The 70,895-nt window shown below is 42.8% G+C and overlaps 2 protein-coding genes across 3 annotated transcripts; both read left to right on the top strand.

Annotated features, from left to right (window-relative positions):
• The first annotated feature begins 12,539 nt into the window (after positions 1 to 12,539).
• On the top strand, positions 12,540 to 26,266 carry gabra4 (gamma-aminobutyric acid type A receptor subunit alpha4). Its single transcript, XM_056439966.1, has 9 exons — positions 12,540 to 12,631; positions 12,826 to 12,944; positions 14,261 to 14,328; positions 14,482 to 14,702; positions 15,225 to 15,307; positions 19,095 to 19,238; positions 19,326 to 19,478; positions 21,981 to 22,237; positions 25,730 to 26,266. Exons 1-9 carry the CDS (start codon positions 12,540 to 12,542, stop codon positions 26,264 to 26,266), a joined length of 1,674 nt encoding a protein of 557 aa, XP_056295941.1.
• Positions 26,267 to 41,410: 15,144 nt separating this feature from the next.
• LOC130209916 (gamma-aminobutyric acid receptor subunit alpha-2) lies at positions 41,411 to 70,317 on the top strand. 2 transcript variants are annotated; one of them, XM_056439838.1, is made up of 11 exons: positions 41,411 to 41,520; positions 41,717 to 41,804; positions 42,270 to 42,375; positions 45,467 to 45,582; positions 54,392 to 54,459; positions 56,498 to 56,718; positions 56,854 to 56,936; positions 57,846 to 57,989; positions 66,752 to 66,904; positions 68,002 to 68,204; positions 68,821 to 70,317. In XM_056439838.1, exons 3-11 carry the CDS (start codon positions 42,305 to 42,307, stop codon positions 69,127 to 69,129), a joined length of 1,368 nt encoding a protein of 455 aa, XP_056295813.1. In that variant the 5' UTR covers positions 41,411 to 41,520; positions 41,717 to 41,804; positions 42,270 to 42,304; the 3' UTR covers positions 69,130 to 70,317. The 2 variants fall into 2 exon arrangements, with proteins under 2 accessions (XP_056295813.1, XP_056295811.1); XM_056439836.1 differs by having other exon boundaries at positions 41,606 to 41,804.
• Positions 70,318 to 70,895: the final 578 nt, after the last annotated feature.

The raw sequence follows: 70,895 nt of genomic DNA, 5'->3' as shown, positions 1-70,895 counted from the left end.
TTGGCTTTTACACTACTGTTTAAGGGGTCCACATTTCATCTGGTGAAGGTTCATTTTGAAGCCATTGTAACTTGGATATATCGACGGAGTCTCCGGGCAGTTTGGGAAATAGTCAGGAAATGTAATACATTTTTTAGCGTCCATATTTTTCTCTGACTGCTATAGCATTTAATCTGCATGTCTCCGACAAAAAAAAAGGATTCTATTTGACTTTCCACTGGCATCACTTTAGTCCTGAAAATGAAACCAGACAATTTGTTTCTTTGCACACAAAACCAATAGATGGCATTTTGTGACTATTTCACAAACTGATCTTTAGCTCAGTGGGGTAAGAGGGCCGTCCTGCAACCGCAGGGTTGTGGGTTCGATCCCCGCTCTCCCCATTAGTTGCAAGTCGAAGTGTCCTTGAGCAAGGCACTGAACCCCCAGTTGCTTCCCGGGCGCATCACTGCAGCCCACTGCTCCTTAATAACTAAGGATGGGTTAAATGCAGAGAACTAATTTCCCCTTGGGGATAAATAAAAGTGTATATTCTATTCTAAAGATTGGGGGAGTCGCCCTGCCTTCATACCAGGCGGCTACAGCACTGGCTGCTCGCGGTCTACAAATATACACTACTGTTCAAAAGTTTGGGGTCACTTAGAAATTTCTTTATTTTTCAAAGAAAAGCACTGTTTTTTCAATAAAGATAACATTAATCAAAAATACACACTATACATTGTTAATGTGGTAAATGACTATTCTAGGTGAAAACGTCTGGTTTCTAATGAAATATCTCCATAGGTGTATAGAGGCCCATTTCCATCAACTATCACTCCAGTGTTCTAATGGTACATTGTGTTTGCTAATCGCCTTAGAAGACTAATATCTGATTAGAAAACCCTTGTGCAATTATGTTAGCACAGCTGAAAACAGTTATGCTGGTGATATAAGCTATACAACTGGCCTTCCTTTGAGCTTAAAGTTTGAAGAACAAAATTAATACTTCAAATATTAATCATTATTTCTAACCTTGTCAATGTCTTGACTATATTTTCTATTCAATTTTCAATTCATTTGATAAATAAAAGTGAGTTTTCATGGAAGACACGAAATTGTCTGGATGACCCCAAACTTTTGAACGGTAGTATATATACACATAAAATTGAATTGAATTGAAGAATGTATCTCTTTCATATTTATGCTTCTCATATGGAGACTTTCTGAGGGACGCAAATAATAAAAGGTTTCATTCTATAAACCACAAACGGAGGGACAATACGCAGCAGAATTTTTAGCAACTTGGTTTATTACAAATGTGTCATGTAATTTTGTTTTCTTTTTGTTTTAATTTGGAACATGGGAAGGCAGCAGAAACATGAGGGAGAGGCTCTTCATAAATCTGTTGCCTGTAGGAACAGATTTTACATGATGATGATGATGATGATGTTGAATCATATCGACTTCCGTCACATATGTTTTGTTCATGACAATAACAATGCAAAGCTGTTCTCCCCTTAATGAGGAAAACCACAGAAAACAGGTGGCAGCGTAAAGTTGAAACTTGCCCATTGGAGGAAGGTTGCTGGATAACATAATATAATATGCTACGGCTGTTAAAATGCCTGCAGGGCGCTGCAACAATCTGCTTTGTGGTGTATTCTTTTTAATAAAGTGTGTCTCATTTAAGGTATATACTTGTGTATACACCGAGATTTCACGATATGTTTGGTCATGGACATTTGGTTTAAAGTTCTGGAAAAGTCCTGGAAATCCATCGGAGTCAACATGTGTATAAACCCTGTGCAAGGACGGTGTTTCCTGTAGTCGGTGTGCTTTTGATGACACAGTTGCCATATAGTGACATACCTGGTCCGCCCTTGAGTTTATGTGTGTGTGTGTGTTCTCTGTGAGGGAAACCAAGGTTATCCGATGTCACCCTGTTCTTCGTTGTTTTGGTCACGGCTCAGGAAAGTGTTGTGACTCCATCTGCTGCTGCCGGTGGGGGGGCCGGGCTGCTGTGGAGACAACTGAGACCATGTTCCCAACATGTCTTCCACCAGGAAACGCTGCGAGCCTCGTCCACAGGACGGGATTCGTTCATTTAAAAAAGAAACAATACGGTATTTCAGTTTATATATAAAATACAGGAGAATAGAAGAGTTTTTTTCCTCCTCACATCGTTTCTTCACCTTTTATAATTTTGCTGTAAAACCTTGATGCAGGGACTGTGTCCAACGCAGTAATTTTTTTTCACGAAAACATCATTCATATGCAGATATGTACAGAAACACAAACACATTTGCACTTGCGCTCACTCACACAGCATCCGCTGCAGGGAAAACCTTCTCCCACCGACATGTACGCCTCCTCATGCGTCTCCCACTGGCCACGTCCCCTACGTTCAAAATCATCACCAGAAACAATCTATAAATGTGTGAATGCCTCATTTACGCCTGTGTTTAAAAAAGAAAAAGAAATGAGAAGCCCAATGGAACATTTAAAGGTACAGTGAAAGCTTAACACAGGCAGAATATCTTATGCATCCATGTATGTGTCTATATAAGGAACTATAGGGCTCTCAGAATATCAGATTCCATCAATTATCGTGGACAAAACAATTCAGGATAACAGCATTATTTGCCGTGTATATATATATATATCTATATATATATCTATATCTATATATATAGATATAGATATATATATATATATTTCGATATATATATAGATAAATATATATATCTATATATATATATATCTCTCTCTCTCTATATATATAGAGATATATATATTGGGAAAGAAAATAAGAAGAATGCTATCTGTAAAATACATCCTCTGTGCTGTGTGTTTTGTCTAATTTTTTAATAAATTACACCCAGAATAGGGGGTGGAGTCAGTGTATAACCATAACTGTGTAAATATTAGAGCTGCTATTATCGGATAACGTGGTATAAATATCAAAATTTCTTTAATGTTATGGAAATTGTAAATACTGGTATATTGCGAAAACCCCAAAATGACTCGTGGTGCAACGGATCATCACAGATTGGATCCACAAAAATGATGAAAGGGAGCAAATATAACTTTTAAAGATCCCGATCATGTTATTTACTAATGACTCATCCTTGATGATCAATATTGGCAGATAAAGATCCCCTTTTTGGTTTTCTTTGGTTATAGAAGCTGGCAAACAAGACGGAACCATCAAAAACTCTTAATTGTTATCCGTATTTGTTTTGCTCCATAAAAACACACTATTCAAATGATAAGGAGAACAATTCAATATTGTCATAAGTAGCTTTATTGATGTATTATAAGAGTGTAAACAGGTCATAATTTATATTTAATATCGATTTATGACGCACCAATTATGTGGATGGGATATGTGAGATTACTCTTTTTTGCATTGGCATTCAGTACAGAAACACATTCTCACATAAACATAAAGGAGGATTGCATGAGTTTTACTCTAGATGAAGAAAAAAAATGGCACAATTCCTCCCCCCAAACCAAACAATCCTCTCAAATTAGGGCATTACATTACATTACATCACATGTCATTTAGCAAACACTTTTATCCAAAGCGACTTACAATAAGTGCATCAACCTTGAGTACAAACTAAGAACAACAAGAATACAGAAAGTAACATTTCCTCAACATAGTCGAACTACAAAAGTACCATAATAAGAGCTATTTAAGTGCCACTGAAGTGCAAATCTGTGTTTTAATCCAGAAGGGCAGTGCCTAAACTTGGAATCCGGGAAGTCAGACAAAACAGGGTTGTGGGAAATGAACGTGAACGAGTGTCTGCATCTCATTAAAGACACTTCGTTCCAGTCCCACTTTTCATGCTGTCGGTCTGAGGCGTTCAATGCCCTTCAAAACAAAGATGGAGTACGAGTGACAGGATTGCCTCAGAAAGAGGGAAATGTGTCATTTGTACATTCTAGGGCACTCAAGTGTTGTCAAGTACTTCCATGTGATGGGTGTGCAGGCTGAGAGGCCTTCAGGGCACTGCGGAGCATAAATGACTCCCAATCAGATTCACAAGGGGATAATGGTTCAGGCTGATGTTTCCTTTGGAGAGAACGACTTCATCGGCCACGATAGTGGGCAGTAATAGCGTTGAAGGAAAGAGTACTGAATAAGATTTCAGATATTAAGCCACTTTTTTTCTGAAACGCTTCTCTGAAAATGTCATCTTCTGAGAGGACCGTAAAATCCCAAAACCTTTGGCCATTGGAAAGCCGTCAGACTGCAGGAACAGCAGCTTCAGAGGACATTCGTCAATTACACTGTGGTTAGAGCCTCTCCTAGAGAAGCATCTACCCACTGTTTATACAAAGTCCTACGAAAGGGGAGGAACTGGTTAACAGCAATGTGGGCTGTGAGCTGTTAACTAGAACCCCTGGAGGAAAGGATGTATTTCAATATGCTTTTCTCTGAACACGGATGAGTGGAATTTGATATTATATTTATAGACTTGTATGTCAGTGAAGGTGTTTTTTTATATCTGCAGTTTTTAACGATGGGGGCAGATTCTCCTTTTGGCTCGAACCTCTACTGGGAGGTTAGAGGTCATTACAACATATCTGTCTTTCAGATGAAGGACATTTTTCCTGCTCATGTTCTCCTCCGAACGTATTAAAGCAAGCTGGGTTCTCCAACTGCTGAGCGAGCCATGGAAGTGCAGCCTCTGTGGACACATGTACCCCCTGGTGAGCTAAAGCTGAACATAAAGCAAATGGATTATCTAGCAATTTGAAGATTTGGTTTTATTTTCCCGTGCTTCTCGAAAGGCAAAACATATTATTAAAAAGCAATACAAACACAGAGACACAAACAAACTACAAAGAGAAGGAAGACAAACACAGAGACACACAACATTTACAAAGAGAAGCATAACAGCTACAAAGAGACACACAACAACCACAACAAGAGGTTTCACAACTTTAAAGTGTGTGTCTCCAGCTCCTCGGTGCCCGAGGGCCCATCGTCTCATCCACCCGTGTGAATATGCAACAAATTGCAGAAAATTAAAAACCATGCCTCAGGAGGAAGGCCCTCCTTTATTTGTATATATAATAGATAGATATGTACTTTATTAATCCCCAAGGGGAAATTTGTCGTAACAGTAGCAGCACCAATAAACTAAACACACAAGAATAAAAAATAAAATATAAAAAACAGGGATGAAAGATAAATGTATACAAGAAGTATACAAAGTAAAATATAAAATAAAATATATATGTATCGATACAACATATATGCATACACAATACACAATACAATACTAATGACAAATTAAATTAAATATAAAAATATTAAATATAGACAGTGTGCAAAATGCAAAGTGTGTGTATGTGTGTAGTGTAAATGAAAATGAAGTGTGTGTGTATGTGTGTTGTGTAAGTAAATGAAATGTGTGAAGTGAAGATCAACATAGTGTGGATATGAAGTTATTATTGCAGTTATTGCACGATGATCTGGCAAGAGGTGATCTGTTATAGAGCCTCATAGCCGTCGGCAGGAATGTTCTCCTGTATCTGTCCTTGTGGCAGCGGAGCGTGAGGAGACGTCTGGAGAAAGTCCTCCTCTGTCCCTGTAGGAGGTGGTGGAGAGGGTGGTCCGGGTTGTCCAATATGGACACAAGTTTCTTCAACGTCCTCCTCTCCACCACCTGTTCCAGGTGCTCCAGCTGGCAGCCGATGATGGAGCCAGCCTTCCTAACCAGTTTGTTGAGACGGCTGGTGTCACCGGCTCCGATGCTGCTCCCCCAGCAGACAATGGCAAAGTGCAGCACACTGGCCACAACCGACTGGTAGAATAACTCCAGTATCTCGCTGCACACGTTGAAGGATCGAAGCTTTCTCAGGAAAAAGAGTCGACTCATCCCCTTCTTGTACACAGCGTTGATGTTGGCCTTCCAGTTCAGTCGGCTGTCGATGGAGACGCCCAGGTACTTGTACTCCTCCACCATGTCCACGTCCACTCCCAGGACACTCAGAGGTGGAGGAGCTGTCGCCTTCCTCCTGAAGTCCACCACCATCTCTCTGGTCTTGGCCACGTTCAGCCGCAGGTGGTTCTCATCGGCCCACTTTACAAAGTCACTCACCACTGCCCTGTACTCCTCCTCCCGTCCATCCCTAATACACCCGACCACTGCAGAGTCATCAGAGTACTTCTGCAGATGGCATGACTCCGTGTTGTACTGGAAGTCACTGGTGTACAGGGTGAAGAGGAAGAGAGACAGAACAGTTCCTGTGGGGCTCAACATCACTGACCACCGTTCCAGCACACACGGCCCATTCTGACAAACTGTGGTCTGCCTGTGAGGTAGTCAGTGATCCAGGAGATGGTGGACGCGTCCACACCGACCACCGCAGCTTCTCACTCAGCAGCAGTGGCTGGATGGTGTTAAATGCACTGGAGAAGTCAAAGAAAGTGACTCTCACAGAGACACCGGTTCCATCCAGGTGCGACTGAGCTCGTTGCAGCAGGTAGATGATGGCGTCGTCCACTCCCACATGAGGCTGGTAAGCAAATTGCAGAGGGTCCAGCGACGATTTCACCTGCGGCCGGAGGTGGGCCAAGACCAGCCTCTCCAGCACCTTCATCACATGGGAGGTGAGGGCGACCGGTCGGTAGTCATTGAGGCCAGATGGTGTTGACTGCTTTGGGACCGGGACCAGGCACGACGTCTTCCACAGCACCGGGACCTCCCCCAGCCTCAGGCTGAGGTTGAAGAGGCGCTGCAGGACACCAGACAGCTGGGTGGCGCAGGTCTTTAGGACCCTGGGGCTGACGCCATCAGGACCTTCCGCCCTGCGCTGGTGTAGTTTCTCCAGCTGTCTTCTCACCTGGTCAGTCGTCACAGAGAGAGGGGGGAGGGTGGAGGAGCCCATTGATGTTGAGGGCTCGGTGAATGTGCAGCTCAACAGGGGGGACAGAGGGGGAGGTGTTTGGGAGGTGTGATGTGTGGAGGAGACAGGAGAGGGCTGTGAACTAAACCTGTTGAAGAAACAGTTCAGCTCGTTGGCCCTCTCCAGGGAGCCCCCTGGCTGTCTCCCTCCCACCTTGAAGCCAGTTATCTGCTTCATCCCAGACCACACCTCCCTTGAGTTGTTCAGCTGGAGTTTGGCCTCCAGCTTCCTCCTGTAGGAGTCCTTGCCCTCCCTGAGCTTCACCTTCAGGTTGCGCTGGACTCTCCTCAGCTCCTCCCTGTCCCCAGACCTGAAAGCAGCTTTCTTCATGTTAAGAAGCGCCTTCAGGTCCCTGGTGATCCAGGGCTTGTTGTTGGGGAAGCAGCGCACAGTCCGTGATGGGATGGCGGTGTGTTCACAGAACTTGATGTATTCCGTGATGCAGTCGGTCATCCTGTTGATGTCCTCCCCATGCGGTCCACTCCACACAGCACATCCCAGTCCGTCGACTCGAAGCAGTCCTGTAGAGCGTCGTTCGCCTCCAGAGACCACCTCCTCACAGTCCTGGTGGTCACAGCCTCTTCACCAGAGGAACATACCTGGGTGTCAGCCGGACCAGGTCATGATCGGACCTGCCGAGGGGAGGAAGGGCAGTGGCACTGTATGCATCCTTTGTATTAGCATACAGCAAGTCCAGAGTTTTATTGTTCCTTGTTGGGCAGTCTATATATTGATGGAAGGTTGGCAGAGCTTTGTCCAATGTGGTGTGGTTAAAGTCACCAGTGATAGCCATGAAAGCTCCAGGCTGTTGGTTCAGCAGTGCAGACACAGTGGAGTGGATGGTGTCCACTGCTTCCTCAGCGTCAGCTGATGGCGGCACGTAAACGACAACCACAATGGCGGACGTGAACTCCCTCGGTAGATAATAAGGGCGCATCCCCACGGCCAGCAGTTCAATGTTTGGGCTAATATATACATATATATATATGTGCCGCTACATGAAGAGTCGAATGCATCGGCAGCTCTCCTCCCAGACGTGGCTTGTGACTTAATCAATCTCACAGGCTTTTAAAAAGGGCAATTCGTTAATGTAGGTATTTGGTCGTGAACATACTTATTGGACACATTTAAATTATGACCCGATGACCAGTCAGGGCTTCACCAAAGTGATCACAACGTGTGCTCGAAGGAGCTTGTAGTGTGCCCCACTGGGTCAAAGATGTCATGTGTTTCCTGACACTTGAAAAACATGTAAATGTAATCTCAGAGTGTCCTCCCAAACCTTTAGAAAAGTATAGAGACCTTTTCTAGACTTCTACGACTCCTTATAAGGACCTCTCGACAAAGACTACAGTGGATCCGCTCCATAGCAACAGTGCATCGATTAATGCAATTATTTGACTGTGTCTACATCTCCGTCCCCTGAATGTACACTACCGTTCAAAAGTTTGGGGTCACTTAGAAATGTCTATATTTTTCAAAGAAAAGCACTGTTTTTTCAATGAAGATAACATTAATCATAAATACACACTATACATTGTTAATGTGGTAAATGACTATTCTAGGTGGAAGTGTCTGGTTTCTAATGAAATATCTCCAGAGGTGTATAGAGGCCCTTTCCATCAACTATCACTCCAGTGTTCTAATGGTACATTGTGTTTGCTAATCGCCTTAGAAGACTAATATCTGATTAGAAAACCCTTGTGCAATTATGTTAGCACAGCTGAAAACAGTTATGCTGGTGATATAAGCTATACAACTGGCCTTCCTTTGAGCTTGAAGTTTGAAGAACAAAATTAATACTTCAAATATTAATCATTATTTCTAACCTTGTCAATGTCTTGACTATATTTTCTATTCAATTTTCAATTCATTTGATAAATAAAAGTGAGTTTTCATGGAAGACACGAAATTGTCTGGATGACCCCAAACTTTTGAACGGTAGTGTACCTGAATGCAACCCCACATTTGTCGGTTGGGTGGGTAGGGTAGGGTCGGGAATGAGATTTTAAATTTAAATCTCTAATTGCCCTCAGACAATCCCTGGTGGGATAAAAACTGTGAAAATCAATAAAAAAAATATTTGTTTTAAATAAGAAAAGACCAGTCCATTATTCTGCACCCCGATGTGATCGCCCATTCAAAGCATTGAGGAGGAGGATTGATGGGTAAGTGGTTTATTTCTGCCTCAGAGAGACACATTGACTCCATCAGACTGAATGTCACTGTGAATCACTGTCAGATAGAAGTTTGAGCGAAGCTGAAACACATGTGAAAGAAGTGACTTACAGCTGAAGGAGATGTGTGGCATAAGCTCTGCTCCCTGGTGTCTCATTTAGACTGCGTGCCTCTCCCTCTGCATTTGTTTGCTGTTGAAGATGTCACGTCGGGCTGGTTTCTTTGGGGGGCTGGTGGTGTGATTTCCCCAGCAGCTTGACTCGTGGTTCTGACTCATTAGCTTCCTGCACTGCCAGAATGAGCCTCATCAATCGTAACCCCCCGAGCGCAAAAAGAGCTGCTCTCTCCCTACCTGGCCATCACGGCTCTCTTTCCCCAGCAACGAGAAAAGAGCGGCGTGGCTCGATGCCGGGGGACAAACAACACCGACGATTTTTTTGTATAAACCCTGTCAAAAGAGAGAGTATTTTCACAGTGACGCACTCAATTATTGCTAGTCAGGCTATATCAGACAGGAGAACCAATTTTGGTATCTCGTGTAGGCACATGTTGCATTCACAGTGTGGGTTGCAGCTGTGAGGTTTCACAAGGATCCATCCCACGAGGAGAGATGCAGTGACCTGCTCATCAGCCGCCGGAGGCTTTTATTGGGATACTGAACGAGCAGGAAGTGAGAAAGACCTGCTGAGAAACACCATCGACTTTAAAGTTCCCCTCGGCTCTGGTTTTGTTTTCACGGGCCATAACTTTATATTTTGGTTTACTGTCGACCCTCTTAACATCTTGTTTATATAATTTAATGAACCAGATATTCATATTTGCCCACGCAATCCACGTGATAACTCAATACACTAAATACAGAGCGTTAGCACTTAGCACTTACACTACCGTTCAAAAGTTCGGGGTCACTTAGAAATGTCTTTATTTTTCAAAGAAAAGCACTGTTTTTTCAATAAAGATAACATTAATCAGAAATACCCTCTATACATTGTTAATGTGGTAAATGACTATTCTAGGTGGAAACGTCTGGTTTCTAATGAAATATCTCCATAGGTGTATAGAGGCCCATTTCCATCAACTATCACTCCAGTGTTCTAATGGTACATTGTGTTTGCTAATCGCCTTAGAAGACTAATATCTGATGAGAAAACCCTTGCAATTATGTTAGCACAGCTGAAAACAGTTATGCTGGTGATATAAGCAATACAACTGGCCTTCCTTTGAGCTTGAAGTTTGAAGAACAAAATTAATACTTCAAATATTAATCATTATTTCTAACCTTGTCAATGTCTTGACTATATTTTCTATTCAATTTTCAATTCATTTGATAAATAAAAGTGAGTTTTCATGGAAGACACGAAATTGTCTGGATGACCCCAAACTTTTGAACGGTAGTGTATGCATCTGCAATGTGTATCGCTGTGTAGACGCCACGCAGTAAAGACAGCAGTCTTCAGCTGTAGGTGAGTGTGTGTGTGTGTGAGTGTGAGTGCGTATGTGTGTGTGTGTGTGTGAGTCTGAGTGCGTATATGTGTGTGTGTGTGTGTAGGCTGTCATCAGGCCCCGAGTAGATCCTCCAGGAGGTCATGGCCCTCAACCCTTCACAACACGAGCAGCAGCCATCACAGAGCTGTGCCTCACCGCGTCTACCTTGCTCCTTCACACACACACAGGCTCCTACGCTCACACTGATGAAGAACTGGGTTATCATAGAAGGTATTTCTACTGAGGGGCAGATAGCGCACAAAGCAGAAGAGCCTGTCTCAAGACGCACACAACCAAACAGAATGTAGATGAGAAATCTTTAGTGCTCCACATGTGACTCGCGGCCCACTAATCCGTCACATACTGCAGTTCACAGGACGGACTGACAGGGAAAGGTCAGCGTGGCATAATAAGGCCGACTTGTGACTCTTTTCTCACTCTACTGACATTTCGGGGCATTTGACTTCTGTTGAATATTCAAATACTTTCACAACCTATATTTTGTACAGTTTGCCGCAAAGTGCTCTCATTAAAAATAAGCTTATTGTAATCAAATGTCTGACGAAGAATAAACAGGATTCACTGTGAGGAAAGCCTGCCCCCACAAAGAGCACGTTACTCATCACCCACAGAGCCGCCCTGGTGTCTTGTGGGAGGACCGCGGTGGGCGGCTGTGCAGGAGCTGCGTTATAAGATACACTGCATGACTTCAGCCCCGCATGTAAACGCATCAGCATAATGCTTCCTCGCCCTCCCTTTTGCACTAAGTGGCTTCTGTTTTAGCCCAGTCTCTCTCTCTCTCTGTGTGTGTGTGTGTGTGTGTGTGTGTGCGTTTATACTGTATGCACTTCAAAACTAATCAGGAAAGCCAGTGTGGTGGAACCCAGACATCTTGTTTATCCTGTGAGATCTACCCGCACTTCACCTTCAGAGCCACACGCGCACACACACACACACACGCACACACCCGCACACACACACACACACACACACACACACACACACACACACACACACACACACACAGTGAAGGTCTTGTGCTTGTCTCAGGTGCAGAGAAATCTGTGAAGCAGCATGTGGCTTGTCCCAGTTCCTCTACAGTACCTGTGTGATTTTGTGCGTCTGTGCGTGTGTGTGTGTGTGTGTGTGTAATTGCGTATTGCGACAAGACTGACCCATTTGAATTATAATACAGGCGCTCACCAATGCATTGCTGAAACTAGTTCAGCTTGGTGGCAATCTAGGCTGCCAATAGCGTCGTCAAAAAGCAGCGGCTTGGTGCTGGGGGGTCAAAGGTCATCTGGGAAAACCAGTAATCAAATAGAAGTTGAATGAACAAAAAAAAAGGTTGTTTTATGTGTGCGTGGGGGTGGGGGGTAATGATGTTGGGAAACACCTAAGATGCTCAGGTCGAGGAGATGAACGGGCCAGTCTGCCTCCTTCGTTTCCCAGTTTTGACAGAAAAGGGGGCGGGGCGTGAGGGGTGCGCGCGGGGGGGGGGGGGGGGTCCTGCGGTCACAGCTGTGACTTTGTTGAAGTCATTTTCAAAGCAGTGCACGTCTCCACTGTGTCCTGACCAAAGAGCATGATATAGTGTGAGAGGGAGAAGGAGAGAGCAAACAGAGGCAGAGAGTGAGGGAGCGAGGGAGGAAGCGAACAAGAGAGTGAAGGAGACAAGGAGACAGAGAGAGGCATTTGATTGGTTCTTTCTCTGGACGCCAGCGACAGCAGCAGCAGCAGCAGCAGCAGCTCGGATCCGAGACGAGAGGTGACCGCGGCTGAGGGTTGGAGGTGTTTGTGTGTGCGCGCGTGTGTGCGCGTGCGTGCGAGTGCGTGCGGCTGCGTGTTCCCGTCTGGAGAGACCGCATGCAGGAGCGGCACAGAGGCTCCGCGCGCGCCGCTCTGCCCTCCCCGGGACACACAGGGGCGCCGGGTGACATGTGAACAGGCTTGAAGCATGGCATGCGAACATGGTTTCTGCCCAGAAGAAGAAGGAGCCGGCCACAGCGATGTGGCCCGCGTGGATCCGGACCCTCCTCTACTTTTTCTGTTTGGCCACTTGGTGAGTCCCCAAAGTGTCCGCCGCTGTCCGCGGTGCTGAAACCAGAGCTTTCTCCTCCTCCTGCGATTCTTTTTTTTACCGCACTGAAGTTATGGTACTCTAATTCTTTTTTTTTTTCTTCTTCTTCTTCTTCTTCTTCTTCTTCTTCTTCTTCTTCTTCTTCTTCTTCTTCTTCTTCTTCTTCTTCTTTCCAGTGTGAAGAAAATCTCTGGACAGACAAAAAAGGATGAAAGGATCTATCCGGAGAATTTTACTCGCATTCTGGACCGACTTCTGGACGGCTACGACAACAGGCTGCGACCGGGATTCGGGGGTACGTAGTCCACTATGGGAGCTATATTTAATATGAAAACTATACCAATACATCATAGGACATCTTCCAAATAAAAGGCAGCCAACTTTAATATTGTATTTAACTATTTTGTGCAATATAGTATTGTGTTATAAGTGCAAGAAAGGTAAATTAAGAACCAAATATACCCTAAAGACTGGTTAAGTGATTATGTGTCACATCTGAAATGCTCCTAATAAAAAGAGAATGAGTACATTTATTATTTTTATTTGACTTTTTCTTTTTAAGGCTAAAAGATGTGCCATGAAGTGCATTAAGGTCACGACAAAAGCACCAAATACATCCTTTAAGTCCATGTGATTTGTACAGCCTTAAAGGGACAGTTCACTCCAAAGTCAACAATACACATTTAAATCAGTCTAGATTGTTTTGGCGTGAGTTGTGAGTAATGGGACACCATTGTCACATGGCTTGTGCTCAAAGAAGGAAAAAAAAGTACATTTTAAAAAAAAGAACTCAACAGCAGTGTGTGTGTGTCAATTCAGGAATCAGGACCCGGTTACTGGAGTTAATCCAGACCTTATTGTGAGCTGTTCACGGAGCAAGGGAACTTACATCCAAAGACAAGAGGAACAGTGTGTATCTTTGATTTTGGTGGTAAACTGTCCCTTTAAATCAGAAAAACTGCATCAAATGCCCGAAAAACACACACACACACACACAAAAACATAGGAAGAACCACGTGAGGAGAACTGTATTTTCATTATAGAACATGTCACATCACACGCGATGGTTCAGACTTGATCCTGTAAGCCTGGTCGTTTTGCCGTCAGAAGAGGGCATGTAAGCTCGCACGTGTAAGCGAATGTGGTTACATAACCAGCCTGTGTGTGTGTGTGTGTGTGTGTGTGTGTGTGTGTGTGTGTTCAAGGACAAACGTTTAATGCATGGAAGTTCAATTGCTAAAAGTACGGATCTGTTTTTCTCCCCCTACATCGTGTCTCATGTTAAGAGCGTCTTTCTAACATAGATACGCGTCTGCATGCGCTGCAGCTGCACTTACAGTCAACAGTCTGCCTGCACATTGATTCACTGGGAGGAACAAAAAATAAAATAAATCAAACAGGATTATGCTTTTTACCCCCCACCTCCCTCCCTCCCTCCCTCCCCCACTCCCGTTATCCAAAGGCATCCAGCCCTGGATAAGCTATCGCATGTCTCCTGGGTTTTGATGGGCCTATAATGTGAACAGTGGTCAAGACTGGAGGCCGGACGGTGACACCACAGAAGGGTTTCAAACTTAACGGTGCACTTTATCTGTTGCGTCGGCTCCACAGAATCCGTGACGGAGGTCAAGACGGACATTTATGTGACCAGTTTCGGGCCCGTCTCGGATGTTGAAATGGTACGTGTAACTCTCTCGTTGTGCTAAGTTCACTCGACGTTCCAAATACGGCCGTCACAGAAGAGCCCGCCGGACTCTGTTCAGATAATCTCGATGTGATGTCCTTCAAGCCCCCGTGACCTCCGGCGTTCGCCTTGCGTTCCGTCCACACAGGAGTACACGATGGACGTGTTCTTTCGGCAGACGTGGGTGGACCGGAGGCTGATGTACGAGGGGTCCATCGAGATCCTGCGGCTGAACAACCTGATGGTGACCAAAGTGTGGACGCCGGACACCTTCTTCAGGAACGGCAAGAAGTCCGTGGCTCACAACATGACGGCCCCCAACAGGCTCTTCCGCATCATGAAGAACGGCACCATCCTGTACACCATGAGGTACTGTCGGGCGCGCCATCGTCACGCGGAGCCGGAACTTGAAGCCCGAACGTCCTTAAACGGGTTTATTCGAAACACGCGCCTCTATTTCGTCCCACTTTAACGTGTGTGTCGGTGAAACGGGCTCCTCGCATCATTCGGTTTCTATATTCTTCGGCTGCTTGCGGCGATGAAGAGAAAATAAAAGGCAGACTTTGTTTGATTTAAAGCAACTGAGCAGATTTGCCGTGAAGTCGAAACCCACTGGCTCACGATGTGTAAACAGAGCCGTGTGCAGGCAGAGCAGAGGCTGCCACACTTTAAAAACATCTTCAATTCAATACAACACGTCATGTAACCGCTCCTAGTGAGGAGGTTTCGATGTGTTAACCCTCCGGCACAGCACTGATGGGTATTTATGTCACAAGAACCACCCGCACGGCTCTGCAGCCCATCGCTGCCATTCCTCTACTAACGTTTAATATGTGTGTGTGTGTGTGTGTGTGATCCTTTATTGTGCAACTCTTCTCTGGACTGCAACAGGTTGACCATCAGAGCCCAGTGTCCCATGAAGCTTGTGAACTTCCCCATGGATGGACATGCGTGCCCCCTCAAATTTGGAAGCTGTAAGTCCTGTGTGTGTGTGTGTGTGTGTGTGTGTGTACTACTGCAGGGCCTCTGAAAAAGGTCTGAAAGCGTACAATATCGCCGCTGCTCGACCTCTGACCTCTCTCCAGATTCAAATACACGCAGCATTCGTGCATGTTTTTTCATTCTCATATTACGTAACATTTCACAGGGAGCGTTTCAGGGTTAAGTGTCTTGCTCAAGGACACATCGACTAGGGCGAGGAATGAACCGCCCATCCCCCGATTGAAAGACTGACCCACAGTCGCCCCTTATTTGGGAGAGACATCCTCTAAGAATCCTGAATGCCGCTCAGCGCTTTGTGTCTGATTCCGTAAACAAATAAACCCCCGTCCCTGAGGAGCCTCCACGCTGCATTCTGCGAGCCCCCCGGTGTCGTTTCACAGGAGAGGAGACCCACCGGATCGCTCGGCACCACTAAACAGGAGGCGTCGCGGTTGGCGAGCCGCATACACACAGCAGGTGGTTTCTGCATGTTTTGCCCTCGCGGGCTGTTCATCCGTCGAAGTGAGAATGGAGCGACTCCAGGGAAAAGGGCGAGAGGACCCAAAAGAAACGAGTGACGAGATTATCAGAGCAATAGTTTGAGTTGTTCGCAGGAGGCCCTCATGTCTGTGTCGTGAATGTGAAGCTTAGCTGTGCATACAGGCTGGAATACATCGGCCTTCAAGCACCTCTAGAACACACCAATTAACATCTGAGATCAACATTTGAACTGCATCAGAATCAGAATCAGAAACATGCATTTGCTACGAGTGTTAGACACGTGAAGAATTTGACTTGGCACACAAACAAAACAACAACAAGCAAAAACATATAACATATAAGATCAAATAAGTCAAATAAAGTTGTTCATGAGGGTCAGGGGGGGCAGGGCTCTGTTTATGAGGGTCAGGGGGGCTCTGTTCATGAGGGTCAGGGGGCTCTGTTCATGAGGGTATGGGGGGCGGGGCTCTGTTCATGAGGGTCAGGGGGGGGCGGGGCTCTGTCCATGAGGGTCGGGGCTCTGTCCATGAGGGTCAGGGGGGAGCGGGGCTCTGTTCATGAGGGTCAGGGGGGGCAGGGCTCTGTTCATGAGGGTCAGGGGGGAACCAGGCTCTGTTCATGAGGGTCAGTGGGGGAACCAGGCTCTGTTCATAAGGGTCAGTGGGGGACCCGGGCTCTGTGACACGTGACAAATTGGCATCTTTCCGTGAAAATGAAGAACGTACTTTCAACCTTGAAAACATCCAATTAATGCTTTTTTTAAATATAGAAAACGAGATACCTCACGTATTCAGATAAAGTCATTCACTACTTCAAGCTAAAGGACAAAATACGATCGTCATGTTTTCGACCACCTGACTCCGCCTCCGTGGGGAGAAGACGCTGAGCACTCAACGCGCGCTCATACTAATGCTGAACGTCTCATTGTTTACTGGGAACAATGGAGGCCTGGCTCAGCAGCGGTGTGTATCGTGATTCTAACAGCGGGTCAGCAGAAAAAGACTTATCTGAAATAAAAGGAGTTTTCTCGGCTCCGTCTTATCGGAGATGAGCGGCGATATGAAGATTACATCCGCGGGAGAAAAGGAAACGGAAAAGACAACGAGTCCGCTTTCACACGCACAATTACCCAGAGTGGTGACATTGCAGAGGACAAATTCACATTTCTCAGTTATTGTCATCTCCCCCTCCTCCTCCTCCTCCTCCTCCCCCTCCTCCTCCTCCTCCTCTCACCATCCGGCTCTGCTGCTGTTAGCCTGCAGTCAGGAGGAAGGGACCAAGGATCTGATAAGGCCTGAAGCGAAGGAAAGGTCAGAATCCTTTCCTCTGCCTCAGGACAGCGCAGACCTATGCAGCTACTTTACATAGCTGAAGTGTGTGTTTGTGTGTGTTTGTGTGTTAGTGTGTGTGTGAGCTCATTTTCCCTCCGTCTGCCCGGCCTTCATCCTTCCTCCGTCACTTTCTCTCACTCTCTCTCCCCGTCTCTTTTTTTTCTTCTTCTTCTGTTTCTCCATCTGGACTTGGCGTGGCGTTCCCCTCCATGACACACCGGAGTCATTTCTTTTCGGCGGGGAGCGGCGGGCAAAAGACCGGCCGAGCCGGTCGGGATACAAACCGCGAGACACTGAAAAAATACAAATAAAAACTGTTTCGGATTTTATAAAAATGTCCTGATGTCAGACGCGGTGGAGCGTCAATCTGTCGGCGTGGCGCGTGAGCGAGAGAATAAATGGCAGATGGGACCTCCGCAAACTTTGACTCTGACCACATTGCACTATTTCGGTGGCGTGAAGGGTCCTTTAAGAGTCTTTCAGCTGCTTGTTTTGATTTTATAGCTTTACTTGTGTCGATTCACTCCCACGGCTCTCATCAACCTTCATTACTCCAGCAGCAGCAAGCAGCTCTTGAAGAAGCTCTTTCACCAAGGAGACCGCTGTGCGGGTCGCGCAGGGTTTTAAAACGTATATTAATACGTCGCGTCACTTCCGTACTTTAGCTACGCCACCTCCATAATCGTTTAAACTCAAACCGCGATCTTTTCCCGAATTATGTTAGCAATTTTGTGTTTGTGTTTCACGAACTTTTCTCAGAAACCTGAACAACTCCATTTGTTGCCCAAACCGAACCAACTTGTTTCCTGTGAAGAAGGAAGTTTATTCAGAAAACAGCGTATGCGTGGAACAGGTGGAAATTGACACGTGTTGCTGGCTTAGTAGGAAAATGAGGAGTAACTTTTTTGCAAGATATCATTGCATGAAGATACGTTGCATAAGTTAGAATAGAATATACACTTTTGACCCGAACCCTAACGCTCCCCTGTCCGCTGATGCATTCCCCATTACAACAACGTTGAAATAATATCCACGTAATAGCGTCTCCATGTTACACCCAAGGAATCCACTGATACATACTTCAAAAATTTACCTTTACGGTATTAATAAAGCTAAAGTGGGGTCAGGCGTGTATAGCCAGTGTTATTCCTTTATATTCACATATCATTCTCGGGTAAATGCCCAAAGTCCATGTGCCGGTCTCAGCTCACAGCCAATCAGCTAGCTGGGGGGAGCTCGTGGAGCGGAGCGGGAATAGACAAGGAAAAAGAAACGCGTTCAAGTCGCTTCACGAGTGTACATCCGGGCTGCGTCTCTCATGAGCGCAGGTTGTGAATGACTTCACGGCCAGTCAGGAGACAGATGGGAGGGAGGAGAGGAGGTGATCCATGAAATCATCAAAGATGTGGGGGGGAGGTCAAGAAGTCCTTCAAATGTATCTTTATTTACAATACAGGTATACATATATATATATATGTATACCTGTATTGTCAATATATACATATCTATACATATATTTATGTATATATATACATACAAATATATATAAATATATATATATATACATCTATATATGTATATATTTACATATATATACATACAAATATATATAAATCTATATATATCTATATATGTATATATTTACATATATATATATGTATGTATATATACATATATATATATACCTGTATTGTCAATATATACATATCTATACATATATTTATGTATATACATACAAATATATATAAATATATATATATAAATATATATATATATATGTATATATACATATAAATATCCATATATATATGAATATATATACATACAAATATATATATATATATAAATATACACTTATAGCTATGTAAAATGAGATCTGTTTTTACCACTGCCCTGTTCACAGCGACTCACATTGTGATCGGGGGGGCGCTCTGCTGTTTGCCTACAGATGCTTATCCAAAAACAGAGATCATCTACACGTGGACCAAAGGGCCTCAGCATTCCGTGGTGGTCCCTCCCGAGTCCTCCAGTCTCGTTCAGTACGATCTCATCGGACAGACGGTCTCCAGCGAAACCATTAAATCCATCACAGGTAAGACGTGCTCCTCCTCCTGCCATCTCGACTCGTCGAGTGGCTTTCTCTCTTCTTCAAACTGATTCCCTCCTGTTGCTCCTCCAGGTGAATACGTGGTGATGACGGTCTACTTTCACCTGAAACGTAAAATGGGCTACTTCATGATCCAGACGTACATCCCCTGCATCATGACAGTCATCCTCTCCCAAGTGTCCTTCTGGATAAATAAAGAATCGGTCCCGGCGCGCACAGTCTTCGGTACGTAGACCTCACACACCTCCCTCATCCCTCATCCCTCATCCCTCATCCCTCATGCCTCATGCCTCATGCCTCATCCCTCATGCCTCATCCCTCATCCCTCATCCCTCATGCCTCATCCCTCATCCCTCATCCCTCATGCCTCATCCCTCATGCCTCATCCCTCATGCCTCATCCCTCATCCCTCATGCCTCATCCCTCATCCCTCATCCCTCATGCCTCATCCCTCATGCCTCATCCCTCATCCCTCATGCCTCATCCCTCATCCCTCATGCCTCGTCCCTCATCCCTCATAGCCCCTCGGCTCGCTGTTGGCTTCTTACTTGACGCATGTGTGTCTCTCCAGGTGATTATTATATTAAGATAATGTTGTTTTTAATTTTGATTAAGATTGCCTAATGCAATGCTAATTCTCTGCTATTGGTTTTAACACTGGTTTAAACATCTGACAGCAGGAGGAAGACAACATTTTGATGAAATGCAGGTTTACATGAACAGGTTTTGGCTCTCATAAAGTGAACAATGTCATATTTATACCCCTCTAAATGCGTTTCAATGGTGCCCTGTGAGAGCCTTTATTAATCAATTTTGTGTACAGATTTTAAATTTAACATAAAGAAAACCCAATCAAGAGCTATTCAACCATTCAAAACAAGCCATGTGCTACTTATATGAGGTTTATATTTATAGTGTTAAGGCCGCATGAAAAATTAAAATTACCAATTATATTTACCACAAGGTTTCGTTTTGCTTGTTTTTTATTTCTGCACAAAAATAATAAGTATATAATAATAGAAAGTTAATTGAAGAGTGATATAAAATGTAATTAGCTCCGAACAGCCAGTTACATTTTAATCATATGTGTAATAATCAGAAAATGTAATTCTATAGTTTGCTCATGTTTCATGATTACATAACTAAACATATATATATGATGTATTATAATATTATAAATGTATCCCCTTTTGTCACGTTTCAAGTTATAATATTATTATACTTTTCAATAACTCGAAAACATTGCAGAAGTCAAAAGATTGATCTTTTTCTAAAATTTACAACATGTTTTTATCAAACTAATTATTGTGCTTCGATCCATATTTGTTGTTCTAAAACTTATGAACCCGGTGCTCCAGCAGCATTCTGACAGCACCATCAATTACATTTATAAAAATACAACAACATCACAGCATATTTTCATTTTTCTAGGCGTCATACAACATAATGTATAGGACTGACGGTAATTTGAAATCCTCAACAGAAGCTTTTTAAAATATATAATATAAGTTAAATATGACAAGAGTGGATGAGGATGAAAGGGCGTTTCTCAAAGTTGTGTTGTTGTTGAATGAATTAGGTTTTAATATGAGATGCTTTCATCATTTGTGCTCTGAGGCACGTATAAATATGTTTGCAGAATAATAAAAAATTCAGGTAAGACATGAGAAATTAAGTTATAAATTGGCATGTTCCCCCATCTCACCCCCTGCATTGTTATTGCGTAACTTCATAACCAGGGTTTCCTGTTTGCAACATACAACATAATAATGAACTTAACATTTCTGCTCAGTACTATTGTTACAGTTAAAATGAGTCCAACCGACACATTGCTGAAGAAAAGTGTCATTTGATCTATCCATTCAACACTCAGTTTTTGGCCTGTGACCCAGTTGCGATTGGGTCACGTTGGGCCACTTGCATTCTGGGAAAGGGTCCAAATCGGGAACTATAGTTATTTTCGAGGACTTAGATTCTCATCTCTCCTTGTTTAAACTACAACTGAGATTTGGCATCTGTTTCACTATTTTCAGAGGAAGCTAAAGTACAAAAATATCCGCAGCCAGAGGGTAAAATCCTGTGAAAATACACCAAATACAAAACAGTTGGTGAGATTCCACGAGATTCCACATTTGTAGAGTAGGAGATGTACTGTGAAGCTCTTGGTGGTGTGATATCTTTTGACACACATCAAACTTGTAGTTTCATTATTTGGAGGCGGAGCTTACAGGCTGAAATAAAACCCATTAAGTTAAACGTATACAGTCATATCTACTTTTTTTTACGGTCCTTATATGTTCGTGCTGCGTCTACAACTGCTCCCTATATTTCCCAAAAGCACATGCAGGTGTAAATATTGTGTTTCTCCCACATCAGACAGCCACATATATTTGGTTCATTATCCCCCGCATTCGGTTAATGAAATGTGCTGATGGAGAGCAACATAATGCACATGGGTTATTAAGCACTGCACAAATGATCTTTATCACCATTTATTTGGCAATTGCATGAAGGAACTCTCCTGCAGGGGGTTTCATTCTCATTTACAATGTGATGGTGTTTCACGCAATGCATGCTGGGAAAAAAGCGGGGCCAAAATGAGTTTCATAGATATTTCGTCTTAATCCTAAATTATAATATCATAATATTTTGACTTGCAGCACAGATCGTGTGTCCACTATCACTCATATGTTTGGCGTTCCCTGTTTTTTCCGATTCCCATCGAAGGCATCACCACGGTCCTCACCATGACGACGCTCAGCATCAGCGCCCGCCACTCCCTTCCCAAGGTCTCCTACGCCACCGCCATGGACTGGTTCATCGCCGTCTGCTTCGCCTTCGTCTTCTCCGCCCTCATCGAGTTCGCCGCCGTGAACTACTTCACCAACGCGCAGATGGAGCGCGCCAAGAAGAAGCCGGCCAAGTGTCCCCCGGTGCCCCAAACCACGCCCGTCAAGGTCAAGGACACGGGGGAAGCGCTGCAGGTGATTTTCTTTTTTTCTCCCCGCTTCCCGCAAAGTGGCCCTTGGCGAACGGGCTGATTACACTTAACGTGGAGTAGCACTTACACAGCGTGGCCCATATTATGTGCTTACTGTATCTGGCCCTCAGCCGAGACTTTTGAGCGGCCAGGCGTGGGCCGGCCTGCTGGAGGACCTTCAGCTCTGCTCGTGCTCAGAGAGGATTTGAGCTCCAGGGGTAACCGGAGAAATCTGATCCCAGGATGTGAGTTTAGTATCTGATCATGTTTAGCACCACGCTAGACCTAATACATCGGCGGTGACACACAAAACCACTATTTAGTGGTCACTCCCTATTCTTTTTCCGCTTTTCTTTGACTTTTGATGATGTGGTGAATTACATAAACATTACCCCAGGGCTGCCAGTGCTCCTGGAAATTGTCAAAATGTGAATTCTATCGACCTGATCACACACACACGATGCTGTGGCCACAGAAACAACACGCTGGGGAAACGTGGTCATTGAGGTGGACAGTGCAATGGCACTCTTAAAGGGACAGTACGGGTGTTTTTGAAGAAGGGTTGTGTGAGGTACTTATCCATTGTCAGATTATACAGTAGACAGGAGGACCAGCGTGGGAGCAACGCCATGTACTTTGAACATTTTCTTTACCTTGCTGTTATCTCCTGTGTGTTGGGATTACTGCTTTTGTCAAAAGTGTCCGGTGGCTTTGAAGAGAACATATGATAACAGCTTCTGTTCCCCAACGAGTACGATGGAAAAGGTCATGTGGTGAATATATTCAAAATATAACGTACACTTAAACGGATATTGTGGGTTTTCTTTTAGGTGGGGGCCCCAAAAAAAAAGTATATGTGGACTAATTTAGCTTTTATACAGCCTTAAATTCAGCAGATGTTTATTTGACTCTCATTTAACCCTCCTGTTTCCTTCACATTTACTAACATATTTTACCCTCGGGGTCAATTTGACCCCAGCAATTAAAACCTCCAGAAAATTATTAGAATTAATATTGTTTCCCAAGTTTAAGTGTCAGGTACTTTATGTTTGTTTGTTGACTACCTAAATAGCCCTTTAAATATATAAAAAAGTTGATATTTCTTATATGTTTGACACAGTGAAAAACAGCCTGGGGTCAAATTGACCCCAAAGAACACCGAAATTAAACATTGAATGGGGTCAAATTGACCCTAAAGGTAACAGGAGGGTTAAAGCTGAAAAAATTTGAAAGTGAAAGAAAAAAAAACGGGATCTGAAGCAGCTTCGCAGCGCAGATCTTCACGGCAGTACGAAGCTGTTTCTCAATGACGGTGTTTGCTTTGAAACGCTCCTTTTGCTATGATCTCCCGTTTCTGCACCACTAGCTGAGTCAAATCACATCGACACCTTGGCAGCTGACATACGGACTGGATCGGAATTCATGAATATGCCGCGGCGCTATTTCAGAGCTCCCAGTCAGATATGACGAAGGTGTTACGAATCGCTGTTCGAATAATGTATATTTAGGGTGCTGCGCCAACAGTGTGTTGACACGTGGGAATAGAAGACTTCATGTTCTTCCCAAAAGAGAGAGCTTTGTGTACGTAGGCCTTCTGTTAACCCGCCACCGGAGCTGACGTAACCCAGCAATGCATATGTCGGTTTTACACTCACTTCTCTAAGTTGAACCCTCCAGTTCCAATCCCAGTGTGGCGTAATCACGCCTGAACGCATTATGGTGACAACATCACTTCGGTGGATTAGTAGGTTGCCACGGCAACGCTGCCTGGGTACATCTGTATTTAGGTTTCAGGAAAAAAAAGGCTACGGGGGAAAGAATTAATACTCTTTTCCTCGAGAGCTAACCAAAGGGCTTGGCGATAAGGCCCTGGATTGACGGTTGCAGGCCCTAAGCCCTTGACCTCCACCCTGATATAATGGCAAACACACACACACACACACACACACACACACGCACACACACACAGGATACACAATTACACTCTTTCACTTTCAAAGGTTAGGATGGGGGGGTTGGATAATTCCTGCAAAGGCGTCAGAACCAGCATCACACTCTCCCTGGTTGAAAACATGAACTCTCAAAGGATAATCTCCTTTGAGGCTGTACGGCATTACCGCCCCGATGAAGTGCTATACCTACTTTCTGTCTTAAGCTTGTATGAAATGAGTGAAAGCCTTGGTAAGTGACATCTGCGTATCGTCCGCTTCCAGATGACGTCCATCTGGGTCAGGGGGGCCGTGAACAGATCAATAGGATGAGGTCTTTCAGAGATGGCAACTTGACAGCAAAACGCCTTAAAACCTGCGGCAGACAGGAGGAATGTGATTATTCACACAATTAATCTTCAAACAATTTTCTCTCAACTGGTTCTCCACGGTTCAAGAAAACAACAGACCAGAAAATTTCATTTGAAATGCATACCAGTGTCACTTAGTAAAAAGCAATATGTATCAGTTTGTTAAAAATGTTGGTCGGATATTTTATTATCTATGATTTTTACCTGAATAGGATATAAAAGCTTCTGAAACAACCTTCAGACTCTAAAGTGGCACTTAAATGCTTCACTTAAGTATATATATATCTGTCTATATATCTATCTATATATCTATCTATATATCTATATAGATATATAGATATATAGGTCAGACTATAGATCAATACTGTCCGACCAATACTGGGAGACTGTAATGATACTAACATTGATATTTGACTTTTTGAAATGCTGATAACTTTTTCTTGACCGAATCAATTTGACACATACACCAATTCATGATGATAATTGTTGCTTTCCTGAAGGTTTCTTCCCTTTTTTCCCCCGTGAAAGGTTGTTTGGGAGTTTTTCCTGATCTGATGTGAGGTTTTGGAATGGGACGTCTAAATGTACAAATTGTAAAGCCCTCCGAGACAAATTTCTAATTTGTGAAAATGGGCTATACAAATAAACTGAATTGAATTGAATTGAATAATTTTATCTTATTAACCCTTGTGTTGCCTTAGGGTCATTTTGACCCGATTCAATGTTTCACCCTCCTGTTACCTTTATATTTACTAACATATTTTACCCTTTGGGTTCAATTTGACGCCAGCAATTAAAACCTCCAGAAAATTATTAGAATTAATATTGTTTTCCAAGTTTAAGTGTGAGGCACTTTATGTTTGTTTGTTGACTACCGAAAGAACACCGACATTAAACATTGAATGGGGTCAAATTAATCCTAAGGCGGGGGGAGGGTGTAATATTGATTCGGCTCAAAATGACCCTAAGGCAACACAAGGGTTAAAGAAGATAAGCGGACCATTTCAAACCAACTTAAAATCTTAACTTCTCCCGGTTTGGTCCTTTGATCGTTGCTTTTTCCGCAGAGTATTCGTGCTGTCTGGGAAACAGTTTGTGAAAGAAATGCTAATTATTTGCACTCAAAGAACTTTGTAACGGTGTAATGGTCTTAAGAATGTAGATAGATCTTTTTTCTTTCTTTCTCTGTCTCATCAGATTCCCGACAGCAACGGCAACCTGAGAAAGCGAATGAATTATATCTCCCACCAAGAGGCCAGCAGCCACCAGAGAGCCACGTCCACCACCAACATGTCGGGGGTTGGCCGAGCGAGAGTGCTACGACCTTTGGTCGGCGGGGTCAACGGCGGCTCCTCCGCCCTCTCGCGCTCCGGCCCCAAGTCCGAGAGCCTCCTCAGCGTGGCCTCCTCCTCGGCTCAGCTGGTGAACATCGCGCCGCCGCAGGCTGCGGCGTCCACGCCGGACGTAATGGCGGCGACGCCGTGCAAGCAGGACGCCGACTCATCGTCCCTGCAGCATCTGCTGGGGCCCAAGCTGGAGCGCATCCACATGATGGGGAACAGGCTGGAGCCCAAGCAGACGCCGTGCTCCCAGCCCACCGCCGCCGGCATGGGAGGAACCAGCAAAATTGACAAGTACGCTCGGATCCTGTTCCCAGTGTCCTTCGGGGCTTTTAACATGGTCTACTGGGTGGTCTACCTGTCAAAGGACACAATGGTGGCGACAGGTGGCTAGGATCTGCTCTGGCGACAAGAGCGAAGACTCTTTTCCTTCAACAGATGGGAAGCAAACAAGGATTATGGGAGTTTGCAAAGAATAAGAGGAACGCTATTGTTCTTGCCAAACACATGAACAAAATGCGCTCGCCAAGGACTTCAATATTGGAGAACACATTCATTTTCTTCTCCCTAAGGTCCACAGCAAGCATAGCATGGGAGAAATTCAACCACATGGGAAATAGCTGACTCGACATAAGGAAGAACACCTGCACACTGTCCTCTTTGTATCGTGCTGCGACTGTTAAAAAGTCTTCAACTGCCTCATGATCCCGTTTGGCCTGCAGTCAAGAGAAAGCATTGGGATTTTTCATTTTCCTATTTTTGTACCCTGCACCTGGCGAGATGTTTGGACGCATCCTGGAATGAACTGCACCGACGCTATGTAAATATATGAATTTATTAGGATCAAACTGATTTATATTTCATGATTACAGTATTCTTCCAAATGAATATTAAGACGAGCAGGCTAGATGATGATGCAAAGTTGAACTGTTTGGAAGAACATTGGATTTTCTTGGATTTTCCATTTTCCATCCTGAATTCAGGTCAGATGACGATCAAAAATGGATTCGATAATGTGGAGACACAGAAATATCATAGATGAAATTTGGGGATCAGTCGAATAGGAAGTAGAAAAAGTTATTAATGTGTGTAGGCTATCAGTAGGAGTTAAGCTTCTTTCCTGTGACAATTGGTTGCCAAATGGTCTACATGGATTGTGCAAGTGATGAAAGTGTCCTAGGATCAATAAAGAGGAAAGGAAAGCGAAGCTATTAGTTAGCAATAAAACGGTGAGTCGGCTGCTTGTTGGCATGAACGACACAGGAAAGTGACTCAACCGTTCAACAGCTGCTCCTCCAGGTTAGAGACTCAGGAGTCGACTGATGTCGTCCACCTCTTTAGATTGTGTCTCACAGACGTGAACCGATTTCAGTGTTTCAGTTTTGACGGACATTACATTCACGATTCACTGCTTTTTTTCGTGGTGTTAATTTGGGGGACTTTCACGAGGACGATGGAGCAGAGCCCCAAAACAGCGTTAATATTATTATAAAGTTGCATTGGAACCCCCATCACACCACATGTTGAAGGTTGAGCAGAGTTTTTATTCTTCAATCATTCATTCAACTGCTGGTAATGGGGTTTACTGTAGCTACACACTACTTTACCCTCATAAGCGCTGCCTCTCTGTTTAGATCATGTTGAAGACATCTTTTCGGGAAATTATTTTGTTTGTTTGTTTGTTTGTGTATTTTATTCAGTCAATATTATCCTAGATAATATACAAAAGAGAAAGACTGAAAAGGTATAGGCAGAAGCAAAAAATGCTTATAAATTCCTATCCTAAATTGAAATCAAAATAAATCAGAAAATTAATATAAAATAAAGAGGAAAATAAAACAACAACAAAAAACAACAATAAACAAAATAAAAAACAAAATATATTTATATATACTACCACATACATCTTTCATATTAATACATATTTTGCTGGCAGCTAGATGAGAACCCTGATACCACTCACCTCTGCACTAAATATTAGGCTGTAGTTTGTAGTCGCTTAGCTTAGCTTAGCTTAAGACTGGACACGGGGAAACGGAAGTCCACCCAGCCCCTATATAGGTACTCTACATGATATTCAGAGAAACATCTAGCGTCTACGTGAAGACACAGTGGAGTTACGTCGACCTGAGCAGAGGCTGACGCCCCATGTATTGAGCTTCGGTAGCCAGGTAGCCACGTAGTTCACGTACGTGCAGGTTAGCCCGCCCCCGCTGGCTAGCTCACGACCGTTAGCCTCCAGTTAGCTGTGCTCACTCGCCGGCCACGCGTTGCCCTCGCCCTCTCGTTAGCTTTGCTCCAGCACTTTTGCCGCAGTTCGCGCTGTAACCACCATTAGCTTGAGCCACTGGTGTTGAGAGCCGTTGAGAGACAACAGAAATGCTCCCACACTCATTTTCAGCACCTTTAAAAGAAACTCTTCTCTAATTTGACTCCAGGAAGTTAGCTCATGGGCTAGCAGTTTCCCCTCTAGTCTTTGTGTTAAGCTAAGCTCACTGGCTGCTTGCAGTAGCATCATATTTAGCAGAGCAACAGACGAGAGTGGCATCGACAAAAAGAGCAAATTCATCACCGTTAATTTTCTATAACTCTATAGTTTTAACTATCTTTCTGTTGATTTCTGTGGACACAAAATATGTCACATTTCTACCCTCCTCCTCGTAATATAGCCCTGGAAACCTTAAACCAACAACAGTCACTGACAACAGCCTCCTGTTTGATCGGGACCTTGCGCACGAGTCGCACGCCGGTGACTTTCAGCGGGGACGATGAAGGAGACGGACGATAATTGGATATTTTTTAGGTATGAAGGACATTGTTATCTCAATATCACGAACATGACATCAGGTTAAATTATCCTCTCTGCCGTCCCCTGTCCCGGTTCTGTCAGGGGGTGTATCGTCATTGAGTCCTTTCTCTGGACAAAGACACACATCAGTCATCACTATATGAGTGCAAATAACCGGCCTCCTCATTTCATCCGGTTGGAGCTTTTGAAATATTCGAAGACAATTAACGGGATATTAATCCCCAGTGTATTTGGATGAAGGAATCGCTCGACAAGTGGAACATATCTTCCTCGCGGCCCGATACATATTATTCCCCGGAGAGCATTTGAGGAAGCTGAAGGTTAAACAGTCGGGTTATGTATTCAGCTCCACTGCACATCTGCAGACACGTCTGGTTGCCTGGGTTTCTTGCTCCAACGGCCGCATCGTCCTCGCAGTCGCGGTTGTTGGCCCTCGTGGATCGGTCAGTCTAACAGGAGTTATGTATGACGTGCGAGGCCGATGGACAGATCGAGATGCCCACCGCCACTCGCCTCTCGTGTGTGACATTGATTTGGCAGTTATTGCCTCCCTGTTGACCTCCTCACTCCCATCTCTCGCTCTGTCTCTCACAAAATGTGCACAACATACATCCCCTGGTTAAAGAACAACCGTGTACTAATGAGGAGCCTGTCAACAACAGATTGATGCTTTTGTGATGTGACTCTGCTGCTCCAAATGTGTTCATGATTGACGGCGCTGCCAACGCCAGGTTGTCGGTGGAGTTTTTTCTCTCTCTCTCTCTATTCTGACAAACATGCTGTTCTAGATGACGGACAGACGACGGCCCTGCACGCTTGTCATTTTGAGAAGCTGACAGGCTTTGTAGAAAGTTTAGTCGCAACCTGAGACCGAGCTCTCAATCAGCCGCTGTCATTCCAGCTGTTTTAATAGTTGCAACATCTAAATAGTGAAATTAGTCATTATAGTATTGGAGCCCCTTTGAAGTAAATTATGGCATAAAGCTCCCTCTAGCGGTGTGAGGTGGTTTATTTATAATACAATGCTTGGAGGAGGGCGCGAGAGAGAGAGAGAGAGAGAGAGATCCTGGTTGTGCCAGACAGGTATATTAATAACCTCTTTTTGAGAGTTTAATTTCTGTTTTTCCTGAATGGCTGACCGACCCGCCACACCTACTTTGCATTGCATTCCTCATGATTGGGTGCGCTGAAAAGCTGAATTCTTTATAACAGTGAGGCATAAACAAAGCAGAGAATGGGAGGCGTTCAACTGTCTACGAAGTCGATTATTCACACTGGCTGTTCAGACCACAGTTATTTCTTTCTCTCGTTTTTGTGTTTTTATTGGACATTCAAAAGTGTGCGCCGCTTTGTTTGAATTCAGTGTTTCCTGCTGATGGAGCAAATTCTTCAAATTCCTACTCTAATAAAACAGTTTTCACCCTTTTTGAGTTACAGATACAAAACATGCTGGATGTAAGGGTTTATCTGACTTACTTTGTTTTATATCAAAATATACGTCCTCATCATCCTCGTAAGTGACTTTGAAACCTGTGTGTTTTTATTATAAACACAGGAATACAGGAGCGACATTAACACAGTGCTATAATATAATAATTACTATAGTAAGAATAAGAATAGAAGGCAAACTTTAAATTCCAGTCAATAAAGTATACATCCAATAATGCCATGAACAAAGGAACTTAACGATTAAATGAACTATTAACTAACTGAAAATATATCAAGTATTATTTTTTTGTGCCGTAGCTTCTCTTTTCAAGAGGAAATCTTCGTCGGGCATGAGAACAGATATGGCATCAACCTGAACTTGTATGCACAGAGTCAAACTGATCTCAGAACAGACGTGTCTGTGTCGCCGGTCCTCCACACAGAACAGAAGTTCCAAGGTCTCGAGCGAGGTGAACCACTAGAGGGAGCGACGCGCTGCGATCGGTCCACTGAATCCAAAAGATCACAAGCAGATGGCTCTCGGTACACTCACAAGGTCTGGTTTTGCACTGACGTCAGCGTGTAATTTCAGAGATTTAAAAAGCAAAAGATCTACGTGGATAGCGCTTCTGCTGCTTTGAACTCGAGCTCTGACAGAACACCGTAAATCCCCCATTTACGGTCTCCAGCTAAATGAGAAATGGTTTTGTTTAGCAGCCACCCCTCAAGAGATTAGCACAGAAACAATATAGGTCTACCCTCCATAATATTATTTTCTTCACTCATTTGTCTTCATAAATGAGAATCCTTCAGGACAAATCGTGCCACTCGGGGGGTGGAGGGTCACTCGTGTAGAATATCTGGTTTCTCGGTGTAAACAGAGAAGCATTAGCAACAGAAACTGATATAAATGGTCTTCAACTGTCTTCCCAAATGTGGTCATTTTATTAAAAATGTACTATTTTTGGACTCAACCCAATGTCTATAATCTATTGGGGGGTATCTCCATCTACCAATACATGTATATTATGAATATAGATTTTGCCAAGAGATTTTGCAATGAAGGTTTCTTCCCATTGTTTCATCATATTTATACTGATGTCACTTTTTTGTGTCTGATGCCACATATTATTTTTTCATTTTTCCAATTCCCTGTGATTTTATTTAGATATTGCTTTCTTTCACACAGCGTGCGTATCTGAATGGTTTCATGTGCAATAAGACCTCACTTAACCCAGTTATGCGAATGCCACAGGTATTTAATATGATAATTCATTTTAATTACAATCTCCCCCTTACTTCTGCTGGTGCATGTTTGCACCGGCGACGTGAAACAAGGACTTCTGGAGTCATGATTGTGATGGAAACCCTCAATAATGATACTCCATAGTAGGAGGATCAATTACCGCAATATTTAGAGTATTAGATAAGCCACAAAAAAGACAGCAATAATGTAAACAAAAGCATAGAACACGAAACACACACAACCGCAGATTGCTTCCTGGCATAAACCTAAGGCGGCACCAAAGGACTCATCACAATGCTTTTCCATTATGTAAGGATTTAAGATAAACACTTTAATTAAATTCCGCTCACAATCAAACACTAACAGACCCTCAAGTTATGCTAATATTTGAACAACAGTGCAGAGCTGTGAATGGCATTGCTTTGCAGTTGGTTGTCTAAAACATTGCCGAAAACAAATGGACTTGTGGAAATGAAAATTGTGTGAATATTGTGTCCTCCGTATTGATGCCCAAACCATGGTAGGCCTACTAACTCCTCGTCGTTCCGACCTGAATTCTTTGTCTTCCTTTCAAGTCTTTACAGTCGATATGCAGGTTTTTTTTTCTCAACTAATGTTTCATTTATTCATCATTATCCATTATGCACTGTTTTGAAGAAACACAAATAAACATGTTAGACAAATCCTGGCTTCACGTTGTAACATCATTATGTGCTGAATACTTGATGCACGCGGGCAACACGTATGTCAAAGTCCTTCTCTTGTGTCGGTCCTAACTGGTGATTAGCTATCGGAACAAATATAATCGCGAACATTTAACTTTAGCTGTCTCATGGGTCGGCTGTAGCTCATGGGGGAGAGCTCATGGTACCCGGTTCGATCCCCGCTCTCAGCATAGTTGCATGTTGGAGTGTCCTTGAGCAAGATACTGAACCCCCAGTTGGCTTCACTGCAGCCCACTGCTCCTTGATAACTAAGGTTGGGTCAAATGCAGAGAAGAATTGGATCAAAAAAAGTGTACATTTCTTTCTTATTTCTTAAAAAATTGCTTTTGCACATAGCTACAGTAGACACGGAGCAACTAAAAAAATATTTAAGTTTTTTTTAAGGGTTATAATCTGTTGTTTTAAATCACTCTTTCGGTTGGTCTGGTGCTCTACTGTTGCTTTTCATACCCTCACCTTGAAATATTTTGTTTGTTATATTGCAAATGCAAGGATTTTAAGTTAAGTTAGCATCTCACTGGTTCCTTCGACAAAATGCCAATGGGATTTTTTATTTGGTTTTAATGCAGAAAATTACCTCAGGGGCAAAGAAACTTCATGATACTCAGGCTACACTTTTTTCTTCAGCGGAAATATTAACGCCTGCAGTTCCAAAAACCCGGGAACGAGTCAGCATGTTGATTCCCTTATCGAGAAATCAATAGAATTTCTGAGGCCTGAAATAAGGAATAAGAGAAAGAAATATGAGATTTATACTATTTGCTGTGCAATATAAAATGTTAATTCTGACACTTTTATGTGTCTTAAGAAAGGCGGATGCTAACGAGAATATAAAGCCTTTAAATCCTCGTTGTGTACACTAGCGGTCATGTTACCGTGACGTCGTTATTTTGTAGCCTAATAATGATAGCTTTTTACTTCTGCCAATTGAAGAAGCAAAACAAAATCACATACAGTGGTGTTAATTTGTGAAGATAATCTCTCTGAAAAAACATTTAACTTGTCGTCATAAACTTGATTTCCACAGAGCTTATTTTCTGCTAAAATCCAAAATCCAATTTTAAAAATCCCATTGTTTTTTCCTCCAGGGAACCAGTGCGATGCTAAGTTGACACCGGATCTAGTGTCATATTAACATATAAATCATCATCAACATAAACTAGCAGGACAGAAATACGGCACCTTAATATCCGCCATATAAATCTCCAGCGAGACGGCTGCAATCAAAAGAGTCCCCGCAGAAAAACGAGCCATGCCGTCTTTAAATGTGCCAGCGATGTCACTGAGACAGCTGGGAGCTCCGTGTCATAATGTGGTGATGACATTAAACTGTTTGCTGGCCAAGAACAATCGTCAGATAAGCTGCTTGCTGCATTTAGCTAAAAGCATGCGGTCTCGATACTGTCGAGGCCGGATCTGATAAGCGCGCACTGGAAAAGAACAAGTGCAGATGTTAACAATAAATGCATTGTAAAAAACATTTATTGTCTCACTCGGGTCGCTTTTAGCAAGATATATTCTGTCATTAGTGAACAGATTTCCCTTTCCCCACAGCTGACATGGCTACTTACAATTGTGAGTTGTTTTTTGCCTGTTTCTCAGCATCAGAGATTTCTTCAGGATGTAAAGATAAAGAGCATGAAATATAGATACACAATGTCCCTACGAAGCACAAGAGTGGATAACAGGACCAGGAGAAGAGACGGAGCTGAAGGCCTCTTCCCTTCCCCGTGGGCAGAGAAAACAGCAGCTGCTATGGCGAGCTTGCCAGTTTTGTGTCACCGCTAATCACGCGTGAGGCTGGCGACTCCCGTTGGCGGCAAAAACTGAGAAATAAACAGCAGAATGAGTAATCTGACTTCAATATTCTGTCTCTTGACAAATATGATATTTATAGATCCACTTAAAGGGCCAGTCGACAAGCAGATCACTCTGTCCACTGTTTGATCCAGACAATTAAGGCTTCACTGCACAGGATAACTATTACGTTACCCGGAAGTTCCCCTGAGCTGTACGTAGCGTTTTAGCGCCTTTCAGTTCATTGTTTTGGTCCGCAACGCTACTGATTTGGTTTACTCTGACTGCTTCGTATTAATTCCACTCTACATCAGCACCAAACAGCAGTCGGATAAAATTAAAAAATACCTGGTGAACGTCGTCGAATGTGAAGCACATTTAAGAGCCAGATATTTCCCTCAGAAGTTGGTGGAGACCCAAAACAGAACTAAAAGAATATTGGACATACAACGCGATCGTTTTCTTCTTTGTCTCCCAATGGACACGCATTTGTGAACAAATGATCGACCAATAACAACTCTACAAGGTTAAAATATGTATATATTATGTTTATAGCTTTTTCAATCTGTCTGCTATAAGGGGGTATTTCACAACATATATAAATACATACGGTCTAAAATGTGTATAAATGTTCTCATTGCAGCTGTAATGTCCTAATTTGTCCAAATCGAATGCCAGTAGATTTGTAGGTTTGCGTATATTTGATGCAGTTTTAGATTGTTTTTTAATTTAAAAAAAGGTATACAATAATTAAAGGTTTTATTTTTGTAATGAAGCGCAGTATCCCTTTAACCCGTTCTTTGTATTAAGCTACTATAGCAATAAGGGGGTTTATCTGGCGAACTAGCTCCTCCACTACAAAAGTGTTATGACACAAAACAAAACACAACCCGGAATACAGTTTCACTCAGTTTTATGCTTCTTCAGGTTCAAAATACACCAGGACCAGTCAACGCAAGCACTGGAATTTAATCACACTGTCCTTTAACCCAATGCGGGACTCAAATAGAGTCTGGAGATAACATAAAATGTACTATATATTCGTATCATGAGCACATTTGTATCTTGAAATAATCAAGTTATTTCCACGGTAGCTCATATATATTACATAACGAGATACAGATGCAGATCTCTCTTCCACCACAGGTGTTTAGACTCAACAGGTAGGAACTGTCCTTTTCTGACTGATCGACGTTCATATATATATATATATATAAATGTGATTTGTATTTGAGAAATAATTAATGCAGCTGCACAAAAGCAGTAATTACCGCCACATAAATAATAATCAAGCCTCAAAATATGTGATTCTTAAATAATGGAAATATCCCACACTGACAGCACAGTGTAAATATGACCCATGTTCCTCCTTTTCAGTAGCACAAGATATGGGATTACATGTTGTAAATCTTGACTAATTTGACAAAAGTTTTCATATTTATATATACTTATTAAAAAATGTCATGATGAGGGAACGACCAACACAAAGTTATATTTCTGGGCCACTACTCTTCACTACTCTAAAGCTTCAAAGAAAGAGAACAGACATCAATGAAACTGCACTGGAAAACCAACTCATGCATACTGGATCATGAAAATCTGATCTCCCTCAGCAAAAATCATAATCACTATCGAGATCAGAGATCGATGATGACCACAGAGTAAAAAACAAACAAAAAAACATTTACATTTAAGATGTTCTTCATCTAAATACATGTATTTATTGAATGTGCCGCCCTCACTCATACAGAATATAACATAATGAAAGAGTGTTAAACCTTCTTTGCCATCTAGTGGCTGGACTGTACAGTAGCAACTGGAAATGTACAGTACACACACTACTACTATTATCATCACCGTAGAGAAGTGGTAAGGTGATGTATAAACAGTAAATGTTGAATAATTCATACTCGTTAAAAAAGTTATTTAACTATTCAATAACAGTTATAGTTATATACACAAAAGTCTAGTATATAGGCAGTTATATTGACACCTTTAAAAACAGAGTTTAAAAAGAGCTCGGCAGAGAATCTGTCACGGTGCTATTAGAGTGGACCCAAAAGCACGACTCGGACAGGAGTAAGAAAGATGACTGTGGTTGAAAACAGGCTAGGTCAAAACCGGGAGATCAGTCGAAGAAACAAACAAGTCCAAAAAGGCAGAGAATCAGAAGTCAGGGCAGCTAGGCAGGGTCAGAACAGGCAGGTCAGGAATATACTCTAATAACGCTGGAGAACTTGGCACGAAAACACACGACAATCTGGTAGCGGACAAGTGGAAGTGAGGGAGCTAAATAGTGAGGGACTAATGAGGGGATGGGCTGCAGGTGAGAAGGGCGTGAGGACCAGGTGAAGGGAATGAGGGACTAACGAGGGAGTGATCAGAGGCAGGTGAGGGGAGTTGGACTGATGAGACGGGAAGCAGGATCTGGAATGACAGGATAGTTAGTGACAGGATGAAAACAACTACTACAAAAAGGAAGGCGTGGAGCTAAACTGTTACAGAATCAAGCCAAAACAAATGGAATCTTAAATAAAAAAGAAAGAACAGCAGACAAACTAAATTAGGGGAACCAAAGAACTGCATAAAAGGACGACGTTAATTAAAAATGGGTTTTCAGAAGTGATTTGAAAGAATCTGCACCTTTCTGCTTGCTGATGCTTATAAGTAAGGAGGATAGTATTCTGTCACCACAACCACCATTTCAAGCTTTTTAAATTATTATATTTAAAATGGTCTCATGTTTTGGTATCCTAATTTCCCCCATAAAAAATAAAAAAATGTATCATTGTGCACTGTAGGTCTTACAACATGTAAATACTTATATCGCTTTAGGCAATTGAAAGATGTGCTGGCACTGAATACTATTCAAAAGAAAGACTCTTAGATTAGATTAGATATTCCTTTATTAGACCCACAGTGGGGAGATTTCAGGATCACAGCAGCGGGTGCCCATTAGAGCTTTAATAGCAAATAAAAATAAAACACAATAACAATACTAAATACTAAATACTAATACTACAATACTAAATATACAGAGGAAACACAATATATACACAAGGCAGTGACCAAAGTGAATTTCCAGCAGGTTAAAGTACATATATGTGATTGTGCTATTTTAATGACACTATATAAAGCTGCCCACCTCCAGGTCTCTTGTCATTGTGTCAGTCTCCTCCTCCCCTCTGTATCGTGATGCTGAGCTGTGGAAACCAGGTGTGAGGGCCCACGCTTTAGCTCTCCGCTGTTTGCACATTGGCTCGGCAGATACATTTAGCAGTGGATATAAAAAAATAAATAGGGGAATTACCGTAGAAACTCTGGAGCGGAAGATGGCAGACGCAAAATATGACCAGCTTTTGTCGAATTGCACTCGCTTTAGTTTCCTTGGTAACCTGAGGGAAATTAGCAACAGTGCACCGTGAGTGCAGAATACTTCCGTGTGGCATAAATAGCATTTGGCGAGGTCGGGAAAGCAACCTCTTAATTTTTATGAGCTAAATGTGCCGATGATTCATCTGTTGAGTTATATAAGATAAAAGATGGGGTAAGGAGGGTGGGGGTGGGGGGGATGCAGAGATGTGGCCTCAGCATTTTTGCAGCAGTGAGATCATCTGGCAGACGAAGAAATGAACTCGAAGTGAACTTTTATTTGTCTCCATCCTTTGGTGCTCGGGGCTCAGAGATCAGGTGTTTGTGCACCTGTCAATCAAACACTGGAGGGTGATGTTTAAGTGGCAGATCCACTCTTTTCTTTGTAAGGATTCAATGATACACTACCTACCTGCAGTCTATAACGATGTAGTGACCCCGTTGCTTATCCAAAAAGGTCACTATGGTTGCTTGGAGGTTTAGTTTTGATGTTTGCAATAACCGATGCAATGTCCAGTTTGTAACGTCAAAGGTTATTTGTGTATAAAGTTGTATGGCTTACAACACAAACCAAAATATATATTCCTTTCCAAACCCGTTTGTCTATTCCCGAAAAAATGCAAGAAATCAAAAGCACAAGGTCACTTGTCCTCCCACGGCGGTCAAAAAACGATGTGCTCCTGCCAATCTAGCAACACCTGGCCCTCATGCTCCTCCAGATTATATTGGCCTATATGTCTTAATTGACAGTGGGTTACGCCCCCTAGTGGCAGGAGGTTTAACAAAACAAAAAACAAACAAAATGGCTCTTACAAACATGTTGGGACTGTGTTCACGGAGGGTCACAGGACATTGATTAACCTCTATTTATTCAGTGTGTTCGTTCATCTGGTGTAATTTCTGAAATATCAATGAAAAGAGGAAATCCATCCCTTAAGCGTACCCTGCTTTACGGTCGGTTTGACTCTAAATGGGCCATCATTTACTAAATGAACATCATGCTGCATTGAAGAAGACTTGAAACTATAGATTGAGACCATAAACTCGTATTTACAATGTTATTACTGAGGTATAAATCAAGAGAGAGTCCCTTTCTCATAGACTTCTTCACAACATATTTTTATCTCCAGAGGAGTCGCCCCCTACTGACCATTAGAGAGAATGCATGTTTGAAGCTCTTCAGGTCTGGCTTCACGTTGCAGAACCAGAGGTTGACGAAACACTCAGTTTTGTCAGTCCATCAGTTGTAAATAAAGCTGGTTTAATATTACGGCGTGTGTGTGTGTGTGTGTAGAGCAGAAGGATTTTTTGAGGGGTGACCTATCACTTTAAGAGTGTCAGAGCTTCTTGACGGGCTCCTCATCTTTTTTTCTCTCTCTCACAACATCGTTCTTTGCCGTGCATGGCTTGTTGCCGAGGTAACCGGCCTGAGACTGGTTTAGCATTTCCAGCAGTGCCTGATGAATCAACTGATGCTGACATGCAACTGACAAAAAAAACATGCTGCACGACTGGCTCAGGTATCCGACTCCCCCCCCCCCCAATAAAAGAAAATGTCAGAGGAGTCAACAACCACCTGGTGCTGTACTCGTGGAGAAGAATAGACGCAGCAGAATCCAACCGAGTGATGGAAACGTCTTTGTTTGCCACATCTGTTTCCAGATGAGGAGTTATAGTTTCTCCAGCAGAGGACACTGTGTGTGTGTGTGTGTGTGTGTGTGTGTGCACATGTTTGTGTTTGCATTCATATTTCTGCACGCACGTGATTCATATCACCCCACATGGCTGTCGAGCGTGTCATTCTATTATTTTTCATTCTCTAACGAGCAATCTTTTTATTTTTTGTTGCACAGACAGCTGCCATTGACCACTCCGATGTTTCACAGTTACTCTGACGAGGAAAAGGAAGGAGTCATCTTGTTCAAAAGCACCGCAGCAGCAGCAGCAACACACTTTCCCATCGACTGCTTCCTCTCCTTCGTCTTCTTTTTTTTGATCGACCAGACCGTTATCGAGCCGCCTCCCCACTAACTGAACACACATCAGTCAATTCCTGCCCGTCAGCATCTGCATTTGTATCGCTGCCCTTTGGCATTTTCACCATTTACAGGAAAAACTGTCTCACGCTTTTTAAAAATAAAAAATAAAACGAAAGGATTCGTTGGCCTGTTGCCGACGAACGGACATATTGGAATTACTCAGCCACCCATTAATTATGCTAAAGTGATGAAATACGTTGCACACCTGGACCGCACTATTCATATTCACTGTAATCAAAGTGACATAAATCACAGTATTGTAAGTACCCCGGTAACTCCAGGAGGACTTTCCCCTCCACACATCATCGCAACACACACAACTAGGTTTCCACAATGAAATATTTACATCCACCTTTCAACGTGGAATAGTCCGCTTCCCTTCCTCGAAAGGGGACCTGATCAATATGCATTGTCCCTCATTGTGCCCAGCTGGGGTCCTCAGTCAGGCCTGCATGGTAAGCGGGGCCGGCGTGTGATGCAACGTCTCGCAATAAACAATGTGCTGTAAGAGCGTGCAACTCACAGTGAAACTCACATTCATAGCATTAGAAATAAGCGTTTTCTTTCATTCGATTTTTGTTGTCCTCGATGCCCTTGCTCATTCCTCAGCCGGCTGTCTCCTCGCCTGCCTGCCTGCTTTGTCGGATTTGATGGCGGGGCCCGAGGGTCACCGGTACGAGCCGACCTGCCTCATCGGTCACCTGTCACAGGTATGGATTAGAGGAGAGATCAATGGGACCGCCTTCCAGTCTGAAGTGTAGCAAAGGGGAAAGCATGCGATGCTGGATAATGGTCCGAGCCCTGAGGTCCAGGGGTCTGTTTTGATTTGTGTGTGTGTGAGTATTCCCTTCCTTTGCTGACTCTTAAGTCAGGCTATAATCAGTCAACAGTCCAACTTAAAGCTCTGTGGTCCTTTTCCCGGCCTGTCTGAGCATCTGTCACGAGTTTCCTGCTACACAGCACAAAGCTGCTTTATGTATTTAACACTCAAAGAATATATATCTAGAGGCTCCGGGCAAAAGATTGGCTGGCAGGTTCCGACTGATCTCCCCTGACACTAATATCATTTAGTGCAAGATGTGAGCACACTGTACACTGGAAAATAACGAATGTTATAAAAGAAATGGCCCTTTTACAAATTAGAAACATCTAAAAGCCCATTTTTGCCAACGTCATTCTCTCAAATCTACGGATAAAAAATGTTCTTATGCTGATGGAACACGACGAAATGGACAAATTCCTTTACGTGTCTCGTGTTAATTCATTCAAATGCAAGTATTAATACACATACACATTATTTAAGGCCCACAGGTGTAGATACCGATGATATTCACACTGGCGTTGCATTCAGGAGCATTGTTGTATAAATAGTAGTTACACGCTAGACGTAGTTCCCCTTGTCTACACCTGGTGCTGAAAGAACAGTTTTCCATTCCAGTGAACACCGGTCCAGATTTTCAGATCATCGTGTTTGGCGTAAAGCCTGAAAAATTAAAAGAAAAGAAAAAACTGAAATCAAGGCTCTGGAGAGGATTGACACACCAATCAGGTTTTTTTGGGTCTATTCTGGGCACCACACACCTGTCTCCCCAAACATAGTTGAAGCCACGAACTCCCATTTCCAAACAAGCCGTTTCCCATCACAGCTACAAGAGAAGAAGTCGAACCGTTTTAAATAATCAAAATGACCCCAGTGTTTAATACCAGTGAGTGTAAGTAACATTATACCCTCACACACCTAAGCAAAGGGGAGGAAGAAAGAAAGGAAGGGAGGTAGGAAGAAAGAAAGAAAGGAAGGAAGGAAGGAAGGAAGGAAGGAGGCTCGGATCATAGAAACGGCAAGTGAGTGGAAATAACATTAATCTATACCCTCACACACCAAAGCAGAGTGAAGGAAGGAAGGAAGAAAAAGCGGAAGGAAGGAAGGAAGGAAGGAAGGAAGAAGGAATAGAAACATAAAGCGTATTGAACTGTCTCTAGGACCCAGTGTTCATCCTCCTCAGCCTTTGTAGTGTTGTGTGCGTGTATGCATTCGTGTGTTTGTGTGTGTGCGCGTGTGTGGAGATGAGGGAGACTGAGATGTGCTTCTTGCTTATCACGAATCACATCGAGCTGTTCACCAGCTGAGGGGGGATGCTGAACAGGGCAATTTGACGCCCGGATCAGCGTCTCACTACAAGCTGCTTCCATTCAAAAAGAAGAGAAAACAGAAAAACAGAAAAAGAGAGAGAGGTGGGGAAAAAAGGAGCTTTTATAGCTCCATTTGTGTCCATCTCATTGATATCAGTGTGTGTGTGTGTTGTCGGTTCATTTGTAGGACACTATGAGTGCATTTCGACTGCATTCCTCCTGCTGCTGGCCGGGACTATGATTTATGGTTCCTCGGTGCTCGCAGCTTTGTTCTCATGACACAGTTGCACTCGTTCAGTCTCCTCCGAACAGCAGCGAGCGGATCCTCTTCAACTTTCGGGAATCTTCGACGATTCCGGCTGTAGCAGGTACTTTCTGCACTTGAGGTGAGTCTGTTTATTGTGTGTTGTTGTTTTAAAAATGATACATGAATCCCCCTCCATCAGACACACAAAGGAAAACGAATCAATGTGTTATTATTTATTATGCTTGGAGATGCTAAAAAAGGTGTAGGAACGGAGCTCTAGCACAATATTTTGTATTGTTGGTAATTCTCTGCATTTTATAAGATTTAAAAAAAAATATTAACATTTTTTAAATATATTAAGTATATCGTCTAAATTGAAATACTGACTTGATCCAGTATATTTGGTAATGTTCAGGCGTGGGACGTGAATACTAATTACTGCCAGTTGCATGCATCCTTCTCCTTCTTCTTCATCTATTTTCTTTATTTCTTTAATTGTTTCTCTCGCGTGTTGAAGGGAATCCCCTCAGAAACAAGGGATGGATGTAGTGCCTGTATATGGGTCTCACAGATATTCTCTAAACTGAGGCTTCCTTCACTGCAGCGGCTCTCCCGCTGCGTGTCGGTGTCGAAGCAGCCATGTGGAGCAGAAAGAGCGCTCCTCCGCTCCTCGTCTGCCTGCTGGCGCTCACAGCTCTCTGGAAAACCAGGTGAGATCTGGCGGCCGCCTCGTGCACGAGCTGCACGCCGCCGCGGTAACTGGAGGTGTCAATTTGTCCTTTTTTTTATTACCTTCGCATTGAAAATGCGGAAGGTAATGTTTTAATCGCCGTGTATTTGTAAGCGTGTGTGCGTGCGTGCGTTCGTGCGTGCGTGTTATTCGCATAAATCAAAAAGTATTAAACCAAATCGCATGTAATTTGGTGGGATGATTGGTTATGATCCGGGGACCATTTGATTAGATTTTGGGATCGATCGGGTCAAAGGTCAAGGTCAATGTCATGAAAAGGTCAACATCTTATTTTTACCATAGCGCGGTCAATTTTTATCCAATTGGCATGCAACTAATGCCAAAATGTTCATAATTCAATGCCCAATCGTGTGATATGCGAAGGTATGTGCTCTACCGAGTGCCCGTTCTAGTTTTTTTAATGTATTTTTTGTATCACCCCGGACTCATTATCAGCGGACAGGAGGAGAGGCATAAAAATAACCCGCAGGGTCATGTGGGGGGAATTATCTCCAGCCTATTGCAGGTGTAGTAATGTCTAATCGAGGCCTGAGCCATCCCTATGGATTAAGGTTATTTAATAATACACATTCGATAGAGTTTTATTATATGTAACGGGGTATTAATCTCATTTTAATAGCCAATTCTAATTAAGGGTAATAGCTACTGCCGATATATCACCCCATGGACGATTGACCCGTGTTTCAAGGGGAATACATCTATCAATACATTTTATTGACACAAATATAAAATTGATGTATACATTTAAAAAATATATATTGTGTCAAACCTGCTTTTGCGTCTTCAGTTTCATCAGAGGATCCTGTAAGCACACAAGGTGTAAAGGTGTCTTTTGAGAGACAATTGGGAGTGACAGGTCACTCCAGAGCTCACACTAGATGACAGTTGACAAAAAGGATGAAACAGCTGATGTCATGAGGCATGAGAGGCAATACAAAAACAACAAAATAGGCCCACTGAATCCATAAAGCTATGAATCGTACAATGTCCCCATTGTTCTAAAACCATTGTGTCCATCGTGAGGCGCTGGGCTGCAGAGGCCGCTTTCTTCCTGGAATACATTTGGACACGTCACAGTAGTAAAAAGCACAGCTGTAAATAACACAAGCAATTACGTTGGGATTCTGCCTGGCTGCTCACACTTTACAGTATTATAGGCCCACACGAGGAGAGGCGGGGGGGCATTTTGACACTGGGTTTTTGAAACTTCTGTTAGATAGCGTGAGACAGCTTTCAGTAATTCAATTTCATAAAAAAGAAGCATTAAAGTATCGTATTAGCATATAGCAACGCAACCCAGTTTTTTATTTTTTTACATTTCTCTTGCTAACGTCGGTTCCAATCGAGCCCTTGAAGCCGGTTAGCTCGATGGACAGCTAACGTTAGCATGCTAATGCTAACACATTTTGCCACTGGGTTATTGAAATCTATGGAGTTCTTGTGTGTGAGATCGCTTTCAGGAATTCCTGACATTTCCAGCTTCACAACCAAGAGGCAACACGGCATTACACGGCATAATTCATTCTCATAGACAAAGAACCTTGAAAGTATCGCCTTAACGTAGAGCAACGCAACCCAGCTTTTACTTTTTGCATTTCTTTTGCAAACGCGAGTTCCACGCGAACCTCTGAAGCCGGTTAGCTAGCTGGACAGCTAACGTTAGCATGCTAATGTTAACACATAGGGATGAATATAAGCGGAACAGGTGAGTGAACCGATGATTAGGGATAAATGTGACGGGTTAAATTAGCATTTCCTCACACATGGTAACAGAGGTTTAATGCTAACTGCGCATCAAAAAAACCTGCTGACTGTGTCCCTATAAGTTCGGTGTAATTTACAATGTTGCTATAAGAGAACATACTGAACTCCATAAAAAAGATTAATTAAATATTCATATTCTATGAGGATATAAGCAAAGACTGTACACAGAAGGTGTAAATAGTGTCGGCTAGCATTCATTTAACACTTTCTCCGACTAGGAGGAATGTGGTGCAAACAGAAAATACCCAGATGTGTGAAATTATGAATATTGTTTGGACATTCTCTCCCTGGAGTGAAATATGCCCATAACCTGTGGCTTTTACGCCCAGAGCTTTCAACAGTGGCGAATATGTCGCGCCTCGATGTGAACAAAGCTCTGATTGCATTTGCATATTCCGTTGTGTTTTGGCTCCAAGATCAGATGGCTCATAAACGTTCTGCCTTGAACTGGGTCATCCATGTGAGGAACACTGTGCATGTGTGTGTGTGTGTGTGTGTGTGTGTGTGTGTGTGTGTGTGTGTGTGTGCGTGTGTGTGTGTGTGTGTGTGAAGTCCCTGCCAGACAATGACGACCCCCTTTTTCTTGCCCATTGTTGAGTATTCTCCAAACTGGGCACTTCGCAGATGATGGAAAACAGGCTTCCGGACGCGCGTGGATTAAGTTATCAACATTTAATGGCAGGAAGTGTAAAATAAACATTCAAAGCGCTCTTCCTCGTGTCCCGGCTCCTCCTCCTTGCGGCCTCGGAGCTTACCTGTGGAAGAGGCCGATCTCTCTAAAACACGGAGTTTCATACTCAATCTCTGTCCAGGTCAAAATGTCACTTCCGGTTCCGTCGCTAAAGTATTTTCACAATAAGAGTCCCGTCTTGTTATTGTCCGCATTAAAGTCACTTTCACAATAAAAGTCTCTTGTTATTGGAAGTCACTTGACGGAATTCAACCGGCCTCGTCAATCTATAATACTAACATACAGTCACTCATGCAATATACATTAATTCTTGCCATTTGCATAGAGTAAACATTACCCCTATGCTTCATAATACATTAATAACAATATCAATATTCTCCCTAATATTTTCTATTATAATATCTTTCTATATGTATTAATTTAAAACATAAGACCTCTGCAGATGTTATCAAAATAAACTATTACAACTTAACACCATAAATCAGGCCTCTGTGGAAAACACAGTCATGAGTCTAAATACATGTTGTATAATTTAATCACACACATTCCTGTTGAAGTGTCACATTGTTGTTGTTGTTGTGTGTCCGTCGACCAGGTCAGTGAACGGCAATACCACATCTGATGCCTTTAAAACCAACATCACCCTGTTCACGCGCATCCTGGACAGCCTGCTGGATGGATACGACAACCGTCTACGGCCGGGCCTCGGTGGTAAGGACGCGATCTTCTATCCAATGAACGTAGAGCTTCATCATTAAGTATCTGTCCTCTTTAGGATGCTGTCTAACTTTTGCGCTCCCATTTTTTAATGAAGCAGCGCGCGTGTTTTGTCTTCTTTTTTTGTGTGGAGTGAGAACACTTCATTTAACATCAGATGTGTAGTACTGATGACCTTCAGCAGCATCCTCTCGAGTAGAAACTGGGTTATGTAACACTCACGCCCCTTCCTGGAAGACCAAACTGGCCGCGTTTAACCCCCCAAAAGGGTGATACGTTCTCGCTGGAATTTTTCAGTTATCGAAGGAAATAAAGTGTGGGTGCAGCTCGAGTTGGGTTGGGGCTGCACGGTGGTGGTCTGCCTGTGGGGACATCGTTGAAGTGGAACTTTGGACCTTCTCAAATTTGTAATATTGAAAGAGTGATATTTGGAGTTGGTTTCCGGATGTGCGTGCAGACTGAAAGCCTTCGCTTGTCTGTCGTTATTGACACCTTATTGTTTGTTTTAATTCAATGGAAGTCTGCATTGACGGGGCCCGCTGTGTGTGTCTTCTCTCGTGCTCCTCGGTGGTTCGCTCCACGCTCAGCTCTCCCATCGTCCTCCATGTTTGGCATCTCATTTCCAGCTTGGCTCCCCCTCATCCAAAAACTGAGCTCCTCCCTCAAGATTTTGATGCCATTTGAAATCCAAATTCCTGGGGGCGATCAGCCCAGGCCAGGAGCCGCCATATGGGGAGCAGGCCTCCTTCGGCTTGGCAGCGCTCAGCCTGTACAGCTGCACCGACAGCAATGGAGCTGCTAGCCTATTCACGGTGGCTCACAATCTAAATTTCATGGGATATTCCGTCAAAATAGGGTGATTGCACCAACATATTTACTTAAAGCTTCTCGAGGAAATGTAAACAAGAGTATGTTTCTCACCACTTTCAATTTGGTCCGGGCACTTTTTTTAATAATTGCAGTCGATTGTAGATTTAAGCGATTGAATCAATACGTTGATTTACACAACATTAACTAATGACTCTCCTCCAACAGGCAGCTCTGGAGAGGTGGTCGTGTTAAAGGCGTATACAAAGGAAGATCTGAAATAAAACTTATACATAAAACATTAAATTGAAAAAAAATGTGATACCAAGTGTCTCACAGTACCACGAGTAGACCTACATCATTTTTTCACCAGCTTTGGCCCCAGCGGGAGCAAAACCTCCCAACACTCAAGACGCTGTAAACACATTAATGCACACAGGCGCTACATCGAGGAGCAGCATTACATCCAAGAACGGGGAAGTGACTGCAGAAGGAGCTTTAACGCTTTGTAGACACGTTTAATCTTTATGTCTCATCTGTGGGAAGAAACAAATAAAAACACGTTAATGCACCACTGAGCCTTAGTTTATAACCCGGTCACCACAGCTGCACGAGTGTGTTCTCTCACACATTCACACATTGTTCTCTACTCAGTCAGTCAGTAGGGTGCTTCTTAACAAATATATATGTATATGTATATATTTATATACATATATATGTATATATATGTGTACATATATATATACATACATATATATATTTGTTTATATATATATGTATATATTAATTTTTTTACACATATACAGGACTGTCTCAGAAAATTAGAATATTGTGATAAAGTTCTTTATTTTCTGTAATGCAATTAAAAAAACAAAAATGTCATGCATTCTGGATTCATTACAAATCAACTGAAATATTGCAAGCCTTTTATTCTTTTAATATTGCTGATTATGGGTTACAGCTTAAGAAAACTCTAAAATCCTATCTCATAAAATTTTAATATTTCCTCAGACCAAGTAAAAAAAGATTTATAACAGCTGAGTGTTTGTCAAGGCTCAGGAAACCCTTGCAGGTGTTTCGAGTTAATTAGACAATTCAAGTGATTTGTTTAATACCCTACTAGTATACTTTTTCATGATATTCTAATATTTAGAGATAGGATATTTGAGTTTTCTTAAGCTGTAAGCCATAACCAGCAATAAATCAGAATAAAAGGCTTGCAATATTTCAGTTGATTTGTAATGAATCCAGAATGCATGACATTTTTGTTTTTTTAATTGCATTACAGAAAATAAAGAACTTCATCACAATATTCTAATTTTCTGAGACAGTCCTGTATATGTATTTGTACATATGTATATTTATACATATATATATATATATATTTCTACATATATACATATATATGTATATGTATACATATATATATATATATATATAGACAAAAGGCATACAATAAATGCTATGATGGCACCATGTAGTTTTCATTAATGACTTGCTGTATAGGCTAATAGTAATATTAATGCCATTTGTTACGTGTTGAAAAAGCTGGCCGGGAAAAAGCTGGTAAAAAGGGAACCACACAGATGTTTTATTTATTACTATTATAGATAAATACTAGTATCGGATTTGCAGTATTGTATCGAACTCTGGTATCGTATCGGGTATCGTGATATTTATGGCAGGTATCGTATCAAACTTATAATGTTATTATCGTGCCAACCCTAATATATATATATATAGAGAGAGAGAGAGAGAAACAATATATACAGTATATACTGTATATATTGTTTCTCCCTCTGTATGAATCTCTTATTTACAGCATCATTACACATGACTTGGGGCCTCTCTTGTCGTGGACAGAATAACGGGAACACCTGGTGTAATGTGATGAAATGAATCCCCGATAACAAAACCACAAACTGCAGCCCTAAAAATAACCCTCGCACTTCTCAGACGGCGTTTTCAAGCCAAATGAAATCAGCTGCGTGGCCGTCGCCATAGATTGCATTAGGTTTGTTCACAGAAGGCGGCGTTGGCGTTTCGATGTTTGTGTTTTCAGACGTGCGACATTAAAACCTCTCCCGGTGAGCCCTCTGCTCCGTCTTATACTGCAGCGAGCGGCAGCATCTCTTACAGCTCCCACTGATAATCAAATGATGATGAAGATGGAGAAGATGAATCTAGGGCAGAGGTTTTCAAGATGAACCCACGTGTCTCCCCCCGGGGGCTCCGAGAAGGTTTCAGGGGGGAGAGAGAGAGAGAGAAAGAGAAACACAACAAACTGTATTTGTTTCAACAACAAGGGGATTTCTTTGTGTGTTTAGGCGGCACATTTCTCTTGAATTTATTGATAGGAAAATACAATATACACACATCCAGTTGATGGCTGACCTGGTCCATTGCCTCCGGAAACACAACCTGCTGTACCCCCAATAAAGAGCCTGTAATGTGGGTCGCATTCTGGACCATAACTGGTTTAATGCAGCGTTTATTTTTCATACTTGTCATCCGTTTCACGCGTTGAGGCGATCCCGAGAAGCACTTTTAAAATGCAGAAATTGGTTTCTGTCCCTTCCGCTGAAATCATGAAGGGCTGCATCATCATCATCATCATCATCATCAGTGGAACCTAATATTTTTTTGTTAACTACAAAATAATGTTTCTTAAATGTTTCTTTAAAAGCCTTTTTGGTTCTACGAAGAACCATCACCTACTGAAGAACAATTTTTTTCGGCACCTTCATAGGTTCTTTGAAGAACTCTTTAATGAAATGGTTCTTTCAAGAACCCTGGTTTGAAAGGTTCTTTGTGGAACCAGAAATGGTGCCTTAAAGAACCATTTTGTTAAGGTTCTTTAAGACACCTTTAAAGGTTATTTGAAGAGCTCTTTAAGGAAATGGTTCTTTAAAGAACCCTGGTTTAAAAGGTTCTTTGTGGAACCAGAAATGGTGCCTTAAAGAACCCTGGTTTAAAAGGTTCTTTGTGGAACCAGAAATGGTGCCTTAAAGAACCCTGTTTTAAAAGGTTCTTTGTGGAACCAGAAATGGTGCCTTAAAGAACCCTGGTTTAAAAGGTTCTTTATGGAACCAGAAATGGTGCCTTAAAGAACCCTGGTTTAAAAGGTTCTTTGTGGAACCAGAAATGGTTCTTCTATGACATCACTCTGAAGAACCATTTTCGGTTCCAGATGGCACCCTAATTCCTCTGTGTGTACGACTTCACGCTCATAGCTATACATTTTGTAATGCAAAGAGCTGGAAGGACGGGGAATATGAAGTCCAAATGAACGCTAATGTTGCCTGGTGTTGACAAACAGACAATATTGTGCTAAAACCCCCTTGTATGAAGTGTGAAATAATTATGACATATCTCTAATCCTCACTGTGGTGCTCGGATTTTGTTCCCGCTAACTTGCCGTGTGCAGTTGGGTTTGGTAGAACAACTTTGTCGTGGTGTTGTGAAGCCTCTTGGTTGAGAATGGCCGAGTCTTTAATCTATAAGGAGATTAAAGATCAGTAGATCGCAGTAGATCGCTGGAGATCTTGGCACACTCAGTACTTTATTTTCCTAGATACTTAAACCTGCTGGAAATTCACTTTGGTCACTCCCTTGTGTATATATTTTGTTTCCTCTGTATATTTAGGATTTAGTATTGTTATTGTGTTTTTTCTTTTCATTCTTATTTTCTATTAAATCTCTCATGTGCACCCACTGCTGTGATCATGACATTCCCCCACTGTGGGACTAATAAAGGAATATCTAATCTAATCTAATCCATAACCTTGGGGTCAAGGTGGCTATTGCTGCTCGTGTGATGAGTAGAACCACAACATCAGCTCATCAGTTCAAAAGGCTCGCAACGCTCCGGTGTTAAAGACATTTAATCCATTTAATCTGGACTCTACTGATCCCCATGCAGCGGTGCAATATTGTTTTTTTGCTGATGCTTTCTCTCCGTCCTCACTGTGGAGTTAGTTAAGTTGACGTTGGGGAAGTTCCTCCGTCCCCGCACACAGGCAGCTTTTTGCCTGACCCATAAAACACGGTTCAGCAGTTCCATCTGTACCAGATGCTTCAGAAGATATGAAAAGCCCATGTTTACGACTGTTGTTGTTGAATAAATGAACTTTAGGTATTGTCCTCGTCCCTGTAAATAAGCGGCCCCGGCGTCCTCCGGCATTAAATGCACTCTGGATGTTTTTAAACAGTAAACAGAGTTTTTCCCCCCCGAGGGCTGTTCTTTTATTTCTTTTATGGTTATTTTGCTCCCGTGAGGAAGCAGCATTTGTACAAATATGGTTGCTTTTGCTCGGGGAATCTGCTCCACTCTTGTAATGCAAATGGACTGGAGCTGTCACGTGGTGGTGGATTTGTGTTTCTTCCGGTTTATTATTTTAATGTTTTCATACAGTGTGGTGATTCTGATGCCACAGTTGTGGCCCGGAGGCCGGATGTCTTTGTGTCGTTCGGTTCTCGTGAACTAAAAATATCTCAGGGCGGCTCGGGAGGAATGAAATTGATTAGAATTTGGTGGTCAAAGGTCACCGTGACCTCATAAAACCTGACGAATGCACACAATTGATTTATAGGGTAAAATGATATGTTGGTGACATTTTGGACGGACGATGGATGTTAAAGCAACTCGGTTGCTTGCCGGAGGCAAAAAACCAGGACGCAAGATCGGAATTCTAGTTTAATGCCCGCTGTGATATAACAAAAATAATTGGAAAATGAATTATTGACAATATACAGTAACAACAAGCCTGCGTATAAGCCCACTTACATAGAACTATGACGAATCGCTGAGACCAAGCAACGGCTATTCAGGGGAGATCCATATAATCTCTACGAAACATCATATAAAAATGTATAAACCATTATGTGGTAATGTCAACAAACCCCCGAAACATGAACAAATTAGGCTCAACAACACACAATACATATTTCATAAGAGAAAACAGCGCTTCATAGAAGTGAAAGAGGTCAGATCTCACTTGGATATGATGCATAATTAGAAAACAACATAAATATAGAAGAATTACATCAACAACCCTAAACAGTGAAGCAATGCTCTGGAAGGCACAAAACATCTAAAGGAAACATAACGTTTCAAAATGACTTAATAATTAACATAATAATAATAATAATAATAATAGTATAATAAATATAATAATAAAATAATAATAAATAAACGTAAATGAAAGTGCCCTGGGTAAGACAAAACAAATTATATTATTTATTTAAAAAGGCACTATAACTAGACTCTTATTGAACATCGAATTAATACGAGTATTTTGCTCCTATGCACTCGTCTGAGTTCAGTCGTGCAAAATTTGGACTCATGTATATTTAAACAAAAATTATGTTTCAGAGATCGAGAGAGATGTTTCGAAAAACAATGACTGGTCCCAAAATATTGTCACGTTTAATGCTACTTCTTGCTTTGCATTGTGGGAAAACTTGAGTCCAGTATTCACGGTGCACGAGAACACGGCCAACACGCGACGTGTAAAGAACCGTAATAAGAGAACCATTTCAGACGTTCCCTGTATTAAGGAACGGAAATACAACGCGTGTATCTTTCAAAGCTCAACAACCGCGTTTCGGGTCAAACATGGTTTTTCACCTGTGAGTCCACAAAGAGCATTTCTCCTCAAATAAATCAAACTAATGGACGCCTCGGTGAGCCATCGGAGGAACCTAATCATTTTTAAATCAGCCTGATGCACAGACAAAGGCCGGGTTTACATAAATAAATGCACCTCGCCGTATGTCCCGCTGAATGGATTGCACCTCGGGCCACCTGCCACTTCCCTCACCTTATAAATAAGAAAGCATTTTCATAATATGTCCTGTTGGCGGGACGCGGGCGGCGGGTTCGGCGTCTCCGCAACACGCGAGCACTTCGCTGAGGAGTAACGATCCCTTCAGATCGTACGTGAGCCGCCGTCTGCAGCGCAGTGTCCAGTAAAACGTGAAAGCTTTTTTTTAATTGACCGAGCATGAGAGATGGAGCTTCAGTAATTATTGAAGAGGCAGAGCGTGGAGACGGCGAACGGACCTGATGCGGCGGCGGCGGCGGCACCGATGCGCTGTCGGCGTGAACATTTAGGACATGTTTTTGTTCTCCTGCAAATCAGCGTCACTGGCTCACCAAATCTTAACTTTTTTACTTCCTTCTTTACTAATCTACGTATAAATCTGTAATTTGTAAATAAATAAATTGTTAGTTTTGCTTATGAAAACTAGAATTTGTTGCTGCAAATCAAAAATCTTTGCTCTCAAAACGAAAAGCTACGATTTGAGTTTGGACGTAGTGGGATGCGCTGCTGAATGAGGGAGGAGTTTCTATTGGTGGATTGGGCTTGGCTCTTAGCTCGCTATGCTAACGGGAGGTTACGGTGAGGGGGACGTGGAGGTACGTTGGCATAATATTGCTCAGCACTTTCCTTTGTTTCATGTTGTTAGTGTCGACTTTTTTTTTTAAAGAACAAGGAGGGACGCAGCCCCACTTTCATGCCCACTACGTCCAAACTCAATTCGTAGCTTTTCGTTTTGAGTGCGAAGTTCTTTTGGATTTGCAGCAACAAATTCTTGTTTCATAATCAAAACTAACAATTAATAAACGAACATACAAGTCATTTGCTCCCAAAGCATCTTTTTTTGCTTGCGTAATAAAGACACATATGTACCTTCATAAACAATTAAGCGTTGGAAGAAAAATATCATCGATTTAACAACAACTGATTTTTTTTCATTCACTATGGATCGTGAAAATAATAACATCTTTAACTACTTATATATTCAGAACATGATGGGTTTACTGACATTTCTTTCCCTTCTGTTTGTCATCTTAAAGGCACAATGAGTCGGGTTTGCTTGGTGAAGTCGGGCCCCGCCCACTTTACGCGTTCTGGAACAATCTTTGTTGCGCAATATTTGCCGCTCTATTCCTGGGGAAAGCCTCTCAGCCGATGCGGTTTGATACTCCAGCAAACGCTTGTCGAGCAGCTACTTTGTCGATTTGTGCAACGGAGGATCATCACCGGGGGGGGGAAGCTGTTTCCATAAAGAACGAGGTCAATAATTGCTTTCCGCACACAGTCCAATGGGTCCCCGCTGAGGGGGGGAGGTGTGCTGCCCGTCAGCAGCTTCCGGCTCCGCGACTCGCTGCAATATTGATCCCAGAAAATGACCTTCGCTGTTGAACGACGGCTGTCGGGCGCTAATCTCCGCAAATACAAATGCGTTGCCTTTCCCGTGACCCCTTCACAATAAAAGCCTCCTCGTGTCTTTGATGTGAAGCAGCAGCATTAGGAAATGTAGGAAATGAAACATACTTCACATGTCTCTAAAAAAGGTTGTCGGACGGTGACCTCAGTCGTGCGTTTGGTAACTGGCAGCTGTGTCTGATTTGGCCTCGGCTGCTGGTGATTGGCAATCAGTCAGCAGCCGAGGCCACCCTTATAAAAGCTCCCACTTGAGAGTGGAGGAGGAAGGTGAGCAGAGGCGCATGTTTGGCGGTCTGCTCGGTGTGTGTTTCGAGAATAAAAGCATGTCTTCGAGCAAAACCTCTCTGTGTCTGGTGGATCCTTGGTGCTGGTGGGGGAAGCCCACGGGTGGCGGGGTCAGGCCTGCTACAGTAACATTGGTAGCTAACGGGAACGGCGGTAGCTAACGGGTATGGCGGACTTCGCCACTGGAGATGAAAATTACTTCTAAATTGGGATTGATTTTGTGAAAACTGTAGTGATCATAACAACAAACTCAAATGTGTTTTCAAACCCATCATTGCTCAATGTTGCCTCTGAGATTCAGATTTAGATTTATTTGCCTGTACAAAAAAACCTGTGACGAGTCCGACATTTCTTTTTTTGTAAAAGCCACGTGTATGTTAAAAGGAATCTCATATTCTCCACTTTAATGCCTCTTTAACTGTTTTCATTTGAACGTGTGTTAATGCCTCTCATTGTTATTGTTGTCTCTTATCCAGACAGGATCACTGAGGTGAAGACAAACATCTACGTCACCAGCTTCGGACCAGTTTCAGACACAGACATGGTGAGAGCAGACATTGGACACTTATTTATCCTGTTTGATTATTCACCCACATCTTTGCTGCTGAAAACAACAACAACAACAACACAAGAACAACACCACTCCACAGGACGGCCTTGTACTCCCCGTTCATACTTTAAAGAAGAAAAGATGCCTCTTTTGGTTTATTTTTAGAACCATTACCGCTTTCCCTCCTTTCATTTTTAGCATCATCGCCTTCTCCCTCTCTCCACACACACACACACACACACACACACGCACGAAGCTGAAGTGGGACGAGTTGTCCACACTACGGCACGATGTCTATTCATCTGACAATTTTCATCTTATAAATTATTGAAAGTCCTCTTGTTATTCCAGTCACTGCTTTGTTTATCCGGGGCTTTCCTGCTTATCATTCTGAAACATGCGCCCGCCCTCACATCATATTATCAGCGTCCCTTCTGTCCCATTTTTCCGAGTGATTGATCCATTGATTTAGCAGTTATGACGTTGGAGTTCAATGCTGTGGCCCCTGAAAGATATGTAAACTAGGAGGCACGCAGTTCAACTTAAATCAGCACTTATGCGGACACAATTTAATACATTATTAAAAAATGTAAATGAGCTCACGGAGTAAATCCCCAGATCCAGATCCCCACAGCGATCGACTACATTTCTACCTCAGGGTCTCCCTCCGCTGCATTTCAGCCAAATCATTCCTGACAAGCAAAAGGTCAGAGGTCATCATGAGCTGTCGACAGCCAGTAACGCTCAAACCCAAGAAGTAGGCTCGTAAGAGGCCCAGATATCATACACAATATACATATTTCCATCATCTTAATGTAATTTTATGTTTGCACAAGTCAACAGAATGGTTCAGTAAAATAGGTCTTAATACATCCTCCTGGCTGACGTTCTCCTGACATGTTCTCCTGACATGTTCTCCTGAAACGTTCTCCTGACATGTTCTCCTGACACGTTCTCCTGACATGTTCTCCTGACACGTTCTCCTGACACGTTCTCCTGACACGTTCTCCTGACATGTTCTCCTGACACGTTCTCCTCACATGTTCTCCTGACACGTTCTCCTGACACGTTCTCCTGACACGTTCTCCTCACATGTTCTCCTGACATGTTCTCCTGACACGTTCTCCTCACACGTTCTCCTGACACGTTCTCCTGACACGTTCTCCTGACATAAACTAAATTAGAGGTCTCTGGCTCAGAACTATATAAGCAACGCAGACATTACATAATTCGTTTTTGGTGATTTTATATTTGACACGAATAAAACGTATAAAACATCAGTAAATATATCGCCAAAATTGTCTGGTGAGAAAAACACAGTTAGATGATATCTAAACTAAACTATGCTTGTGCTCTGAGGGGTCGTTTGTGCGTTCCTTTTCCCTTCAAATATAATGTTCGCGATTATTAGTTCTACAGTCGGCTTATTTCAACACAAAAAAACAATACGAAGAGACCAAATAGTAATAATGATTTAGTGTAATGAGCTAAGAGAAAGGCTTTAGTTTGTGTGTCAGTGTCCCGCGGTCTAAACGTCACAGGCCTTTCAAACTGAGAAGAAAAACACTATCTCAATTTATCTCCCTCTCACGCTCTCTTGCTGTGCGTGAATCACACACACACACACACACACACACACACACATTTCAGAGTGCAGCGCTTTCTGCCCGAAACCTTTCAAAAAATATATATTTTCCTTTCCGTGACAACAGAGGATTGCAGGTCAAGGGGTCGCCTCGGCCTCGGAGAGCCGAGAGGAACACGGGGAACTCACCTTTGATGGAGCGTTGACAAATAGAGAGCCAATCGGTGCACGGCTTTTAAAGCGGCAGGGGGAAGTCAGTCGTGAAGACCTGCTGCTTGTCGGGCAGCGGAAAGTGCCCCGTGTTTTATTTAGCAATGTTCGTCAGGGACAACAAGACTCATATTTTCGTATAGTGGAAAGTTGAAACATAAGAAATAAAAGTAATAATAACAGTTCTATTATTTATTCATGTCCCCCCCCCCCCCTCCTCCCCTCCTCCGCCCACAGGAGTACACCATAGACGTTTTCTTCCGGCAGAGCTGGAAGGATGAGAGGTTGAAATTTAACGGGCCGATGAATATTCTGCCCCTCAACAACCTGATGGCCAGTAAGATCTGGACCCCGGACACTTTCTTCCACAATGGGAAGAAGTCCGTGGCTCACAACATGACCATGCCCAACAAGCTGCTGAGGATCCAAGATGACGGCACTCTGCTGTACACCATGAGGTAATGCCAGTCACCAAGTCGTAGAGTTGCGTTTAACGCGCCGAGGTGGATTTAAAGGAACAGTCCGACTAATCGGTGCTGTTTGATTTCCGTGCATTTGCAAAGTCTCCTTACTTTTATGTGAATTGGATGCAGGTTGACTGTGCATGCAGAGTGCCCGATGCATCTGGAGGATTTCCCCATGGACTTTCATTCTTGTCCACTCAAATTTGGCAGCTGTGAGTAACTCTGATGATGATGATGATGATGATGATGGTAGCACCTGAGGGACCTATGAGTGAAAAGCTATTTTCTTTCTTTCTTCATTTACTTTTAGCCATGCAGGTTGATTCTTTGGCCAGAGCCTCAGGACCTGCATGACTTACTTTTCGGCAAGGAGAACTTCAAATTTTGAACAAAATGCAGCAATTAAAAAGATCTATATAGAATAACTGACAGAGAAAGGAGTAAATAAATAAATATTGTTGGATAAATATTGGATTGTGGATGTTCCATATGGGGGAATGAACTCTAAACTCATCCAAATATTTTATTTTGTGAATTTTAATCTGTTGTAATCCCTAATTTATTGCTATGGCTTCTTCACATTTGGATGAATAACTTTTTGCTTCACGCTGCTTTTTAAGATCTTGATTTTAAAAAACAAAGGATTATTGAGAACCAGGGCCCCAGTGCATGGTGGTTCATGTCTGAAATGCCTTGGCTTCTCACATTAATTCAATATATACTGTCAATACATTCATGTGGCTTATAGTATTTCCCATGAAGCTCATTTATTGCAACAATACAGCAATCTGTAGCGCGACATGAATGGCAGAATGTTTTAAATGAGTTTTTTCCTGTTTCATCAGACATTCATATAGGCTTTGAAATGTCCCATTCAGTGTATGCTGTGACGGAAAAGGGCAAATGTCACTGTGCATCAATTGCTCGTTGGCGTTTTATAAATTCCATTGTCAGCCACTGAGAGATTTTTTTTTTTTCCACAGCATTCATTTTTCCTCTCTAGAAATGCAGCTTCACACACAATGTTGTCTGGGCTTTTCATTTGGGTCACTGAAAAATCATCAATAGCTGCAGCTGCATCCCAGGTTTATATCCTCTTCTGCTTCTTCTTTTTTGTATAGATGCGTACACCATCTCAGAAGTGAATTATGAATGGACTATAAATGCCTCCGACTCCGTGGTGGTGGAACGAGAAAGCTCCCGCCTGAACCAGTACGACCTGCTGGGGCAAACGGTGGGACAGGAGACGATCAAGTCGAGTACGGGTAAGCTGACGTGGCGGTGTAGTTCAAAAAAGGTAGAGGGGGTCAAACCCCTGGCATCACACTGACCTCCGTCCTCTGCAGTGAATGATCCTCCAAATAAATAAAAAAACGTCTCAGGAATAGCACAGAAAGTGGATTTGGTGTATTTTCCAACATTTAAGAAATGACAAAGCCACCAAAATGTGCATATTTAATAAGAAACACAAGGCGTCAAGTTATAAATAAAGTCAGGTCTACGTCATGTTAAAAAAACATCAACCCCTGGTTTTCAAAGGGTGAAGTAAATGCCCAGCAGGGGGCGGCTCCTCTGGTTGCAAAAATAAATCAGATTGTATAGAAGTCTATGAGAAACCTATTTATTACCGCAGTAAACATGGTAAACACAAGTGTATGGTTCTAATCTCTAGTTTATTTAATACAGCATGATGTTCATTTAGTAAATGATGGTCCCATTTAGAGTCAAATAGACCATTAAAGCAAGGTGTGCTTTAGGGCGGGACTAACTTCTGAGTGACAGGTCGATGGCATGGTCAACATGTTGGTCGTCTAGAGCAGTGGTTCTCAAATGGGGGCACGTGTACCCCTGATGGTACGTAAAGGCACTCCAGGGGATACGGGAGATTTAAGAATATATATAGAAGTCTAACTCTAAAACTTCTCATGTGGCTCTTTAGCACAAAACTGTGACCTGAAAACTTTGAGTGAGCCAGAAACACAGATATCTCAGTTCCAATCGGTGTGAACATCAAACTGGGAGGATCTTGTGCTCGTCTGGGTTAGATGTTGCAGGAGGCGTCCGCGGCTCGCTGTGAAACGCTTGCTATGTTTTGTTGTTGTTGTTACCTTCGCATTGAAAATGCGGAAGGTTATGTTTTGATCGCCGTGTATTTATTTATTTATTTGTATGCGTGTTACTCGCATAACACAAAAAATATTAAACCGAATCGCATGAAATTTGGTGGGATGATTGGTTATTATCCGGGGACCATTTGATTCGATTTTGAGATCAATTGCGTCAAAGGTCAAGGTCAAGGTCATGAAAAGGTCAACATCTTCTTTTTACCATAGCACGGTCAATTTGTATCCAATTGGCATGCAACTAATGCCAACATGTTCATAATTCAATGCCCAATCTTGTGATATGCGAAGGTATGCACTCTACCGAGTGCCCGTTCTAGTTGTTGTTGTTGTTGCCTTTTTTGTGACTCACAGAGCAGAGATATATTTGCTCGGGCTTCTACGTGACGGAGATTCGACAAAGCAAGAATTCGGCACGTCATGCGTCTTGAATTCCCCACTTTGTTTTCCGTATTTTGTTAATCTGCATTTCACTTGGCCTGGAGACTTTTTAAATAAGCAGCACGACAGGTGAGCCGCTGCTCCACTTCATAACGCCCCCCCTCCCTCCACCCCCTCCACCCCCTCCTTATAGGAGAACAAAGACGAGCAGACATCCCAAAGCAGTGCAGTTTCTCTGGATGGATTTTAAATGAATAATTAAACATTTTTTAAAAGGACAGATGCTGATGCAGAATTAGACGTGAGGGAGCGCGTCTGTCCGTCGTCGCTGTCAGTCACTAACAGGAGGAGCTCTGGGAGGAAAGAAAAAGCTGCTCTCGTGTTCTTCTTCTGATTCTAAGTGTCTTACATTGCCGCCTAAAGACTAAAATGTCTCACAAAAGTGAAGTGATGCGGGAAATGACAACAACAACAAAATCGATGTTGTGGGCCCAGGAAGTGAATCACTCGGCGTGCATCGGCATCCACTCTGATGGACCCGCGGGAGACGGTAGCGAGTGAATCCATCAGTGGCGAGCTCATTAGTGGACGGGGTGATTAACTCTGGTGGAGTCCAGAGTTGTAAAACATGGACTTGAAGAACAAAATGAACGGGTACAAAGTGTGTCGAGCTCTCCGAAAGGTTTTGAAGAAAAGAAAAATGATATCGGCTAATAGACTTATTAGCTGAAGCCTTTTCACAAATATGGGGTGCACTATTAATGCTGCATTCACAGGGAATCAGACAAACGGTGGACGGTCAAACCAGATATTAGAGCAGGATGTTATAATGAGATGAGGCAGACACAGAATACAACCGGATGATTTTTAAGAAAGTTAAGTCTGCGATAGCATAACAAGGGCAAGCTGCATTTTTTGATTATTTAAAATATATGTATATTTATTTTCATTTGACAAATGAACAAGACAAGGACTTTAAGGATACTTTAATGGAGAAAGAATAGTGTAAAGAACAACAAAAAACAGACCTAAAATAATGTAAAAAACCACATAAAATAACATATTCCCACATTCTGACATAAATACATCTGGGTTCCATCATCAAATCCAGTCATCATCGGCACCAGTGCTTTTAATCTGGCGGGGCAAAGTCCGGCCCAGAGGGGTCCACCACGTCTACGGCCGGTTCCCATATCTTGACATTGTCATGGAGGGTGTGGGTCATTTTTTCCAGTCATCCGTAGAAGTGGGAAAGCTGCATTTGTATAGCTATACGTGCATTACTAGAATAATGACCCAGAATAGGAGACACACAATGCTTTTTATTGTGTTGTATTGCATCACTCTAGCGACATCTGGTCCTGCGTCTGATTAGCTTGTCTTTTCCCCGTTGCGTCCAGAAGGTGTTGTCCGTCTGCCGTCTACCGTCTGCATGTTCGCCTGTGGAAGCAGCTCTAGAGAGAGAGAGCGCGGTCGTCCTCTTCTTTGCCTTTACAAAAAAAATACAAACGTTGTCAACCGTGTGTTTCCCAGCTCTCACGTGAGCCGCGAGCGTTAGCACGCAGGGCTAACTAGCTTAATTGTACCACTTTTTTTCCTTCTTTTAAAATATTCCCAAAGAGAACACGTAATACTCTTTTCAGAAGGTTATTTACAGGTTTTTACACCGTATTTAGGTTAAGTGCTGTTTGATAGAGGGCAGAATGCCTGCAGGCATAGAAACAGAGATTAAATGGAAAGGATTAGCGAAGCGGTCAATTCTCCCTCCTTCAAGTCTCCTTGTTACAGTTCTTCTACGTTGTGTATAAAAAGATGTTCAGGCTTGTTTTAATGCACTGAGACATATATTTAATAAACATATATTTGAGATGTATAGCAGTAACCACATCCACTGCTCATGTCTGTACAGAAACACATCAAATATAATAATACACTTTCTACAGGCATAATTGTTCACACACTGAATACAGAAAACAACAATTACATAGATATGCTGTTTGAAGAAAGAGATAATCAGGGCTAAAAATAGAAGGAAAACTAATTCAAAGACTCAAAAGCAAAGAAACGGGGCCAGAACTGGAGTCTACGGGTCAGACGGGTCCTTCCAAGTCCGCGCTACCAGAGCACACATTGGATGGTACTGGCGCCGGTATGCGGTAGAAAATGGATAAGTGTGTTCTTTTTTTATTTAAAAAAAGAAAATTCACAAAATTAACATTTTTTATAACAAGAAATCTTTTTTTATTCCTTCAAACATTATACGCAGATTAAAAACATGTAGGGCCTATTAAAAAAAATTATAACATCAATCGGGATTTGAACAATTATTGTTGATTTACAAACAAATAAAACACACAGTTAACATTCCCCCCCTCCAATCAACCAGACTCCATTGGACAACCACAGGCTGTGACATTGTAAGCAGGAAAAAACAGTTTTCAATGAATACACACATTCACAGGGTGACTGGAGAACACTGAGGATCAAAGATGTCCGTCACTTGGTCTTCTTTGTCGTACCGCTCATTTCAATTCAATTCAGTTTATTTTGTAGAGCCCATTATCACAAATTACACATTTGCCTCAGAGGGCTTTACAATCTGCACACATCCGGCATCCCCGTCCCAGGACCTCACATCGGATCATGTTTCGAGCTTAATTCTGTTGCTTGCGATCGTGTCACACAGCAAATGGGAATGGAAATACAAATGGACTCTGCCACGCGGCCCTCCTCTCGGTAAAGCTCACTCCTTGGGCAATGCATGGTGGCAGAGTGAAACACGCAGGGACCATTGCAAATAATTCCCATATATCCATTTATCCGCTTATCTGGGGTCGGATCACGGTGGCAGCAGGCCTAGCAGACAGTCGGGAAGAATTATGAATCATGGTGGTATCAAGGAGAAAGAACTTTAAAAAACAAGTTAAATAGAGAAATAAGTTCTGAATATGATTGGTTTCACGGGGATTCCCAAAATCGACGAACACCTGCTGCCTCCCTTTTGCTCCGCCTGGATCGACGGCACCTTTTAAGTCAAGTAGTGAGAGGCTGTTCATGTGGGTGAAGGTTAGGAGGAAGCACACTCGTCTGTCACTGAGCAACAGAGGAGGTGCAATTTTAGAAATACTACTGATAAGAAAATGTGATGAGAGAAGCTGAAGAGATTCAGGATAGCAGTATAATAATACTAATCATAATCGTAATGGTGAGAAACGTGTAGGCGTGCTGCAATTACAAGGAGAACAAGTGTTTTCCTGCATATTTTAGTCCATTTTCAAGAGGTATCTTTGAATATGGACACTTTAGTCAGTTTGTGTGAAGATGGACACTAAGGACCATTTTCACAAAGCAGGTTTGAGTGAATATAGATGGATGCAGGGACACACGACCACCGGTATCGGAGGTATCGGAGGGAGTCTGTCAATGTTTCCAGGTCCACGGTTTTCCCGCGGAATTGGGCTACTTTTGAAGTGTTGCCGCGGGTTGAATTTTTTGTCCGCTGGTTCGGGTAGACCTATTTTGCATGCAAATTACATGAATATCTTTAAATAAAAATCCATATTTTAAATGAAATAATTTATTTATACCCAAATCCTACCAAACTGACTCCAGATCAGCACATGGACATGGACTTTAAAAGGAGTGTATATGGTTTGGCACGGGCATATTTTGAGTTCTGATATTGGGCTGGTTTTTGGGCTGGTTTTGATTGGCCATTGGGCTGGTTTTGTCACACAGACCTGGCAACCCTGGAGTCTGTTGTTGTGTCATGAGGGGGCGACGTGAAGAAAGAGGGACATTTTGAGGGCCGTGAAAGAGTTTGAGAAGTTCTGTTGCCGGTGGATCTGTAAAGTCACGGGTCGGGGGAGTTGGACCTCACATGTTTCATACGTGTAGACCTGGTCTTTGATTGTGTGGTAATCCCCGATGCTCTAGCCAGATCATCGCGACAGCATCCTCATCCTGATTATAGCAATTGAAGAGGTTTAACATATTTTACCTTTTGCGTGCGGATAAAATGCTTCCACCAAAAGGGAAGAAATAGATCCCTACGCCGAGTGCTCCGCCTCGACTCCCTATGGGTCTCAATTACCGGTGTGGAGCGTTTCCCCTCGTGACTGCGTCCCATTGTCAGGGGAATCCCTGCTTCGCTTTCACTGAGGAAGAGGTTCCTCCCATGCTCTAAATGCTTCTATCTCGGTTAAGTGGTGTGCACGCTGCCTTTTTTTCGGGTAGGAGGCAGAATGCCTGCCGGTGACTCTTCCCTCCTGTTGAACTCGTCACTCCACATTATCTGATTGGCTGCCTTTTTTAAAATGAATTATTCATCACTCGTGTGTCAGTGTTTGGTGTAGCGTACTTGCAAACTAGGTCATTTGGCACGAAGGAATGTGCTCTTGGGCTTTCGCAGGGGACGGACATCTTGCATAAGACCCTGAACGCACCGGCACTCAGCCACACGTCCATGTGGTCGCTATACTTTAAAAGCACTCAGTGAAACTGTTCCGGTTTCCACGAGGCTTGCGTGTTTTGTTTTGTTGTTGAAAACATCTTGTGCATTATAGATGAGAACAAACCAAACAGAACGGTGGGTAATGCTTCCCTTCACATGGTGTGGGAGAGATACCGTACGTAACGAGCCCATCCCGACGTGAACTCTGACAGGCGACCGTAGTTTTCTATTTTCCTCCGCTTTGGATTCAAACCGATAATCAAAGAGTTATTTTAATCTCCTCTCCGATTTTCACTTGGTTGTATTTTGCGTATTCTTGGCCTGCCGTCAGTTAGCATGTGTTTTTGTGACTGATGGCTGTAAATGAGGTTGTTTGAACCCAGGAGTAGAGGTGTACACATTACGTCGTTAATAAAGTGTTCATATACTTGGGTAGTATACGTCGTTATATTATACTACATCTGTTATTTAAAACCTACAGTTACGGATTGTTTTGGCCTCATGGGGGCAGCAGAAACAAGCCGTAAACACAACAATGTCATATTATCATCTTTTAAGGTTCAATGGGCAGGTAGTTGGCTTTTTACCAGTGGCGGGCCGTCAGGGCCAGCAAGGCCTTCTCTGCTGGCCTAAACATCATCAGAATATATATTTGTTTCTAAATATATTTTCCCACAAATATGTATTCAATTATTTCCCAGAGTAAGAGTTATTCTCTTAATTTCATAGCGTTCCTCTTGGTTGCGCTGCTGCCAGCGCCAGGTTGAGATTTGGAGGGCTGGTGTTTATGTTAGATCTTTTATCCAATCATATTCAGCCATCGTGTGTTGCCAGGGGGCTAAAATCTGCCCTTAGGCCTTCAGAATCAACATTGCGGGCGCTGGTAGCTTCAAGTGAATGGGAATGACAATGTTGTGTCAACCAATCAGCTTTAGAGTTGGCTCCTGTAGGCCTTCTAGAAGGCCCCGGAACCGGCACAGGAGCAGCTAGCAGGCGGAGTGCTGCACGTCTTTTGATTGGATTACCAATATTGAGAGGCGGGTCCTATGGGCAGGTAGACGCAAAACCTCAGAACTAGGAAACTGAATTTGATAAAGGAATTAATTCGCGGACTACAAAGCTGTTTTTTCAACCCACAATGGCGGAAGGAGGAGAAGATGTCGATTTGGTCGAGCATATACTTTTTTCTTTTGGTGCGACAATGCCCTGTTTAGTGAACAAACTAGTGCCAGTGACTTTTCTTCTTCTTTTTCTCCGTCCCGATGCGCGCATTCTGCAGCGCGCGAGACGGAGAGCCGAGAGAAATGACATGCTGTTGTGTAGATACGATCAACATCAGACGGCTGTTTAGTTTAATAAATGAACAAAGACGTGCTATAGAGAAAATGACGGGGGCGGGCCAATTTTTTAAAATGTCATGCGATCTACCAATACTACGCCGCGATCGACGTATTGAGCAGCCCTGGTCTAGAGCCATGGCATCATAATGATCGTAATAAGAGGTGGATTAATTCAGGTGGGACTGTGTAGGACCTCACTGAAGGCCCAGGCCCCAGGCCCGCCACTGCTTTTTACAGATCTGGCTGATGCGAAGTAACATTAGCAGACGTTTTGTGACGTTTTATTTCGTCCACCTGGCAAAATATCTGACTTTTGTTTTGTTCACCAGCCGCTTGATTACTTTCTCTGGTTGCTGTGAAAACCAGAGAGGCTGAATCAAAAACAGTAAAGCTATGAAAACCAAAACCAGACAGGGAGATGCTAAAAATCCCGACCCCTCCTCCTCCTCCACAGCATCGACACTGGCATGCAAATTAAATTACAGAAGATGTCGAGCTCCACGGGGTACTGTGGGAGCATTTCTACTAAATTCCAGTACCTTGGTGGTGTGTGTGTGTGTGTGTGTGTGTGTGTGTGTGTGTGTGTGTGTGCGTGTGTGTGTGTGAGAGGGAATTGGTCCTCAAGTGCTGGAATCGCAGGTGGTAAAACGACAGAGCAACAGAATAAAAAGAAGGAATTTAAAAAATCGTTTGGGATTAGTCCTTTGAATTGACCACCCAACAAACACACACACACACACACACACACACACTGAAAAGGGCTTTCCTCTTGCCGAGTGGCAGCGTGTATCAAGGCCTGCGCTTCAGGATTGTCTCTCTGTTCCGTTGCCATGGAGAACACATCTTTCTCTCCTCACGTCTAATCTCAGCCTCTCTTTGAGACATCTTCTATTTGGAAAGCCCGCCTGCCGCTGCAGCTTCGCTCGGCCGACAGGAAATCACACCGCCGGCTTTTCTCTGGACGCAGGTATCATTCCATCAAACGCGAACCACGTCTGCTTTGGCGTCTCGGAGCAGTGAACATGCAACAGGAAGGGGTCTTTTATGAGCATTGATAAAGTCACTTCATAAAAGACCCCTTCCTGTGCAGTGGGAGTTTCCAACGCTTCCCCCGTGCACTCGACCATCGTGGCCATTTCTACCATCCCACCTGTAGTCTGTGCCTCATCCTACCTGCTTATTTATTTTCGATTGATCGCTTCCAAATGATCTGAATCTTCCATTCTAAACTACATTGCTGCGTTTGGGTTTGATTATTCGCGTTTTCAAGAACGTTGCTTTTACTTTGAAGAAATCTAGATTTTTGCTTCTTGCAATCGAATATTATTTGTGGTGGCAGTGGTAAATATTTGTGTACAGTACGTGTCGCTTTATTTTTTTAGTAGTCGGCGTTGCATTCTCTGTAATTTAGCTGTATAGTTAACCCTATAGGGCTTTAATACAGGGGGAATCGGATTCAACAACATGGCAACTGCCATAAAATATATATTTAGGAGCACTTCTATCATGATTATAATAACCTCTTTTCCAAAAAAATAAAAGCAGATTTACAGAAACAGGTTTTGATCATTTCCTCCAGAGACGTTAATCTAACCAGAGTGCACAGGTGTCAAATGCAGGCATGCAAAAACATGAATTGAAGTCATGTGACGTAAACTGAGCGTGGATTACTGCGTAGACGAGAGCGCTGGTACTCAACCATCATATGCCCCTGATTCTTGTCCCCGCAGGTGAATACAAGGTGATGACGGCTCATTTCCACCTGAAGAGGAAGATCGGCTACTTCATCATCCAGACGTACCTCCCGTGCATCATGACGGTCATCCTCTCCCAGGTGTCTTTCTGGCTGAACAGAGAGTCGGTGCCGGCGAGGACCGTGTTCGGTGAGTGTCGGCCTCCGTCAGCGGCCTTTTCTCACACACACACACACACACACAGACACAGACACACACAACGAACGGACAGCAAACACGCTAGTTAGTCACGTCTGTGAGCACGAGGGGTTAATCCAGCGGTGGACTGGAAGTTGCTGACGAATGGAGGGAGCAGGAGAAAACAGGATGAAACGAGGAAAGAGGAACGAGGAAAGAGGAAAGAGGAGGCCGTTCTGAGAGGCTTCAGTGTTTTATTTTTTTAATCCAGTTGGGAAAGCTACTGTTGGACTGGTCTGTAAGTCAAGTGGAACTAATAACAGTGACCTAAGACTGGAGGCGGAACACCAGATACAGAAAAACAGTAGTGGCAGTGTCACCTATATACTATATATATGTTTTTCTGTATACATATATATATATATGCTTTTCTGTATGTATATATATATATACTGTATATAGGTGACACTCCAACTTTTTACGTTTATACACTACCGTTCAAAAGTTTGGGGTCATCCAGACAATTTCGTGTCTTCCATGAAAACTCACTTTTATTTATCAAATGAATTGAAAATTGAATAGAAAATATAGTCAAGACATTGACAAGGTTAGAAATAATGATTAATATTTGAAGTATTCATTTTGTTCTTCAAACTTCAAGCTCAAAGGAAGGCCAGTTGTATAGCTTATATCACCAGCATAACTGTTTTCAGCTGTGCTAACATAATTGCACAAGGGTTTTCTAATCAGACATTAGTCTTCTAAGGCGATTAGCAAACACAATGTACCATCAGAACACTGGAGTGATAGTTGATGGAAAAGGGCCTCTATACACCTATGGAGATATTTCATTATAAACCAGACGTTTCCACCGAGAATAGTCATTTACCACATTAACAATGTATAGTGTGTATTTTTGATTAATGTTATCTTTATTGAAAAAAACTGCTTTTCTTTGAAAAATAAAGACATTTCTAAGTGACGCCAAACTTTTGAACGGTAGTGTATATATATGTTTTTTCTGTCTATATATATATATGTATATATACACCGAAAAATGTATATATATATAAAGGAATGTGATTTTCTTTCTTTCCGCCCATCTCCAGGTGTCACCACCGTCCTCACCATGACGACGCTGAGTATAAGTGCCAGGAACTCCCTCCCCAAGGTGGCCTACGCCACCGCCATGGACTGGTTCATCGCCGTCTGCTACGCCTTCGTCTTCTCCGCCCTCATCGAGTTCGCCACCGTCAACTACTTCACGAAGCGCGGCTGGGCCTGGGACGGGAAGAGCATCGTGACGGAAAAGGTAATGAGGAGACGTGATGTATTATAGCTTAGAGCTGGTGTAAGGAAGTAAAAAAAAAAACTCATAATTCTTCTCTAATATCTCCTTAATATCTAATATATATCTATTGTATATTATAGTGAAAATATATACAAATTTCTCATCCAAACCACATTTTACGAGATCGCATGTGAACATCTCACGATAACGTTATAAATTCACCTTCGCCCAGTCCTCCTTTTCACTGAACGGAGCCTGAACGCATCATAACAGAACCGAACCGAACCTTCGTTCTGCTTGTGTCAACTTAAAAATCATGGATAATCAAAAGCATAAATTCCGAAGTCCTAATCGCATATTTTATTGATTATTGGTGGATAGCGATTGTATTCGGAGGGCCACGGACCGGTAGCGGTCCGATTCACTACTACATGGAAGTTACAAGTAACAAAACGTGTGAGAGTCACGGTGCATCCGTGTGAAATTGTTGACATATTCGTCCCTGGCGCCGATCCGTTACCGCTCTCCTTCATTTCCATGTGTTTTTAAAGTCATGCGTGGATGGCGACGCGTTCAAGGTCGCCGTCTCTCTTCCGAACCTTTTTTTATGCGTCTAATCCTCGCGGTGTTCTCACAGAAAAAAGAGCGGGCGTCCGTCATGAAGAAGAACAACGCCTACGCCGTCGCGGTGGCCAACTACGCGCCGAACATCTACAAGGACTCCGGCGCACTTCCGACCATCGCCAAAGGGGGCGCTTCAGATCCTAACAAGCCCAGAGAGGACGGCAGAGTCCCCGACAGCAAGAAGACGTTCAACAGCGTGAGCAAAATCGACCGGATGTCGAGGGTTTTGTTCCCGGTTCTCTTTAGCAGCTTCAACCTGGTTTACTGGGCCACCTACTTAAGCAGAGAACCCAATATAAAGAACATGGTCCCCTCTAATTAGAGACCAGCGTTGGCCGGGTTCTGGTCTGGGGACGAAGAGACGAACCAAATACCTCCAGCAGCTGTGCACACATACCTTTGCAGAGTTCTGGATTGCAGCGTGATCCTCGATCTCCTGCCTGTTTTCTACACCGTCTGCAGCACTTTTGACAAGGCTGTCTTTTGTGAATGTGTACGTACGTTTATATTCATGGTGACATATCGTGTGATTACTTTTAATTAGAGTGCATATTTCCTTGATTGTATGTTTCCAATTACAGTACGTGGCCACTGTACATACAAATCAAATGAACACATAAACATGAACACAGACTTTTTATTTAAGATTACTTCTTGTTGTGTTGAATTGTTCTAGTAATGCCCACTCTTGATATTACAGTATTTATTTGTCTTTTATGTGAAAGTGACTGATTTTCTAATTTTTCTCACTTCATCTGACGTTTAGTTTTCTGTCCGAGCCGATGCAAAAAACTAACGTGTATGATGTCGTTCCAGTGTAAATGTTGTTTTCTTGTCTGTGACTGCAGGTATGGGGCTGCAATCACATTGAACTCCAGAATTATTGAAACACTCCAAGCCAAAAAAAAGTGTGTTTGTTCATGAAACACCGTTCGGTGCTGATATTAGTTATTAACATGACAATGAGACAGAACTACAGAAGATGCACACAGTGTGCGTCGAGGGAAAACTCTAGCAGTCATTTATTTACACATTCACAAGTCATTATTGTTTTCATTCATGAATCGTGACATAAGGAAAAAGCCATTCAGTCAAAAAGGTGCTTTTACTGAATTGGACAAAGCTGGTATAATAACACTGACCCTATGTTTAAACATGTGGGCTGTCAAGTGTTCTTTCAGATTTTAATCTAAACTCAGAAACTACAATATATTATCAAGAGAAACGTCATGAACTGAAATAACCTCCAATTCAAAATATAAAAAAACTGAAACCCGACCTAGTATTGTCTGATAAAGTTGTTGGCCAATGTATTAGCAAACAAAGTGCCTATTGACGCATTCCAACAGTCAGAAGCAACATTTTCATTGCATTGGACTTTTCCCCCTCCTATCTTTACCTTCGCATTGAAAATGCGGAAGGTAATGTTTTGATCGCTCTGTATTTATTTATTTATTTGTATGCGTGTTACTCGCATAACTAAAAAAGTATTAAACCGAATCGCATGAAATTTGGTGGGATGATTGGTTATTATCCGGGGACCATTTGATTAGATTTTGGGATCGATCGGGTCAAGGTCAAGGTCATGACAAAATCTTATTTTTACCATAGCGCGGTCAATTTGTATCCAATTGGCATGCAACTAATGCCAACATGTTCATAATTCAATGCCCAATCTTGTGATATGTGAAGGTATGCGCTCTACCGAGTGCCCGTTCTAGTTAGCTCTGTTTTGGTCTCCACCAGTTCAGCCTGTTAGTTGTTTGATTTTCTTCACCAGCCAGCTGAATTACAGTAGAGTACAGTGAATTACAGAAAAGTATAGTGCAGTACATTAGGACACAGTGCATTACAGTAGAGTACAGTATATTGCAGTGCATTACAGTCCATTAGGGCACAGTGCATTACAGTACAGTAGAGCACAGTGCTTTACAGTCCATTATGGCACAGTACAGTGCATTGCAGTACAGTAGAGCACAGTGCATTACAGTACAGTTAGATTTCAGTCGAGTTCAGTAGAGTGCAGTGCAGTACAGTGGAGTTCAGTAGTGTGCAGTACAGCACACTACTGTACTGTCGGTTTGAGAC

The sequence above is a fragment of the Pseudoliparis swirei genome, chromosome 19 (assembly GCF_029220125.1).
Source record: "Pseudoliparis swirei isolate HS2019 ecotype Mariana Trench chromosome 19, NWPU_hadal_v1, whole genome shotgun sequence".
NCBI classification, from domain to species: domain Eukaryota; kingdom Metazoa; phylum Chordata; class Actinopteri; order Perciformes; family Liparidae; genus Pseudoliparis; species Pseudoliparis swirei.
This window is presented reverse-complemented; position numbering and strand designations above follow the sequence as displayed.

Bases quoted from the DNA above. Each gene is read 5' to 3' on its own strand.
- gabra4 (XM_056439966.1), top strand. From the start codon at position 12,540: ATGGTTTCTGCCCAGAAGAAGAAGGAGCCGGCCACAGCGATGTGGCCC. The intron at 14,329-14,481 runs GTACGTGTAACT...CCGTCCACACAG, and splicing joins CCGTCTCGGATGTTGAAATG to GAGTACACGATGGACGTGTT. The intron at 15,308-19,094 runs GTAAGTCCTGTG...GTTTGCCTACAG, and splicing joins CCCCCTCAAATTTGGAAGCT to ATGCTTATCCAAAAACAGAG.
- LOC130209916 (XM_056439838.1), top strand. From the start codon at position 42,305: ATGTGGAGCAGAAAGAGCGCTCCTCCGCTCCTCGTCTGCCTGCTGGCG. The intron at 45,583-54,391 runs GTAAGGACGCGA...TCTCTTATCCAG, and splicing joins TCTACGGCCGGGCCTCGGTG to ACAGGATCACTGAGGTGAAG. The intron at 57,990-66,751 runs GTAAGCTGACGT...TTGTCCCCGCAG, and splicing joins GACGATCAAGTCGAGTACGG to GTGAATACAAGGTGATGACG.